The sequence below is a fragment of the Silene latifolia genome, chromosome X (genome assembly GCF_048544455.1).
Source record: "Silene latifolia isolate original U9 population chromosome X, ASM4854445v1, whole genome shotgun sequence".
NCBI lineage: Eukaryota > Viridiplantae > Streptophyta > Magnoliopsida > Caryophyllales > Caryophyllaceae > Silene > Silene latifolia.
The window spans coordinates 336,421,943-336,492,258 of NC_133537.1; the positions used below are offsets into that span (position 1 = coordinate 336,421,943).

At 37.2% G+C, this 70,316-nt stretch overlaps 9 protein-coding genes across 11 annotated transcripts; 6 read left to right on the forward strand and 3 right to left on the reverse strand.

Moving 5' to 3' along the window:
• The first annotated feature begins 2,817 nt into the window (after positions 1-2,817).
• LOC141619045 (fatty acid hydroperoxide lyase, chloroplastic) lies at positions 2,818-5,565 on the forward strand. Its single transcript, XM_074436078.1, has 2 exons — positions 2,818-3,376; positions 4,344-5,565. The coding sequence occupies exons 1-2, from the start codon at positions 2,939-2,941 to the stop codon at positions 5,382-5,384; spliced, it is 1,479 nt and encodes a 492-aa protein (XP_074292179.1). The 5' UTR covers positions 2,818-2,938; the 3' UTR covers positions 5,385-5,565.
• Positions 5,566-17,862: 12,297 nt separating this feature from the next.
• On the forward strand, positions 17,863-20,370 carry LOC141619048 (uncharacterized). The gene is made up of 3 exons (XM_074436081.1): positions 17,863-18,190; positions 18,287-18,362; positions 18,467-20,370. The coding sequence occupies exons 1-3, from the start codon at positions 18,161-18,163 to the stop codon at positions 20,020-20,022; spliced, it is 1,662 nt and encodes a 553-aa protein (XP_074292182.1). The 5' UTR covers positions 17,863-18,160; the 3' UTR covers positions 20,023-20,370.
• A 3,772-nt stretch (positions 20,371-24,142) lies between these two features.
• Positions 24,143-28,014, forward strand: LOC141619052 (uncharacterized). The gene is made up of 5 exons (XM_074436084.1): positions 24,143-24,323; positions 25,753-26,101; positions 26,338-26,439; positions 27,090-27,216; positions 27,564-28,014. Exons 2-5 carry the CDS (start codon positions 25,880-25,882, stop codon positions 27,836-27,838), a joined length of 726 nt encoding a protein of 241 aa, XP_074292185.1. The 5' UTR covers positions 24,143-24,323; positions 25,753-25,879; the 3' UTR covers positions 27,839-28,014.
• Positions 28,015-28,488: 474 nt separating this feature from the next.
• Positions 28,489-30,917, forward strand: LOC141619051 (uncharacterized). Its single transcript, XM_074436083.1, has 5 exons — positions 28,489-28,858; positions 28,956-29,457; positions 29,842-30,049; positions 30,240-30,369; positions 30,470-30,917. The coding sequence occupies exons 1-5, from the start codon at positions 28,582-28,584 to the stop codon at positions 30,733-30,735; spliced, it is 1,383 nt and encodes a 460-aa protein (XP_074292184.1). The 5' UTR covers positions 28,489-28,581; the 3' UTR covers positions 30,736-30,917.
• LOC141619053 (transcription factor MUTE) lies at positions 30,849-33,364 on the reverse strand. The gene is made up of 3 exons (XM_074436085.1): positions 33,187-33,364; positions 31,913-32,314; positions 30,849-31,176 (listed from the first exon to the last, which is right to left on the reverse strand). The coding sequence occupies exons 1-3, from the start codon at positions 33,280-33,282 to the stop codon at positions 31,084-31,086; spliced, it is 591 nt and encodes a 196-aa protein (XP_074292186.1). The 5' UTR covers positions 33,283-33,364; the 3' UTR covers positions 30,849-31,083.
• Positions 33,365-36,373: 3,009 nt separating this feature from the next.
• Positions 36,374-40,229, reverse strand: LOC141619054 (dual specificity protein phosphatase 1-like). Of its 3 annotated transcripts, XM_074436087.1 has the most exons (7): positions 40,096-40,140; positions 38,915-38,998; positions 38,671-38,818; positions 38,452-38,587; positions 37,572-37,692; positions 36,948-37,164; positions 36,374-36,803 (listed from the first exon to the last, which is right to left on the reverse strand). In XM_074436087.1, the coding sequence occupies exons 3-6, from the start codon at positions 38,776-38,778 to the stop codon at positions 36,954-36,956; spliced, it is 576 nt and encodes a 191-aa protein (XP_074292188.1). In that variant the 5' UTR covers positions 38,779-38,818; positions 38,915-38,998; positions 40,096-40,140; the 3' UTR covers positions 36,374-36,803; positions 36,948-36,953. The 3 variants fall into 3 exon arrangements, with proteins under 3 accessions (XP_074292188.1, XP_074292187.1, XP_074292189.1); XM_074436086.1 differs by lacking the exon at positions 38,915-38,998 and having other exon boundaries at positions 40,096-40,229; XM_074436088.1 differs by lacking the exon at positions 38,915-38,998 and having other exon boundaries at positions 36,670-36,803; positions 37,019-37,164; positions 40,096-40,206.
• A 7,933-nt stretch (positions 40,230-48,162) lies between these two features.
• On the forward strand, positions 48,163-49,693 carry LOC141622507 (putative aspartic proteinase GIP2). Its single transcript, XM_074438546.1, has one exon. It carries the CDS (start codon positions 48,168-48,170, stop codon positions 49,524-49,526), a length of 1,359 nt encoding a protein of 452 aa, XP_074294647.1. The 5' UTR covers positions 48,163-48,167; the 3' UTR covers positions 49,527-49,693.
• Positions 49,694-52,923: 3,230 nt separating this feature from the next.
• LOC141622508 (F-box protein VBF-like) lies at positions 52,924-54,537 on the forward strand. Its single transcript, XM_074438547.1, has 3 exons — positions 52,924-53,252; positions 53,553-53,671; positions 53,877-54,537. Exons 1-3 carry the CDS (start codon positions 52,992-52,994, stop codon positions 54,358-54,360), a joined length of 864 nt encoding a protein of 287 aa, XP_074294648.1. The 5' UTR covers positions 52,924-52,991; the 3' UTR covers positions 54,361-54,537.
• Positions 54,538-54,893: 356 nt separating this feature from the next.
• On the reverse strand, positions 54,894-56,339 carry LOC141619059 (putative aspartic proteinase GIP2). The gene has a single exon (XM_074436092.1). The coding sequence runs from the start codon at positions 56,293-56,295 to the stop codon at positions 54,967-54,969; it is 1,329 nt and encodes a 442-aa protein (XP_074292193.1). The 5' UTR covers positions 56,296-56,339; the 3' UTR covers positions 54,894-54,966.
• Positions 56,340-70,316: the final 13,977 nt, after the last annotated feature.

Sequence of the window (70,316 nt, forward strand, 5' to 3'; positions counted from 1 at the left end):
ATCAGTTGTCTTTCTAAAAGTTTCGAAACAATAGTTGATACAAAATATAGGTTTTCCATAAATCATTAGGACTAGTTTATTTCCTAATTAGAGATTATTATTAGTTTATTTTATTTCCTAGTTAACAGAATAAGGCAAGACGGTTTTAGGTAAGTTTCAGATTGTTTTAGGTTAGCTAGGTTGGTTTCTAACTCCTATATAAGGAGGTCTAATGTATTGTTTATCACATAGATTGAGTTATTGAATAAAAACAGTGAGTTTTTCGTTTACAGTTGTAAACATAGGATCGACGCGTTTCGTTCCAAAACGGTTTCTGTCTGACGCGTTTTCAGGCTTAAACTAGATCGACTAGCACGCGCTTTGCTACCTCGGTCACCATTGTTCGATCTATAGGTCTAGATCGCACAAATATCTCATTGTTTCGATTTCTAGACAGATTTCGAAGCAAATATCTCTTTTTCATTATTGTTCGTTATTCTATAAACCGCTTCCGCGCAATTTTCGTATCAATAGTCTACAAAGAAAATGACACGTACAACACTTTGTGTTTGGTATTGAGCAAAACCAGAAAGCCCGGGCTGATAGTCGGGTTAAACCTTGAAGCTTGCAGAAATGTAGGAGTTGAGAGGTCCCGGGTTCGACTCCCAGCTGAGACGATGATCACTTGGCCACTGTAGCTCCCGAAGGGGGGGGCTTACATGGTCTATGTGGTAGTGCGGGAATGCATGGGCCCGGGGGATTCAACCCCTCGTCTTCAAAAAAAAAAAAAAAAAAAAAAAAAACATAGTCCACACATACGTACCAAAAATAATGTTTTCTTCTATGCAATGTCAATTGTTCTAAGCATTAAAACAAAACAATTTTATTGTGAGAATGCATGATTACTAGTCTAATAGAAGTAATTGAGGAACCACGATACCATATACAGAATAATAAAGTATAGTCTAGTGGTGGAGGCCGGAGGGGGTAGAAGGAAAGCTCGTCCTCGCTGGCGGTCCAAAATTTTAACGTTTCTATTTAAAATCTCCTACTCTTTTCAATTTCACTTAAATCATTATCCATTCATTTTCGCCGTGATCAATTTCTGGCTCCGCCATGCATGTGACTTTGTAAAGAGGGAGGGCTCTTTGTCTTCTAATACCTAAATGGTTGCATAAATTCTTATTTAAAACAAATACGTATATTCTTTTTAAATTTAAGTCGAATTTAGTAGTTTGAATAAAAAAATACATAGAAAACAATACATATCTTATATGCACAAATAAGATCCTAGATTCCTAGGTGAACCGTTTTAAGAGACTAATTTCAACAATTGTCACTTCAAATCGATCGCAAGATTTTTCTTACAAAAAAATAAAGTAATGAAAAAAATTACTCCCTCCGTCCCGGTCATTTGTTGTCCTTTTCTATTTTTGGGTGTCTCAGTCATTTGTTGTACTTTCTATTTTAGGAATGCATTTGATGAACAATTTGCTCATTCAGGCTCTGTTTGGTAAACAGCGGATTAATTTTAGCATAAGGAGATTGCAAAAGCAGATTATAAATGACAGATTTTATCAGAATGTTTGACTAGCATATTATAATTAGCAGAATTAATTTAAGTGTTTGGTAATTGGCAGATTACGATTAGTAGATTGTTAGTTTTCTTTGTAAAATGGAGAAAAATTTCCTATTTTACAATATGCTAACCAATATGCTGGGGTAAGCACCTTGTTTGGCAAATAGCAGAAGCAGATTCATGATAGCGGATAACGTTAGCAGAATACGGTTAGCAGATTTCAGTAGCATGTTTGACTATCAAACAGATCAGCATATTTAAAAAAGGGCGTTTGGTAATTAGCAGATTTTAAGATAATTATAATGGTTTCCTGAATAAAGTGAATATGCTAATGCAATATGCTACTATTAGCAGCATATTCAAAAACAGTAGATTCCGACCAATATGCTATCAGAATACGCCGTTTACCAAACACATGAAAATAGTAGATTGTTTGGTCAAACTACTAATTAGGCCGGAATTTACTAATTTCGATCAATATGTTATTTACCAAACAGGGCCATTAATTAGCATATTGATTGGTCAAACATGCTAAAACCCTTGAATATGCTAAAAATTGGTCAATATGCCGTTTACCAAACAGCGCCTCACACTCAATTTGATCCACATGTCATTTAGTAATTGGCTCTCTCCTCTTTTCTTGGTCTTTGTGCCAAAACAAAAGGACAACAAATAACCGGGACGGAGGGAGTAATAGAAAAAATTTAAAATTAATCTTAATTGCAGGGGTCACTAACCTAATGAATAATATAACTATTCCCACCGGCCTCTTTTATTTGTGTCACATAAAACACGGTTTTTCTTTTGGACGTTAATCACAGTATGTACTGCATGCATTATTGCATCAAAGCTTGGTAGGACCATTATGCATGAAGCTCGTCCATACACATCTACTATCAGCTTATCTCTTTAACGTCATACGACAAAACAACATGGTACAATTCTTCTACCACAAATTCTCATTTTAAGACTTATTTATCCATCTTAAGCTTAAAACAGGTTAAATAGTATTAATAGGATAAAAGCAGAATACATAGAGAACAACAATAGATTACCTATTCTTCTATACAGTGGTGGAGCCAGGGAGGCTAGCAGGGGCGGTCGCCCCCGTGGGCATTTGAAAATTTCGATTGTTTTAGTTAAAATTTTCTATTTTTTTTCAAGGTTTTGCCCCGCTGAATTTTTTTGCCGCCGCTAACTTAAAATCCTGGCTCCGCCACTGCTTCTACATATCACAGGCAGCATGCCAACATGCATAGAAAAAACAATAAGGGAGACAGTGACCTCCGTCTTAAGCGAGACTAACTATTCTTATACATATCACATGAACTTTACACAATAAGAGGTACACAAATTCACCCAAATACTAAAATACAAGGCATGATGGTCCAAATGCTTAGCATCACAGCCAAAATGCCAACACCAACTTCCACCACCTTAAACCCTACACCACCAGTTCCCGCTAATCGACCGCTAAAGACGCTCCCGGGAAGTTACGGGTGGCCGTTGATAGGACCGTTATCGGACCGGCTAAACTATACTTGGTTCCAAGGACAAGAGAAGTTCTTTAGGTCAAGGATGGAAAAACACAATAGTAGTGTTTTTAGGACAAATGTTCCTCCTTGTTTTCCGTTTTTCATCGGTGTTAATCCGAATGTGATCGCGGTCCTTGATTGTCAATCCTTTTCTCATATGTTTGATATGGATATTATTGAGAAGAAGGATGTTCTTGTTGGTGATTTCATGCCTAGTGTTAAGTTCACTGGAAATATGAGGGTTTGTGCTTATTTAGATCCTACCGAGGAACATCATACTAAGGTAATTAATAAACTTATTAGCCTCCGTTCTCTTGGATTTAATTTTGCTGAACTTTACAGAATCGAATTTTTAGAATCTGAACTTTTTAAACTGAATTTATATGAGCTGAACTGAAGTTATAAGAGTTGAACTTTATATAATTTAATTTATAGAATTTCAACTTTTTAAACTAAATTTATATGATCTAAACTGAAATTATAAGAGCTGAACTTTACATAATTGAATTTATAGAATTTGAACTTTTTAAACTAAATTTATATTGATCTGAATTGAAGTTATAAGAGCATAACTTTCCTGAATTGAAATTATAAAATCTGAACTAAACTTAGGGAAATGGGTATGAATTAAACTAAACTCTTCTGAACAAAATTTGTAAGTTTTGAACTGATTTGAATTTCTATGAACTGAATTTATAAGCTATGAACTAAACTTAAAAGTGAGTGCCTTTATGACCAAGAACAAGCTTTAGTGTTCACCCTTTTGTTATGGCTTATACATTCATGTCCTATCCGGTGCCAATGGCGGATCCAAAATTTATTACGGGGCGAATATATAGGTAAAAATATTTGGGAGGTAGACTGATACTCCTCAAAGTGTACATATATAGTCTAGTTAGTTCAGCTGAATTCAGCTCATTTATTCATAAATCAACTCTTATTTCAGCTCAGTTCAGCTCACAATTTCTCTTATTCATTCTCCCTTACTCTTTTTCAAAAACATTACCTCTTTCAACAATTAGACTAGGGGATAAATGTATCATTCGATTTGGTTTCAGATTGAGTTAAATAAGATTGGTGTTATTTAGGTACACTTTAGTTCGATTCACTTATGATTCATCTCATTTAGTCAATTTGTTTTATATGCACAAGGCCAGAAGTGGGGATAATACTTGACCCGTTTCAATATTAAGACAGATACATTCGTCTTAAGAGAGACTAATTGTTAAACGATAATTTGTTTTTGTCAGATCAAAGGCTTTGCAATGGACATACTAAAGAAAAGTTCAGGCATATGGGTGTCCTCCCTAATATCAAGTTTAGACACAATGTGGACTACAATTGATGGGTCACTCTCTAAAGATGGTACAGCTAGCTTATTTACTCCCCTACAAAAATGCCTCTTCAATTTCCTATGCAAAAGCATAGTCGGAGCCGATCCGGCTAATTATTCACCCGAAATGAGCGAATCGGGTCATATTATGCTTGATAAATGGCTTGGCGTTCAACTCTTGCCTACGGTTAACATAGGTTTATTTCAACCCTTAGAAGAAATTTTCCTTCATTCTTTTTCGTACCCATTTTTCCTAGTTAAAGGGGATTATAATAAACTCGCGAATTTTGTCGCGAAAGAAGGAAAGGAAATGGTACGCCATGGTCAAACCGAATTTGGGCTTAGTGAACAAGAAGCGATACATAATTTAATTTTTATTTTAGGATTTAATGCATTTGGGGGATTTTCGGTATTTTTCCCGACATTATTTAGCATTTTGGCTAAAAATGACGGCGGGGTACAGGAGATATTAAAGAAAGAAGTGAAGGAAAAATGTACGTCTAGTACATTATTAAGTTTTAGTGCGGTGAAAGACATGCCATATGTTCAATCATTTGTGTACGAAGCACTTCGCCTGAACCCGCCTGTACCATTACAGTACGGGCGGGCTAGGAAAGATTTCGTGTTAGGGTCACACGAGTCGAGTTTTGAGGTGAAAAAGGGTGAATTGCTTTGTGGGTTTCAAAAACTTGTGATGAGAGACCCGAATGTGTTTGATGATCCGGAAAGTTTTGTATCGGATCGGTTTGTGGGCGAAAAGGGTCTTAAATTGTTGGATTATTTGTATTGGTCAAATGGGCCACAAAGTAGTAATCCTCATATATCAAATAAGCAATGTGCAGCTAAGGATTATGTTGCTCATACTGCTTGCTTGTTTGTGGCCTATTTTTTCTTAAGGTATGATTCTGTAAAGGTTGATTCTTCAGGCAATATTATTGGGCTTGAAAAAGCCGGGTGAAATAATAAAGTTCGTAAATTCTTGTTGTTTAAGATTGAGGTAATTTGATATGTTACCCTGTATTATGTAGTTACTTGAGATTTATTATGGAGCTTTAGATGTATTGATTTCTTTATATTAAGTACGTCAAGTCTTGTATATATGAGAGTATTTATATATATTCTTTCCTAGTTGGTGTTAATATTTGCTTGAGAGAAATTAAATTGTATTATGATTTGATGAATACAATGAAGAAGAAACTCTTACTTTTATACTATTACATAACAGAATTTAACTAACCTCATAACAAACTATAGTAACTAACTTTAACTAACATGTATTTACTTTTTAACTAATCCTACTAATATTCAAACAAATTGTATAAATAACTAAACTACTCCGTATAAGATATGAGACAGTGGTGGATCTTAAGTCACGTGGGCGTGGGGCCGATTCACCCTGCAGTGTTATACTCCCTCCTAGTCTAATTGTTGGTTCCCTTTCTTTTGGGCACCAAAATTAAGGAAATGAATTTGGACCACACATAACACCCTACCCCACATGGAATTGAATTTGGACCACACAAGACTTACCAAAAAAGGAAAGGGGAACCAACACTCGACTAGCATCGAAAGGGGAAGAGGAACCAACAATCAGACTAGGAGGGAGTATGAAATATTATACTTTATATTTCTTCTATTCAATCTCACTCTACTACTTTTTATTTTGTACATTATTCACAAGTGACTATTTAATTTCAATTTTCTATTAATACATAAGTGAAAATATACGCATGTGATATCTTGTTTGATTCGCCTTTACGAGTATATTAAAAATGTCTAACTTTTATAATTTTTGTAAATACGTAGCTAATGATATTTACCGCCGCGTAAAACACGCGTTGACAAATATGAAAAAAAAACATAGTGATAGAGTGGAGTTGAATGAAGTAAATATGAAACAATGACTTAAATATGCATGATAATGGTTGTTTCAGTGCTTTTAAGACATTCTCCCACAGGAAGACTAGAGTTCGATTCTCAAATCCTACATTTGGCGCAGTTAAATGGTGTGGGCCAGCTCAATCCAGTCCACATCCATGGGATGGTGTTTTCTAATCCGACCAGCCCAACCCAACCCGTCCCTCTACCCGAGTCGGACCAATGCCCAAGATTTCGGTCCAAGTCCGGCAAAATTTTTAAAAATACTACAAAAAACACTGTATGGGGTCGTAGTTCAGCCCAGTCCGCTCCCTTTTTAGTGTCAAGTCTGGGCCACAAATTGACAGCCCACCTAGAGGTGTACACTGGGCTGAGCTAGGCCAAGGAGCTGGGTGGGTGCGGCACTGACCCGACACTAAATGAGGACCGGGTTGTCCGGGCCAGTGCTGGGCCAGTTTAGCCTAACACTAAACCGACCCACTCAGTAACGGGCAGGACAGGGCCGGGCCTCTCTATTTTTTTATTTTGTGTTTGGACCGGGTCAGGCTGAGGAAGTCGTGGCACTAGCCCGACACTAGGGGATGATCGGGCTGGGCCGTATGCTGACCGGGCCACCTTTTTTCGGCCCATATACCCGGGCTGGGCCGAACTGAGTTGGGCTAGCCCACCACATTGTACACCTCTAAGTAGAGTTGGCATAAAGAGCCGCGGGCTGGTGGGCGGCACGGCCCAAGGTACGGCCAACCCCGGCCCGACGATAAAATCGAAGAAGCACGGGCACGGTAGGACTGGGCTTGAGATGAGCTCCGACGCGATTTTCTTCAGAAATCCGTGCCCAGGCACAACACGGCCCAGGCACAGCACGACCCAGGCACTGTGGAGCTCGGTACGCACCAAGCACGACCGGTCTGGCCCGGGCCGGCCCGAAGAATGGCCCGTTAATCATTTATTAAACAAAAAGTACTAAAAATACATCAATTATATAACAATTTTTTTTTAAAATAAAAAAATATTAAAGCACATGGGCCGGCCACGGACAAGGCACTAAAAGCCATGGGCCAGGCATGGCCCGGGCACGAAAATGGTCGTGCCTTGAGCGGGCCGCGGCGTGGGTTTGGATCAGTGGACCTGACACGGCACGATCCGAGAGGCCCAATATCCGTGCCTGGGCCGGGCCAATTTTGGGGAAAGGCACGACGGATTGGCACGCGGGCCGGCCCAGCACAGCCCATTTGCCTACTCTACCTCTAAGCCTAGCACACACTGCTACATGCTCACATTATATCTCTTTTTATTTTTAATAATGTTACTTTATAATTTCATAGGTATAAAAAGTACCAATTTTGATTCTTGGTTTCCCTTTAGATTTTGCTCAAAGCTCACCACTGGATTTGACCAGGCACCATAACAAAAGTCAACATGAGTATAACATATGACCAAACACTATAAAAAAGAGTCAACATACTGCATTACTAAGCTAGTTAAGCTAGATACCCATATGGTAAATGTAACGACATTCCAAAAAACAATTTACGTCACACGATCCAACATACGTGATGATAATATCTTAGTCGAACGAACTTACCTAGGAGTAAAACTATAGTGAAATCTAATTGAATGACCATGATATGATTTGAATGAGATATGCAATATAGTGAAAACCTTAGTGATGCACTCACTCAACGTAAAAGTAGTACTATATGACTATATGACTAATTCATTAAAGTTAATCTTTCTTAAAATAGTTATATCCGTTTTAAGACTAAAACAGGTCAATAATATTTAAATTGGCTAAATAGATATATCTGTTTTAAGACAAAATAGGTCAATAATATTTAAATTGGCTAAATAGTACTATTATTTTGCTGATCCCTAAAAATTTTATTTTTATCTTATTCATCTTATTTAATCTGTTCTAAATTTAAGATGAATATACCCGACGTGAACAAGAATATGTGGATGGACTATATGCTTGCTTCTCTTAATAGACATCAAAAGAGGGTAAGATGGGAGTAACGAGTTAATTAGCATCCACTTTGGGAGGAGGCCATTTAATGGGGCCATAAATTATAAATGTACCTTGCATTTGGTATAATCAATATGTGCAATGATTGTTGAAATTGTGCGACTGCGACCAACAATAACCGTTCATTTTGTTGTGAGCAATATTTAGTTTTTTATACCATTCAATTTAGTCTGTTTTTGAGTTGAGTAGGACTATAAGAACGGTAAAATTTATTCTTGTGAGTTTAAATACAATTACATGCTCATAACTCGAACTCAAAATTTATAATTATAAAATTAAACTAAAGATTGAAATCAAATTTGAAAATTTTTATACCATTCAATTTAGTTTGTCTTTGGGTGTATAAAAACCACGAGGACAAATTTGATACCAACGAAATTTAAACCCTAAATATAAATTAATGGATACCACCTTTCGCATAATTTAAGAAAAATGAGTTAGCGTCACCTTCCCCAATGCAATAAGTGGAAACCCCCATAATAATGGGAGTACCCATTAATATTAAGTGGGGACCACGATAATAAATGGTGCATGAGAAAGGGTGGCGCCGAGATTGAGCGCCACCCGATGGCGCTGTATCATTATCCGAAAATCAGCTAAACTAACTGATATTTAAACATCTAATTATAGTTTGCTTTAACACTAAATTAGTGGGAGACTGTCTCTCATAAGACCTACCGTCAAACTTATAATATCATTGTCTTGGGGAGAACGGGGAAGTTTACATTTTGTACAAACTCCATAGAAAATTTGCATGCACGAAAAATCATCATGATTATTTACAAGTGTTTAGTATTTTCCCAAATCAAATTACAGATTCTGTGGATTCTTGGAAACTGGAACTGTGAGTCTGTGACGAATATTAACCAAAGGGTAATAAACGTCAAAAAGAACTTTAGGGTAATACCTGTATTACATGAATTAAGGGAGGTTAAAATAATTTGTTCCCCACCTTTTTAACGACTTTTTTTACCAAAATCTTGTTTAAGACGTTTTTTTTAAGTGTAAAACGGGTTAAATATGATAGATGGGACAAAAACGGAATACCTAAGGATTAACAAAAAAATTATCCTATATGGATTATATTTTAGGACTCTAAACGAGTGTATATTTAACCCGTTTTCATCTTACGACGGATACTGTCGGTTCAATAGGGACTCATTACACTTTTTTCTTTATAAGTCATTATTATTACACAGTACAAATTTTTAGTCATATCATAATGACATGTAGTCATGTATCACAAAAAGTGAGGTTGATATGATGTAAATTGAATACCCAATTCAGAATGTTTGATCAATTGTTGATAAGTATGTGTCATTTTTATCTTAAGTTTTACTCCTTCCAATTTTTGATGAGTATCTGAATTATTAGAGGATAAACTCTGCAAATGAACCTTACTTCTGTTACTTGATTGTGCTACTCATTGTTATATACTACTGTTTGAATTATGGATTATGGAGTAATTCTTAAGTTTTACGTCAAGTTACAATCTATCTAGCTAGCTTTTTATCTTCTCTTAAATGCTTGTAAAGTTGGACTTTTTTTTCACTTTTAACACAATTTTCTTTAACTAGATTAGAGCATGGTATCCATTAACATAAAATCTCATTATAGACGGCAACTATCCCTCTATAACTAAAGACGGGCCAAGTAACATATCACGTTAAGCATAAGACAAACAACAACTTGCATGGTGGGACCAAAAAATGTCATCACTTTAAGGGTATTTGACCCGTTTCTTGCTATAGACGGATATATCCGTCTATAGCAAGACTTGCTGATCCATTAAAGTACGTAATTGGACGGATTAGGGTTAGTATGGATCGAGTTAAGGTAGACTGTAAATTACTTTGTCGATTCATTTTGTTCATATGTTTGTTTAAAATTATCCTCACATATTTTGAGCAACATATCGTAGTTAAATGGATAAAGGGAGGAGTTATATTCAGTCAACAATGAAAAGTGGCGTGAAGCGTTGACTGACGCGATCCATGAACGAGAATCGTCGACCAATACCAGTATGGCAATCCGTCAGCCAAGCCGAGCCCATGCAGATACCAGAGCCGGGTCATGCTGACTCTTCTAGCCAAGGTCGTACGACCCTGTACAAAAAAAAAATATTGATGTTTATAGTTATAACCCAGCCTTGGACCGCATTTGGGTGAGCCTAGCCCACCTCGCCTCCTCTCTAGTGATGGTCCAAGGCTAAGATAACCCAAACTGTAGCAGCTCGGTCTGATGGTCGCCTTTAGTACCACGACAATTTAATAAAACCATCAAGTGTATAGAATAACATAAAAAATAATTCAATGGAAAAAATGAAGATTAAGCAAGTGATGATACTCACTACTTACACATGTTTAAAAGATTTTTCCAGTATATACTATTGAATCCTAAAGTATGGAAACAAATACAATAACCCTCGTCAAAGATTAAATATTTGGAAAACTAACTACGACTACAATTTGATCCTAATTAAATAGATCTAGACTTGAGTTATGACCTATGAGATACACTCTACACAATATTAAATTATCATCCATCCCCGTTAACTATTTAGACTCGATCTATGTAGCTTAGTGAAGAATTCTTTCCTTCCCCTCTAAGCTCGATCACTGAGTAAATGTAATAAATACAGAATTAGGTGTTTGAATTTTAACCCCTTATAAAGTATTTTTATTTTAAGATTCGTCACTGTAAATAAAATTTGACATTTTAAATAATTAAAAATGAAATTCCTGCCTTCCTTTTCATAATGATGTTTTTGTTCTTCATGTGGCTGTTCATGTGGTATACCTTTGAAAGATGTGGTTACTGACATTTCCATTGTACCATTTGAGACAAACGTGAGGAATTTGAATAGCCACTCTTAAGTCTTACCACACTTTTACTCACATTTAAGAGCAATAATCATGTTACTTATAATGTGATCTAGTTTAATATGACACGTTAGGAACTCAACTTTACAAATATCTCGAACTTTTACACCTATACCTATAACCTATATAACAAGGGTAAGTGGTAAAAAAAGTTGCTTATAAGGCTTATAGCTAGATAGGGTAAAATTCATCCAACATGAATGATAGATAATCCAAGCATGATCTAAAATTCTAGTGTCTTAATTAACCATATCATAATAAATTAGTATAGATCTCGCGCATGCATGCGCAATATATAGAGCTTTGACGCGTCATTAATTCTATATTTCACCCTTTTTATTTAATATGAAAAAAAGTGGAAAACTTATTAAGAGAATTGAGTGAGGTCATGAAATGTGTATTTTAATAATTTTTTTATACCAACAAACTAATGATTTAAATTTATAACTTTTCTCAAAAAAATTTGATGAATATTTTGTTAGAAATTTATAATTTTTAGATTTATACCAATTTTGTTTTATTTTAGTTAGATGACTGTAGTTTAGAGTTTAGAGAAGATTATAGTGATTAAAAGATTAAAGGATTATATATAATAATAAAAATAATATAGTCGTGTTTCCTTATTTACGCATATTCCTTTTGGAGGGAATTTTTTTTGAGAAGTTTTATTCTCTTAGTATATAGGAGATTAGACATTTTGTTAACTTCGATAATAATCCGTATCCAAATTATTTGATTCAAATAAACCACTTATTAACTAGAAAAAGTCGGTCGAAGATGATTAATTTAAAACTGATAAAGTATACAGGTGTAAATATTGTTAATGAATTGCATAATACTCCGTATTTGATTTACAATATATATATATATATATATATATATATATATATATATATATATATATATATATATATATATATATATATATATATATATATATATATAAGAGCAGTTATATTGATAATGAACTAGTACATTGCTTCGCCAAAGGACGGACACATTAATTCATCAAGGGACATTAACATCTTCCTTCACATTATCAATCATCAAAGTATCGACTGTCGTGTTCCGTATATGTCTTGTTTCTATCGGTACACTCCAACAAAAAACATACTTAAATTATTTCAATGTAACAAAAACCTAATTAATAATTTGCACTTGATATAGCTTTATTCCTAATTACCTAAATGAATTCCCATCAAATGATTGAGACAATCCCTACTACCTAAACGGAGTCACATCCAACGATATAAGTATTCTCATTCGAAACCCAGAGCTAACTAATAATAACACATTAGAAACTAAAATAGCTAGGGCCAGTTCGATCTGTGATTAGAGGTGGTCAAATTCACAGGTTGATTCGACTTGACTTTTGTCTTCCAACCGGCCAGATTCAGACCTTAACGGGCCCTTCCTCTCCTAACCCGAGTTTGGTCAGGATTTAATTCCCTAGCTTGACTAGCCTAAATCCATCTAATATCCTAAGAAATTGGGACCAACTCAACCAAATCCGCTCGCCCTGACCTGCCCAAACCCAACAACAGGTCACGTCACCCCGCTTGACCCACCCGTCCCTACTAGCCAGCTTAGGAACGGTCAAATCAACCCAATATGGCCTATAACCACCTCTATGGGCTCTATCCAACACAACTACCTAATTCGAAATGACCTGATACTATTCAAAATACCTTTTTTCAAGATTAATTATTATACCCGGTCTCGAAATCACAAACTTTTTGTATTATATTTGTATAATTTATCCCTTACACACATTCAAAGTCAATCATGTACTCACCCCAATATATCCAAGGAGGACATTAAACCCAAGATAGCATCTTTCCAAAAGGTGGAGACAATTTACAAAGAAAAACAGTATGATACGTACTACACTTTCTGTTTGTTATTGAGCAAAGCCATAAAATCCATAGCCCACAAAAATGTACCAAAAATGTTTTTTTCTATGCGATGTGAATTGTTATAAGCATAAAAACAAAACAAATTTATTGAGAGAATGCATGATTATTTAGTTTAATAATTGAGCAACCTCGAAACCATATAATATACATGTGATTTTGTATAAGTGAAGGGCCCTTTGTCTACTGAAACTTAAAGGGTTGTTATTCCGAATATTTGTTACAAGGACATGCCACACTATCACGGGTTAGGCTTTTGAGAACGACATTCATCCTTTGGTTTGATCAATTATTCTTCCATTTTGACTTTTTTTACTCCGCCGTAGGGTTATTTTATACTCTTTCGGTTCGGTTGAATTAGTTACATTTGACCAAATATGTGAAAAAATTATTAAAATGTAGTGACTTCGACTGAATAGAGGAACTACCATGAAAAGAAACACCTCATACACAAATTGTCGAACAAAAGTGATGACTTATACCCCATACACAAATTGTCAAACTTTCCATTTCAAGTTTCTTAACATGTGCCCTTATAACACATTTTAGAAAAACCGTTTCATTATTGATATTAAATGAGATACTTCCTCCTTTCACGGTGTGTTTTCCTGCTTGACTTTTTAAGGTCAAACTTTCAAAATTTTGACCTTAAGTGTATATTGCAAAATATTAAAAATTATACGGAGTAGTATAATACTAAATTATTTAAATAAGTAACTAGACAATTTTTTGGAAAGTTCTAATTTCAACAAAAACATGTACTCCCTCTGTCCCGGTCATTTGTTGTCCTTTTCCATTTTTGGGTGTCTCAGTCATTTGTTGTCCTTTCTATTTTAAGAATGAATTTGATGAGTAATTTGATCATTCACACTCAAATTATTCCACTTGTCATTTAGTAATTGGCTCTCTCCCCCTTTTCTTGGTCTTTGTGCCAAAACCAAAGGACAACAAATGACCGGGACGGAGGGAGTAATATATAAGTGCTTAGAAATGCAATCAAAGTAATGTATCAAACACCGGGAAAAGTCAAACACCAGTAAAAGTCAATTAAAAAAAGTCAAGTAAAACACCGGAAAAAGTCAAGCACATTTTAGTTTAGGTTCTACTAGTCTACTTCGTATATGTTTAGTTCAATTCAGATTAGTTTAGTTCATTTCTACTTTTCACTTCAACAGAATACAATTTAGTATTGGCCACTATTCATTTCCTAAATTAGACGTATGAATGAAGATGCAAACACGACATTAACTCCCTTAAGCTTCATTATTCTGGTAATTCATATGCATGGTTGTGTACAATTTAATATGCATGCTTATTTCAGCTTTATTCATTTTAGCAAACTTCAATTCAGTTTAACTCATTCAGCTCGAGCAATTCAGTTCACTTTAGCTTTATTCAACCCAAAAGAATAAGGCCAAAGACCAAAGTGTATTAGGAAAAATCCATATTCTCTGTCCCGTTTTCGTGGTACCGACTTAAGTAAGCCAAAATTGAATGGAAGTAAAGAGAGGAATGCAACTAGTAGCTTCAATGAACTTAAATTCATTGCCCAGAAACACATGATCAGTTTCAGTCAGCAATGCAATAAGAAAGAGTGTGTGTGGAAAATGCAGTGTGTAAGGAAGGTGGCAATTAATTTACTATGAAATTATTGCTACTTACTTAAGGTAAACATTTAATGAGATAAATTAAATATAGCTCCAATTTATGGTAGAAAAATTCTGACAGCAATAAGGAACATTATTTCAATACATTCACTTGTTGTGAATGTGATACCTCTCAATAATAGTGAAATAATGAATTAAAACTTTTTGAGTTATTGTAATACTCAGTGACGAAGTCAGGGATTCTACCCAGCGGGGACGAAAAATATCAACAGGGGCGAACAACTCGTGATTTAAGGGGAGATCGGAAAAATGAGAGGAAAATCTTAACTAAAAAATTCAAATTTTCCATCTTACAGCGAGGGCGATCGTCCCAGCTAGACCCCCTAATTCCATCACTGATGAGTAGGAGTAGTTGCAAAAGCTAATAATAGGTACCATGCATTGTTATTTGTTAGTATGTCACGTCTTATAGTACACCACCTAAACTAAAATGTGAGTTACAATTTTGTAGTTTACTCTTAAAGTGGTTTGGTATGAATGGAGTGGTTAATTTTGATGTTTAGCTAATTCTACATAAGGGATTATCCTAGGATATAATTAGTAATAATAAAATTTGATTATTGATTATAATCGTAATTATTTTTTTTCGACAAAGGATATTAACTGCCTTAGTAATCTCAATAGATTGTTAAATATAACTAAATAATTTATTAGTTTCAAGTTTAAATTCGCATATGGAATAAATTGATTTGACATTATTTGAGACTATGGGTCAAAGTTTGTCACGTATTAAAAATGTTAGCTAGGTGACTAACTAAATTTGCGTGGTTTACATGTGATAAAAGGTGGTTATTGAAAAATTATTTTAAAAAGCGTGATCTCAGAGCAAAGAGTAAGTCTCATGTAAAAAAGCTGCTACAACACGATAAGTAAACCATATAACAAAGAATATGATGCCTTTATCATGGAAAAATGGTGATAGCTAGATGAAAGTTATCTTAGTGAAATTATTTTGGTTAAATATTGCTTGGTATTACAATACTTTGTATTACATTGCAAAACGAAAAAGTGACTTATATTTTAAATTTCTATAACTCCTACCTTAAAACATATTTTTACATATCTCTAATATGTTCCCTTATAACTAGTGGTTGCCCAGAGCTGGGTCGAGCTGATAGAAGGAGGCCCGTGAACGGCTAGGGCGGGCTGGACCAGTCTGATTTATTAATTTTTTTTCTCTTATATTCCCGGGGGCAAGGGTTGGTGGGGCCGACAACATTAGGGCCCGACCCTCACCTATGTGTGGGAGAGGCCGGATCAGACAAAGCCAGCCCAATGCTACAGTTACGCGAGATTGCTCTATGTCAGTATGTCACCGCCATTTTAGCCACCTTTACTGCTATTTTTTTAGAATCTTTGCTGGTATTACATACTCCCTCCGTCCCGGTCATTTGTTGTCCTTTTCCATTTTAGGGTGTCTCAGTCATTTGTTGTCCTTTCTATTTTAAGAATGAATTTGATGAGTAATTTGATCATTCACACCCAACTTATTCCACTTGTCATTTAGTAATTGACCCTCCCTTTTCCTTTGCTTGTCAAAGCGCAAAAACCAAAGCGACAACAAACGACCCAAGGACGGAGGAGTATATATTAAAAACCGAAAACGAAAATGTACTCTAATCCCACTATATTAAATTCGGCTATGAAATATTGACACGCCTCATAGATTGCTCAACCACAGTCAAAGAATGAAGCTAATATCTTTGTACCCAAAGATCCAAAAATAAAGAAAAGGGAAGGTCAGGCCAACAGCCAACTCCTCTCTTTAAGCACTTTTTAGTCGTTAGCTTTTGAACCAAGCCAAAACTAGTCACTCTTCACATGCTTCTACCATCATTATTTTCACCCTAAATAGCATGTAAAAAACGACTCACATAATATCATAAGACTAGTGATTATCAAAGCGTCTTGCTTATGACGGACAATATTCGTCACAGGCTGAAAACCTCTCACAATAAAGCAAGTGGGTTGGAAAGTGAGAGGGAAAATGGAGCACCCATGCATATTGCCACTTGCATCTTGTGAGATGGGCACTACCCGTCTTCAGCTTGTGACGAATATTACCCGTCTTTAATGAGATTTTGTGACTGATTATATCATTGCTTATTGGTCCATTCATTGGTAAAAACAATTAAATTATCTTACATCGAGTCCAAAATTTGAGTTAATAGTTAGTCATTTGTGAATGTTACATGTCTAAAAATTAACACAAAGGGGTTTTTAAAACTCAAAAAAAAAAAAAAAAAAAAAAAAGAAAAAACGAAGAAATTATCTTACAAATGGGGTAGCTCTATCATCAAAATTCAAAAGTATGTTGTTGTAGTAAAATCTCTTACCCGTATGTACAATGTAAATATCACTGTATAGATAGATTTTTCAGTGCGTGATCGGTGACATTGTAATGGCGTTACATTTCGCTTGTACAAGAGTGATAATAAAACTAATGTCTATGTTTCTTTTTGGTTTAGTTTAAGTCATTTTAATTAACTCAATTCAATTCAGATTTTATAAATTTACTTTAACTTAGTTAAGTTTAGGTGTCAAGTCATATAGACTCATTTCATTGTTATTATATATTTGATTAAACAATAGGTCTTGGTATAGACGGGTGGGACGGACAGACGGGTAAAGACCTCTAATAAAATGGGTAGGGGGGACCCATGTGCTTCCCATTTTATGGCAAATGGGTATTTTGTGAGGAAAAATGGTATCCGTCTATACGTATAGACGGATAGTGTCCGTCTATAATGAGAATTTGTGTTGATTAAATTCAATTCAGGTCTTATATTTCGATGAATATGATAATCTCAATCCAAGAACATTGTCGCGGTAATTTAGCATACATTTTTTTTTTTAACGAGGGAACCTGCCGTCTGCAAACCACGTAAACCAGCTAAGACTAATAAAAACCTTCTCCTTCCTATCTAAAATTAAAAATGACTTATTTATCCACCTCGTTTTAGTCTTTAAGACGAATATACCCGTTTTAACGATTCTGAAACTTCTAATCCACACTATTATGAGTGTGTTTTAAAATGTGAATAAATAAAGTGATAGAGAAGAGAGAAACAAACATTTAGGAGCAGAGTCCCACATCTTCTGCTTCAATTCGCTTCATATATCTCTCTCTTTCTCCCTACAAAAGTTTGTAACTCCCTAAAAACTCTGAATCAAAGGAACCAACAACAACAACAACATACATACAACACAACAAACAAGGCTCATTTTTCAGAGCTCTTTCTTTTTACTTAGTTTTTAATGTCTTTCACCTACTTTCTTCTTAACTAACCCCACCCCCTTCTTTATTTCTTAATCACCACACTTTTTCTTATATTTTCTCATTTCTCAGATCTCTTAAACTTGAAAAAATGAGCAAAGAAGAGTTCTTGAAAATTCAGGTTCATTAATTATTTAATTATTAATTATTTATTACATTTGTTTTTGAGTTTTTGGGATTTTGTAATTAATGTTTTTGTGGGCATATATACATGCAGACTTGTGTTCTTAAAGTTAATATACATTGTGATGGTTGCAAACATAAAGTCAAGAAAATTCTTCAGAAAATTGATGGTAATACCTTTTAACTAATTACTCTGTATTCCGCTTCAATTTAGTTTAATTCAGTTTAGTTCGTTTTGCTTCCTCTTCATATAATTTTTTGTTATATGAAACAGGAGTGTATAAGACAAACATAGAAGCAGAAACAGGAAAAGTAACGGTTTCTGGGAATGTAGACTCAACAACATTGATCAAGAAACTTAATAAATCTGGTAAACATGCCGAACTTTGGGCCGCCCCAAAATCCGCTAATAATAATAACAACAATAACAATAACAATAATAATAATAATAATAATAATAATAATAACCCGGTTAAGGCGAAAGCTGATTTTGGGAAGCCCAATAATAACAACCAAAACCCAAACCCGCCAAAAGGTGGTGGAGGCGGAGGAGGAGGAGGAGGAGGTGGGCCCCAGCAAGTGAGTCAGCAACAACTACAACAAATGCAACAAATTCAACAGTTGCAGCAACAGATGAAAGGTGTTGGTATGGGGGGCCCACAGTTTCCGGGAATGAAAATGATGCCACCACCGCCGCAACAGAAACCGCCGCAATTACCCGGGAAGGGTGTGAAGTTTGAGGATGAGGATGAAGAGTTTGATGACGAGGATTATGATAGTGAGTTTGATGACGAGGATGAAGATGACGAGGATTATGATGATGATGAGGAGGAGTTTGATGATTTGCCTCCTAATAAAATGAAGCCTGTTAGTATGGGCGGTGGCGGCGGTGGTGGTGGCGGTGGTGGTCCTGGTCCTGGTCCGGCGATGATGAATCCTCATCTTATGAATGCCATTGCTCAGGCTAAGGCCGCTGCCGCCGCTAATGGTGGCGGTAATAATGGAATGAATGGAATGAAAGCCGCCGCCGCCGGCGGCGGCGGCGGAGGTGGTGGTGTTGGTAATGTTCCGGTTATGGTGAATGATGGTAAAAATGGTAATGGTGGTAAAAAAGGAGGGAATGGAGGAGCTGCCGCCGCCGGCGGCGGCGGTGGTGGTAATAATGGCGGTGGTGGTAAAAATGGAGGGAAACAAGGTGGTGGTGGTGGGCCCATGCCTGTTAATGGTAAAAATGGGAATAATAATGGCCAGCAACATGGCGGTGGCGGTGGCGGTGGTGGTGGTGGTGGAAATATGATGATGATGATGAATGGTGGTGGTGGTAAAAAAGGCGGTGACGGTGGTGGTGGTGGAGGAGGATTACTTCCTCATCATGGGATGATGGGAGGTGGAAATGGTATCAATCATAATGCCATGGGTGGTGGGACCATGTCAATGCCCATGCCATCTCATATACATGGAGGTGGAGGTGGTGCACCCAATATGGGTCAAATGCCACCAATGACTCAAGTGGCAAGTATGCAAATGGGTCCAATGGGTTCAATTTCGGCGGTCCAAGGACTTCCAACCGGTGGTGGTCCTGGACCGTTTCATAATGGGCCGCCTCCTGGGATGATGGCGGCCCATGGGAACCCGCAACAACAATATATGGCACAAATGATGATGGACCAACAACGGGCTAACGGTAATGACCGGTTTCAACCCATGATGTATGCCCCGCCCCCTCCGCCGATGCATTATATGTCTCCCTACCCGCCCCCGCCTCCGGCCGACCCGTATGCAAACTACTTCAGTGAAGAAAATGCTTCATCAAGTTGTAATGTAATGTGATAAAATGGTACTCCATATAGTATTTGCTTAAGGTTAATTAAGCTTCATATTTAATCATTTGGGTCATTTTATATGTTCTTTACTTCACTTTCAATCCTTTTCCTAGCTCTAAGTTGAATCCAAGATTTCCTTTGACCATAGATCAAGGTAAGCTATATATAATTATATAGATATAAAATTATATAAGAGAAAAAACAAGTTTATTTATTAGTTAATTATGATAATGTAAGGTTCTTAGCTAGAAGATGATAGTGAGAGGCACACTTTAATGAGGTGTTTATATGTGTGTATAATGTTTGGAGAAAGATCAAATAAAGAATAGAGAATGGACTTATAATTAGTATCCAATATCCTTTCTTTAATCTATGTTTATCTTATCTTTTTCCACCAAATCTTTATCTTATTTATAATTAGTATCCAATTTTACATATTCATTGAAAAATTCACGATTCATCTAATTTAGAATATACGATAATTAATTTTATTTTAGCCGAAGTCAGGAAACTACATAAAAATAAAAAACCCAAATCATTGATACGACATCAAGGTGAAAGGGGTACAAAGCCAATATGAGAAAATAAATTAGACGAATTTCTTTTCTTACAAAATACTCAAAATAAAATAAAATGAAAACTACTTCATCAATTTGGATCAACTTTGAAAGTCTCATTTCCATTGACAACCCTAGGGGTCGTTTGGTTGTATATAGGAATTTGTATTGCCTAGGAAGTCATAAAACACGTGAATTTGGAATTCATGTGAATTGCAAAAAAAAATGTTGGTTCTTGTGGAGGAAGTGCATTCACGAAAGATTCGTAACTTACCTGGGGGCCTGGGTAAGAACTCCTCCATTGTGGAGGAATTGGAATTCATGGGAACTTCCAATTCATGTGAATTGGGGTAACCAAACAACATACCCATTTTGCAATTCACATGAATTTAAGTTCCTACATTGTTTAGTGGGTAACCAAACAACCCCTATTTTTCGATTTTTTTTAGTTTGTGAAGAACAATTATATACTTGTAATATAAAAGTCGTCATTCTGAATGACGATTATAGGACAAAGTTGCCATGTGACATTGCTTCTCTTATCATTTTGTAGCTAATCAATTTAAGTATCTAAGAGTATTATATATTTTTTTATTTAAGCATAAATTCAACAAAAAAAATCATAATAAAACTAGAAAAATTGAGTGCAACTAAGAAGAATTGCAACTCAACAAGATAGGAATTAGGAAAGCATGTTATTGGTTATGATAAATCACATGTCATGTTTATTGGCTTCTATACAAAATCAAGGTTGGCCTAATAATGTGGAGAGGTCCATTTCACTAGTGTCTCTCAGTGAATTGCACCAAAGTGGATTATTGGACCCATGCCCCACTTGTGTACTACTCTTGAACTAATGATCAATGGTAAAATTCTCATTTAAAACGGGTTAAATATATATATCTATTAAAATGAATAAGAAGAAAAGCAAAAATTATTGGAAAACAAAAGATTTGTTCTATATACACGTACGGATAATATTTAACCTGTTTTATTATTAAAACGGATACGTCCTTCTTAAAGAAGACTGACGAGTAGCGAAAGATGTCCTACTTATGAACTATTCTTAGAACTAATAATTAATGTGATTTAGGTAATCTAATTCAATCACATTAAAAGGTGTTTTGTGCTTAGCCATTTTGTACTATTTCTTGCACAATAATTAAAAGTTAATGTACTATGACCTAAAAGAAGATAGTTGCTTTATTGTGAAGTCGTAATTCACTTAATTTTGAGTGTATAGTCCTAAGTTTACGTGAAGTGATCAATGTGTTTGTTTGGTAAAATAAAGTAAAAGTTTATAGCTACTTGTAGAATTTGTCAAATTTGATAATATTCCCAAAAGACAATACAATTTTTTTCCTACATTTTTTTTTAATTTGGCTTTACATTTTGGTATCCTTTCATGATAACTTTTAATTGAAGTTAAATAGAAAATTAAAGGGAGAAATAGTTTTGTGGGATAGGAAATAGAGAATATATTACATATCTCGACATACAAAAAGAGAAATAAAAATAGTATCAAATGTTATACTCCCTCCTTAAAACATACTTACTCAAGATATATAATGTTTGCTACTTACAAAATAAATAGTTTGTGAGTGGCTCAATTCACCACTAAAATACACTCTATAACAATATTTTTATTTAAGATGAGTAATTCAAAAGTACCAAAATTATAAATGGTCTTTCTACTCACAACTTCCACAATATCTACTAAAATTCCGCAAATACTCACTTCAATTGGTTAGTTAAGGTTTTGATGTCACTTATATTACTGCAGCTATATAAGAACCAATAAAAATAGCTATCGCTTTTCGGTTCTTTTAATATTTACACTAATTATTCCATAGGATAATTTTATACAACTTCTAGTACGAAGTATAAGTTAGTTTTACAACTAAAGGTGACCATTGTCAGGTTTGACTGTGGCAGGCCAATCAAGGGGAGGGTCAAGATTGGCCCACGTGAAGCTAAACCCGCCAAGTTCGTTAAAGCTTGGCCCAATATTGCGCTGCCCTAGGTCAAACCGAGTAGGCTAGACCTTTCGTGGGCTTTAGGAAACACTGAGCCAAGCCGGTTCAGGTTCAAGCCAAGCCTCGCTAAGTCACGGATCAAGGTGTTGTGGCCGGATGTTCGGGCCGAGCTGACCCGTACCATTGACCACCTCTACTCCTCTAGTAACAAACTCACAACTAAGGAAAGTATATGGGTTAGAGTGATAACTAAAAAATACTTGAGAAACTGTTCACTCTTTGATCATAAGCATACTGGTAGCAATATTAAGTTTTGGTCTGATAATTGAGTTTTCTCACACCCTCTTACGAGCAGTATGGATGATGATAATAGTAGTCGTGATCTTAACCTTTTGGTTAAAGATTTCATAACCTCTGGCAAACAATGGGACGTTTGTAAATTATCCAATTTAGTGAACAACGATATTGTGAGTCAGATTACTAACATCCCACTGCCACATAATGATATTCCAGATACCCTCATTTTGGGGGTTGTCCGTGGATGGAAATTTCTCTACCAAAACAGCAACTTAGCTAGCGCAAGGTTTGTTCGACCAAGCTCTTAACAAGTGCGAATTTCAGTGTATTTGGAAATTGAATATTCCTCCAAAATTGAAACTTTTTCTTTGGAAAGCATGTGTTGACGGCCTTCCAACAAAAGATAGACTTCTCAAGAGTCATATTGATGTCCCACCTCATTGTGTTATGTGCAACAATCCTATTGAAAACAAAGATCATTTCTTTTACGAATGTCCCTTGATTGGGTCTATTATCCAAGACCTGAACATTATTAGTTTCAACGAGTTTTTGTCAAATTATGATAATATTACAAGTCAAAGTTTTCTAACAAAACTTAATTATCTCAAAGATTTAATTCTAAAAGATGATTTCATTAAGATTATTTTTATTTGGTGGAATGCATGGTTTCATAGAAATGATATTATCTTTAATAATGTTAATTTAAGTATCAGCAAACTTATTACTTTATGTAATAATAGCATTAAGACCTGGAATGTGACTAGATTTAAGGATCTCAACAATCACGAAATAGAAGAGTCAGCTAGAAACAACTCTAGTAAGGAAGAAATTTGGTGGGAAAAACCTAGAAACGGTTTCCTAAAGCTAAATTTTGACGGATCGAAAATAGAAGGTCTTAAAGTTTCTTTAGGATATTCTATAAGAGATCACAATGGTAAAATCGTTTTGTTAGGAGCAAAAAAAGTGCGGATCCAATAGTATCTTTGTTGTGGAAGCTCTCGCTTTAAAAGAATGTATTTTAGCAGCTAAATACTTAGTAATCTCAAAATTAATTGTGGAGGGTGATAATTTATGTGTTATTAAGTCAATTCGAGGTACTTGACAAATTCATTGGAAAATTTCTAGTATTATCAAGGATGTGAAATTAGACCTTCATTTTTTTTGATGAAGTGATAATTAAACATTGCTTTCGTGAAACCAACAAGGTTGCTGACTTTATGGCTTCTATTGGACATTCATGTCCATCTCTTTCGGGGTGGTTTGATAGCCGGTGGCTTCAATTTTTTTTTTTTTTTTTTTTTTTGGCTAAAACCCTTGTAAAACTTCAACTTAGGGTTCGTTCACTCAAAATTCATCAACTCTTTCCATAAATTACACATTTTGGTGTATCAATTCTTCATTTCTCTGTTTAATCTTGTGAAAAGTTCCAATTTTGCAGTAAAAACTGTCATTTCTACCGCAAAATCAAAGATTCAAAGGTATGATTTTCTTGATTAATTCTTCACAGTTTTTGCTTTTTTCTATTTCAATCTGACAGTTATCATTATTTTTTAATATATATGTATATGACCTTGCTATGTGTGTTGCGATTAGTTTAAGGTTTGTAATTGATGAAGAATTTTGCTTATTTGTTATTCCTATGTATTTGTGGAGTATCTACGGATATTTTAATCGAAGGTAAACAAATGATTCGGATGGGTGCGATTAATTTGCTGATGCAAAGAACTTTATCTGGCGTGCTAGAGCAGAAAAACTAGTATAGAAGCATGATGCTAGAACAATGGAATTTTTAGGATGGCAGTTTCGGCGAAATTAGTGCCTTAATTGATGCTGTTTGTGAGATTCATGTGAGTAAGTGATTGATAGAAACCTAGTCTTAGTTTGTAAGTAAGCGAAATCGTTGGCCGCCCTAAAAAGGGGATTTTGTAAGTCATAATTTTCCGCCCTAAAAGGGGGAAATCCCTGCCCTGGGCGTGAGGCGCACCAGGGCAACTAGTCATAGCAAAGGGTGTGCCTCATACACACGAGGGGCGACGTTTTTGCAAACATAGGATAGGCAAAAGAGGGGGAAACAAGAGTTTTAGAAGAAAAAGTATGGAATTTGCATATATTGCACATTGTCCGTTGCACCTTATGAACAACTTCATCTATGGTACCTTAAGGTGTTTTGGCTTATGCCTGTATGAGCAGCGAGATTTTTGCACACCTTTTTAGACTAGGAATAAAAGCTCTTTACTTCATCTCGAAAACCTGTCACTATTGTATAGAAACTCCGATTGTTTGCAGTGGCAGGTCTTAGAGGATTTGGCTAGGATTTTGTGTTACCCCAACTGTCCGACACGGGTGTCGTGTCCGACACGTGTGGAGTGTCAGATACGGCTATTTTGTGCGAATTTTTTAATTTTTTGGTCTAAAATTATCGAAGTGTCGTGTCAGTGTCGGTGTCGACACGATAGGTGTCGGACACGCGACACAGCAGCTAAGTGAAGTGTCGGAGTAACATAGCTAGGATTTAGCCCCTGAGTTCTAAAATTTTGTGTTAATTGTTTCCAAAAAGGATTCATTAGCTTGTGTTGTTAGTCTTGGAACAATGATTATAGGATTATGTTACAACTTCTTGGTGGGAAATTCAAGCCTTAGCTCTCTATTTTTTTGTGGACGTTTGCCACTGACTATTTGAACATAGGTTCTATAACCAGCCTATAATTATAGGTGTGAGCAAGACACAATATGATGTAAAATTTTGATTAAATTTAGGCCTCTGATAATTGTTAGGCCATTTGATGCGGTTCTCTTCTGTATACGTGCGCTACTTTTTCACGCGATGGGTTTCTTTGCCAATCAAAAGCTTGATGCGACAAGAAATAAATCGTTTGATCACTCTCTCTTTTTGTGGGTTATTCACAGATTTGCATTGGGTGTGCAGCAGACTTAGTAACAACATATCTGCTTCTAAACATACTTTTAGTTGCAAGCGCCTGTAAACACCTCTGACTCAAAGGGTTCTGTTTGGATATTCCGCTGTGTTAAGAATATGAATCAAGGAGATGTGTTGATAGAAAGCTATGTCGTGGTACACAATATAGCCAAGCGCCATAATGTGGGAACATTAGCACGGAGTGCCACTGCCTTTGGGGTATCAGAACTGATACTGGTTGGTCGCCGTGACTTTAATACCTTTGGAAGCCATGGGACCACTTCCCATGTTCGCTTCCGCCATTTCCACTCTCTCAAGGACGCTCATACCTACCTCAAGGTATACACACATAAATTCACAGGGTAACCCCTTACGTTTAGCAATGTCTTATATTTATGTAATACAGTATACTCTTTTTTCGATGTTAAGAAACGGTACTCCCTTTATTCCAATCATTTGTTTACCTTTGATTAAAATACCTTTCACAAAGAATAAAAATGGTAAACAAATGATTGAGACGGAGGGAGTATTATTTTCAACGCTGATTAGGGTTCTTTGTGGTGTATTGTTTTTAGGAGAAAGACTGTGATATATGTGGTGTAGAAATTACGGAAAATGCTATGCCCGTTAATCAACATCCCTTTAAGAGAAGCACTGCTTTTTTACTTGGCAATGAGGTTGGTAAATTCATGTATATTTAGCATTTCTACATGACTTTCAGATTTATTATGCTTTTTACTTTCCAACTGATTAGAACTTTAAGTCATTCACTTTTAAAGAGGACAGATGATGATGCTTGTATGAAACAACAATTTGGGCATATAAGCCTCCTATTTGTGATTGTGAGTGATGGAGCTTCATAAGCTTCATCAGATGGTTTAGTTGATTTTGAACCCATGGAATCGGCCATACGTATTGGATAGATGTAGCCTGTAAGCCTGCAAACATTGTAGCCTCTCTCGAGTGGCCAAGCTTGGTATGCACCTGGTGCATGGCGCTGTCAGAACACAGAATGAATTAAACTAATCCATACAAAGATAACAAGCCAATTAATAAATACCATCTGATGCCTGAAGCTATTGCACTGAAAGAAGCCATCGTATGGAAGAAATGTCATCGTCCCTAGATAACTCACATCTTTCAAACGATCTCCAAATTGTTTCGTAAAATTATCTTATTTATTACCCCGCAAGTTACTTCTCCAAAATTATTTCACAAGTTAAATATTCTTCATTAGGTCAATGCCTCAATGGTCAAATATCTGCCGCTGTGTATATTAGCTGGTTTCACTGTTTCACTCTGATGTATACATTCATTTTCTCTGCAGGGAACAGGTCTCTCCACCAAGGAATGTGAGATTTGTGACTTCTTTGTGTATATTCCACAATATGGGTGTGGGACTGCTTCATTGAATGTTACTGTTGCAGCTTCTATTGTCCTTCATCATTTCGGTGGTAAGTGCTATAAAGTGAAAATGACCTGAAAATCTGTTTGTCCTCTGCAGTTACTGTGTGCATGTTTATTTTTTCTTTTACACTCTCATCGTTTTTGACAAAAAAGGATAATTACGGATATATTAGTGGGGTGCGTCGGTGTTCAACTACCATAACATTACTCAAGTGTTTTAAGGGCTCCTAGTTAGAAGACATATTATAGTTCGAATGATCCATCAGTATAAATCAAGCACAGCCGGTTTAACATCAATTTGCCTTGTGACATGTTCCAGAGCTAAAGAATAGTGAGCATTTGGCTCAATTGAAAACGATTTATGCTATATAGCCTAATACCTATCCCTTCTCAGTTTGGGCAGGGTTTTCTGAGAGGACCCGTGATGGGAACAAATTTATCGTGGCAGAAAGACCAGCTAGACAAACTAGGCGGAGTTTTTGTGCTGAATCAGATGATACTGTCTTAGAGGAACGGCGATTGAAAAGGGAAAATGCTGCTAACGGATTTTTCGATGAAGGTAGTGATACTGACGCGCCTGCCAACCTTCTGGACACATTATATGACAACGCAGACAACAATGGCACGGAAAGTAAGATATCAGACGAAATTTGCATAAACAGTTGCTGAATAACTTCTCTAATCAGAATCAATCAGAACCAGGATGACCATGCCTGATAACTTCATATTTTGCTTGGCTTTATAGTTTATGCCGCGTAACTGTCATCTTATACACATTTTGTAATCGTCCCGTGTAAGAGTAGGAACTCCGCCATTAATAGAAGTCTTTGCAGTTTACCATGCTAGATTTGTCAATTTGTCAACACCACAACTATTCTCTGAATGTTCCATTTTCTTTTCTAGACCCGACTTAGCTCGGAGAAGTACCAATTGAAGAAGACCCAATCACCCAACACCGAATTGACCGATCCAAAAACCACCACAGTGGCTAATACAGGAAAACTACTTAATCAACACGATTCAAAACGACCCGAACTGTAACCAATCTATGGGTACTATGATGTACCATAGTAAGTAGAAGCAGTTTAGAAGTCGACCGTGTTGAACAACAATTTTCAACTGCTGCTTTGACACTTGACAATTGACTCGATATCAGAAAAGGGAAAATTGTGCTGCTTTATAGCTCAACTCCAAAAGACAACATTCATTTGTTATCCAATCTTTGCAGGAGTTGGTACAGTTTTAGTCACATGAAGAGCAGTTGGAATCTTTGTTTAATTTATCAATAACTAATACTTATTGTTGATCTTCCACAACAATTTTTTTCTTTTATTTCCTGTTCATAAATCATGTTGCATATAAAATCCTGTCATTTTACTGATGCAAATTGCAGATCGAACTGTCAAAGTTAAATGGAGTCGACAAAAGTTCACAGCATTTTATGCAAGAAACAAGCATGCCAGATTTTCTACTACCTGAAGAAGAAAATCAGGAAAATTTACTCTCGGATGAGGTTTTTGATTCAGTCGCGTGCTAAGCCAAGAGTTGCAATCAGGAGGCTCCTGAGATTCAGTACAAAGGGTTTACACAAGGAAATATTTCGGATGAGAAAGTTTGAAGCCGGTTACAATGGTAGATCATGTGTGAAACCAATCAGAGTCGCCTCGTTTAATGCTGCCTTGTTTGCAGGTAGTGATGACAATCTATCTCACCTTCACTGCGAATAAACGAGTTCTTCATGTTTACGTTTTCTTTAAATCATTTCACCCGATTTACCAATTTGCAGGAGCTCCTGTTGTTCCAAACTCACAGTTCTGTTTCGAGTCTGTAGCTTATGAACCAAACAGTTTCCCGAAAAGTATACTAAAGAATTCCCCTTTACGCCCTGCAACGATTAACTCAGAGCAAAACACAAAGTCAAGACTGAGAGTTTCAATCAATTTACCTGAAAACGAGATATCATTATCACAAAGTAGACGGCTCAGCTCGTGGATCCCAGTAAGGTCGCCATTGTTGATGACAGGGGCGTATGGTCAGGATGGTCTGAGGCTCGGACCTCAGACCATCCTGGATGTGCTGAAAGAGGTGGATGCTGATATATTTGCTCTGCAAGATGTAAAGGCTGAAGAAGGCAGGGAAATGCAGCCTTTGTCGAGTTTGGCTGATGCTCTTGGAATGAAGTTTGTGTTTGCTGAGAGTTGGGCTCCCGAATATGGTAACGCTATTTTGTCGAAGTGGCCTATCAAGAGGTGGACTGTTCAGAAAATCTTCGAAGATGACGATTTCAGGTACACAAATTGATGTTTATGTGACTTTCACAGCCTCGTATGTAGAGCTGGCCAACAGCACGGGCCAGCCTGGCCAGCCGACGCCTGACCCGCCACCACACATGGCCCGCTTGGCCCGCCCGGCCAACGCAATCCCCTGGCCTGACCCGGGTTCCATTTCCCTGGCCCGCCCTCGCCCGTCTATTTTAGGGAAAACCCGACCCGTTCCCAGGCCCGGATCAGGCATGTCCCAGCCTGGCCCGGCCAAGCTCGCCCCTCCCTCTTGCCTGGCCCGGGTCTGTCCAGAAGAGCCCAGCCCGGCCCAAACCTAGCCCGGCCCGAGTACAGGTCTACTCGTATGTATTACACTTGTAAATTGTAATTAAGGCGATATATATGTTGCAGGAATGTACTGAAGGTCACAATAGATGTGCCATGGAGTGGGGAAATTGATGTTTACTGCACGCAACTCGACAATTTGGACGAGAATTGGAGAATGAAGCAGATGAAAGCGATAATTCAATCGAGTGAGCGTCCCCATATCTTGGTAGGATGTTTGAACTCACTTGATAGATCAGATTATGCTTTAGGAAGATGGATAGATATAATCAAGGTATATATATTTGCTCTTTCGTCGTTTTATCTCATACTCCCTCTGTCCCGTTCATTTGTTATCCTTTTCCATTTTTAGGTGTCTCAGTCACTTGTTGTCCTTTCTATTTTAAGAATAAACTTGATGAGCAATTTGATTATTCATAACAGTACCATTTTTGTACTTTGCTAAAGCTTTTGGGTGGTTATAGTACTTTGAAGATATCGGAAAGCCGAAGCCAAAAGATGAGGTGATGAAATTCTTGAAGTCAAGAGGCTATGGAGATGCTGTAGACTGCGCCGGAGAATGTGAACCTGTGGTTATCGCTACCAAAGGACAGAGTATGTATTCTTTTTTATACTGGCGGATTTATGTACGCAGTCTTTTCCTTGTGTTGAAATTCACGTAATGCTAACTGGTCGAGGGATGTCATTGTAACAGATGTGCAAGGGACTTGCAAATATGGAACTCGAGTGGATTACATATTGTCGTCTCCAGACTCGTCTTATAAATTCATTCCAGGGTCGTACACTGTGGTCTCGTCTAAGGGAACGTCGGACCACCATATAGTCAAGGTTGACTTGATAAAAAATGACAACAAAAGTTCTTGGAAGAACATAACTGGAGGATACTTTAGTTCAAAGCAAAAGGTTGTTCGACTAGGTAGTCCAGTTTCTTCAAGAGGGTTATGGTCTATGGAACGATAATTATATTGTTGTACTCGGTATCTTGTAATCTCTTCGATTTTGTTATTATACATATACATTATCTTATACTTAAGAGCTTAGATTGCCATCGAGCCCTAACGAGTAACTTCCAATAACTATGAATATGTATCGAGTTTATTAAGAAGATCACGAGGCGCGACAAATATTCTTTAAAATGGAAATGCTACCTACCTAGTTATATGATAGAAGTATAACCTAATGACCTTGAGTTTAAGCTACATAAACTCTCTCTGTCTTAGTCATTTGTTTACCTTTTATATTCTGTGAGGAATATTTTAATTAATGATAAACAAATGATTGAGACGTAGGGACAGTATATTGTTACTGCTAGCTCTCAAGACTCGGTTGTGCACTTGTGCAGAAGCATAGTTGAATCTCTGCTGCAAGGTCCTCCATGCTCAGCTCACATTCCAGCCCTATCTGTGTTAAATATATGATTTAGATTACGCGACGTAATAAAATTGATAATGTACTTCTTTTCATAAAGATAATTAACCCATAAAATGTCAACATGAAATCATTATTCAATGATAATAATTGATAACAAACTGCTATTTGTAAAGATAATTAGAAATGTTTACATGAAATCACTAGCCAGTGATATAGAATTATTTCAGCCTAATTTAGACTTTAAATTAGAAATACAAGGTCATTGTGAAAGTCACTATAAATTAGCCTGTAAAGTCTCCAAAGACTAAAGGTGATATTATGACCTGGTTTCAAAACTCGTTGGTATAATAAAAGAAATAAAGTGTGTCGATATTATTTAGCTAGGTTTCATTTTAGTTGATGAAGTCATAGAGGTTTTAGCTATCATTCTATTATTAAGTTTAATTGGAAAATTATCGTTTATTTTATTTACCCATGCTTGTTTAATAATATATATGAGAAATATTTTAATTAAACGTATGAAAATAAAATGAATAAATGACAAAGTGAATGCAAGTTGATAACGTTCCTAATCCTTCACCTATCAAAGTTCTAGGTTAATTGCTAAAACAAATTTTTATTCCGCCCCAATTATTTGTTTATCTGATTAAAATACCTCTCGCATTGAATACACGAGTTAAGTAAATGATTCAGACGGAAAGTGTAGAAATACCTTATAAATGAGACTTTGTAATAAAGGATAGGGTAAGAGTAAAAACATGCATACCTTGACAACAAAATAGTAAAGAACAGTATCATCCATGCTGCTAATATTCAAGTGAATGATCTCAAAAGAAAGCTTCTCCAAAGCACCAACTATCTTAAGTAGTTGTCCACGATTTCTCTTTGATATTACCCTTAACACAACATTTGATCCCGAAATCTTCGCCTCGACATCAGCCAGCGGAGAATTACAGCATGCTACCATCTCCTTAGACCCATCAAACTCAAAGGGGTGGTTTGTGATAATATTGGCATTAGCTAGTTGACGCGGGCTCGGCTGAATCGGGCTAGGGCTTGGACTTAGGCTTAGGCTTTTCCTTCTCTTTTGTGATTCTAGTGATTGTAGAACTTGGTGCAACTCCTTTATGAACTCTACTACTCCACCTATGATTGATGCTTGGTCTCCCTTCATGGATTCAAACATAAAATTAGTTTTTTTTGTTAGACATCAATTGTTTCCTTATCAAGCAAGTTACATACTTCACCTTTATCGATTTTATCTCATCTGATTGTTTACGTTTTTATTCATCTGTGAAGAGTATTTTAATCAAATGTAAAGAATCAGTTAAGTCATAAGACGTGTAAATCAACGAATCTAATATTGTTTAATGTATGATCAAACATGAAAGAAGCTAAGCTAGCATGTCTATATTTGGAATGATCTCCCAAGAGATGATACCCTAGTTGCTTGTAGTAAGCAAAGGGAAACGAACAAAACATAAAAGAATAATAATACTATATGTGTTGATAATATAAATAAAATGAAGCATATGATATGGAAAATATATCTTATATATGCATGGTAATATCATGATTTGTTAATATATGTATACTATAATATGATTTGTATTTTATCAAACGTATGAAAATGAAATGAATAAGATCGAGTAATACAAACTCATAGCTTCATGTTTGATTACCTTGTTTTCTTCAACTATTGATTTCATACTCATATTTACTTAATAAACTAATGTTTTACCTAATACTTACTTTGTCTCAATCATTGTTTAACTTTGATTAAGATACTCATTACAAAGAATATAAAAAGTCCATCAAAGGTAAAGAAATGATCAAGACGGAGAGATTGATCGATAGACTACTTACAAAGATACTCCTTACATACAAAGAATATTTTAGGAATCATTTGTATAATTACCTTTAATTAAAATACTCCTTACAAAGAATATTAAATGTAAACAAATGATTAAAACAGAGGGAATACTATAGAATATAGATAGATCGATAGACGAAGAAGATGTGTTTAATAGTAGTAAATACCTTCTTGATGTAGAAGGAAGGTGTTAAGGAACGTAAAACCTTAAGATGATCATTCATTTGCCTTCTTCTGTTCCTCTCAACTTTGATGTGCGACATTATTATATGATCTTGATTGTATCAGTGATCAAGTACTACTTGTCTCTGATTCTCTGAACTACCTTATGATGTATGTGATATTGCCTGCCATATATAGTATGTAAACCTTGTATTTATAGGCTAAGGTATCTATCTAGCTAGATAGTGAAGGAAGTAGTTGAAAGAGACGTGCAAAATAGGGATACCTAGAAATGAACTTTGTGGTACATATGAGAGCTACGGAGTTAGGGTATCCGCATGGAAGTAACTTAGAAAGTCACAATACCCTCATTGCGAACTACTCCCTCCGTCCCGGTCATTTGTTATCCTTTGATTTTGACATAAAGACCAAGAAAAGAAGAAATGGTCAATTAAGAAATGACATTTGGATTAAATTGAGTGTGAATAACCAAATTGTTCATCAAATGCATTCCTAGAATAGAAAAGACAACAATTGACTGAGACACCCCAAAATGGAATAGGACAACAAATGACCGGGACAGATGGGGGTATCCTTTAGTCTCGGTTATTTGTTTATCTTGAGTTTTGGCACATAGGCTAAGAAAAGAGGAGGAAACCATTTGTGATTATTGTTATTGGATAACAAATGGTCAAATTAGTCATTAGAAGTATTCTTAGGCCTTGTTCTTTTGGACTTAATTTTAGCTCATTTCAGTTTAGTTTAGTTCAGTTTAGTTCAGCTCAGTTCAACTCTTCACAAATTAACTCTTACTTCAGTTCAATTCAGCTCCATTAAGTTAAGTCCAGTTCAGTTTAGTTCAGACAGTTTCAGTCCATAAGAACAGGTCAGATATAAAAAGGTAAATAAATAAATGAGATACTAAAAAATTAAATAGGTAAACAAATGACCATGACGGAGAAATTACATATCCAATGTATTAAGCTTATGCATGCATGGTTGATGTCTAACTAATGGTTTTATATCTTCATCTTACAAATGATGCTAGGGCATGATCAATTATTTTAAAATCTCAATGAGTTCAAATCTTGTGACCCTTCAAAATCTCACAAATCAAATTTTAGGGCATTGTATGCTGAATAATACGTGCACTATCTATATTTTAATCCAAAGTTATGTACTTTTGAGTGAGGAAGTGCATGTGTGTTATTTCTAACTAATGGTTCTATATATATCTTCATTTTTGTGATCTCTAAATTCAGTCGCCCGTTATGTTATTTCTTGTAGTGGATGTTAAGGTATTGAACTACTGATTGAGTCTCGATCATTAGTTTAAGTTTTTGATTGAAATCGATAGTTTTCTCAAAGTAAATTGTTCACGTAACATGGCAAATAACATTAACGTTATAACAATTGTCTTGGTGAACATTGATTTTATTAAAAAAAAATCAGTAAATTAAAAACTCCATATAAAATGTTCGTCTTGAACTTTCTTATAAAGTACGAGTACTCCGTATGATCAATATATAGACATCGTATCAATCAATTCTTAATGTTATTCTTTCACAAACGTAACAATTACTTCAATACGTTCCTATATCATGCAAGTTTACGTGACATACACATTCATTTTATGTATTTCTTTTTCTTTATGAGAAGTATTTTAATTAGGGGTAAATAAATAAATGGAATGAAGGAAATACTTACATGAGCATTATTTTTCTGATTATATACAATGGGTAAAACCTAATCTGTAATCTCATTTGCATGCGTATGTCACTTTTGTCATGCAAATATTACACAATGCAATCTTTTTTCTAGTGTGTTCTCAATCTCTGAAAAAAAGAAAATAAAAAGATAAGAGGGTGTTTTCATTAAAAAAAAATGGTAGGAAGGATCGGAGAGAAGTAAGAATCCCCAAGAAAAGAGCAAAAAGTTGGTATATTTCTATGAAATTGTAATTGTCACCCACCAAGCTTAATAGAATACCGTTAGTTTCTCTTAAAACTGTCTTAATTAAGCATAAAACTAATGAATACAAAAACATATTTCAGATGTATTACTAATTAATGCTCATTACTAATCGAGTATGTATACCAGTTGTTCTATCTAGGTTTCACGCTTACAATGTTAGAGGTTACAACCTCGTTAGATTAGAATGTGTATATAACAGTTAGTCTCTTTTAAGCTGTTAGTTTCTTTTAAGATAAATAGCTTAAATAGCACCCCACTGTCCCACTTATCAGATGAGACAAGCTTTTTGCAAAGCTCTGATCTTTTTGGCTGAAATGAGCTGAACTGAATTGAAATGAATAGAGTTGAACTAAACTTAATGAAGTTGAACTGAACTGAACTTAATGAAGTTGAACTGAACTGAACTTGATGAAGTTGAACTGAATTGATGAATAGAGCTGAAGTGAACCGAATAGAGCTAAATCGAACTAAAATGAGCTGAAAATAAACCGGAAAGAACAAGCCACCGCGCATTTTACTTTTGTCCAATCTATCCTACATGACCTGTTTTAAAGTTTGAAACCCAAGTCATGAGCACAAGTGCACCACCTTTCGTTATAATAATTAAACTAGTTAACATGTACATATACTACGATATTTTAATTATCGGAATCTAATCACCACCCATCAAACTTTTATTTATAGAATATAATATATAAAGGGGATGAGAAGTAAACAATTAAGGACTTTATGAGAGAGGCATTAAATAGATGTATAGTTATGATATGGACGTAATAAATGCAGAATGCTGCAGTCTTGTGAGGGGTTCGCGCCTTCATTCTCTGCTTCATTCCCTCGTTATCTCAAGCCCCCCCCCTTCACTTACCGTGCCGCCCATGGTAGTCTCTTCCACTTTATTACCATTTCATCATTTACGTGCACTCGTGTGATACTCAATTTACTGTTTACCCCCTATACCATTACTATACTATACGCGTTTATTAAACACAACAACGTTGACATTGTGTATTATTTCTGGTTATATAGTCATGCATGCTGTGCTTCATTCTTCATCACTTAGTTCCCATTTGCCGGCCGAGTTCCGTAACATCATCAATTTCGCGTTGTTGGTATGAGTAACATTATCGATCCCTTTAATCAATCATAACTTTCTCAATGCTCGGTAATATCTTCAATTATGTGAAGTGTTTCCGGACAGAATATAATCTGATCAGGAATGTCTCCGCGACTCACAAGGTCTAATCATAATGCTCTAAATTCGAGTTAGTGTCGCCTACTTTAAGACGAATCTGTATCACATATTAGTCCCAATCTGCTCGTTTATTACAACATTAATGCGATAAGTACAACCTTCCAATAGTCACACTGACCTTCGAAACTTTCACAAAACGGACAGAATGCAGTGAGATTTATACGGGTTTAAACCAGTAGAATCTATAACGCGTGATCTCTGCAGAAATCAAAATCATCACGCCATAACCATCACAACTTTCTTCGTAAGTTTTTTTCCGGTTTTGGCAGCAACAATAGGATGGAAGGTAAAACCATCACAACTTTCTTCGTAATCAAAATTATCACGCCATAACCATTCACAAGACCGTAAGCAAGAAATACTTGTTCTGATGTACTCAGTTGGGAGATTCCTTGGCTGAAAAAAAAGAAAAAATTCAATATAATAATCACAAGAGGAAATGCCAACACAGTTTACTAAATCAAATGCGAACTAGAATAACTGCGACCTAGGAACGAAAATTATTCAATGTTATTCCTGGTTCGTAAATTCTTCAAGTACCAGATTTTATTTTGGAGCAACAAATCCAAGAAGGTCAAACTCGTCCTCGACTTGACTCGGCTTATTATCACCTCGAAGTGATTGCTCGTAATTTTGGAGCTGTTTTATGAAGCCAGCATTAGGTGATGCTTGAGGTCTTTTTCTTCTCACATGTTGAAGAGCTTCAGAAAGCATCATGCCTCGTTTTTTTAAGAGATAAGCAAGTATCACAGTTACACTGCAAGTACAAAAATACCGATAGCATTTTATAAAATTGCAGAAGCAGTATTAAGATTGACGAGGGCAGAATATGTTCCGCGACAGAATTTCTATTTCTAATCGCAGCCGCAGTATCAGCACTAAGAACGCGTAGTCACTACAATCTAAAGCCAACGACAACAATCAAAAACCTGTGTACCCAGTGGACATGTTCCTTTTTTATTCAAGTCCTAAACACGGAATTAAATCTTGCAACGATATGACGCAACACCACGTGTGACCGAGTTATAAGGTTTTAAAGGTTAATGCGACCACTTTTGAAGCGATATCAGCATCATTTATGCCGCCATGGTCGAGATCAGACTGTTTAATACTATGGTCTTAGATATCATTCAAAAAGCATGTAGTAAAATGGTACGGTGGTACCTTCTAGATCTCCCCACAAAGCAATGGACCAGTACTCCACCGCCTGATCTTTTAGCTTCGTCAATGAAATCAATACATTCATCAAAGTATTGAGCTAGATTGGTTTCTTCTCTGTCCGCAACTGTCTCAATACCAAGAAGAACAATGATTTAATGACACAGCGGAAAAATAATACTTGAAAACGATAAGCAATTAAACATGTAGTTAGAAGAATGGCCAAAAAATGGACAAGAGTAAAAACCTGATATCAAAACGCAGCGCAAATTAGTAAGTAGCAGAACATCAAGTATAGCACAGCAGTGTGAAACTAAGCTAAAACAAGCTCTAAGGCATATTATCATGTAAGACTCTGATACTGATGAATTCTACCAAAGTATTAACAGACTGTAGCTCCCAAAAACTCCCCGCTTAGAAAATTATATTTACCTCTAAGATCCGACACAAATAAAATCCATCTCCATTAATAAAAAGACAGAAAATGATGTTTGCTCTCCTCTAGCATTTGCTGGCAAGTGGCAAGAGTCGATATTTGAAGTTATGCTCGAACAGAAAAGGGGTGCGCAAAGACATAGGGCTTTGCAAATAGGAGTTATCAGAAAGGACATTAGTATGAAAACTTGTTTATATGTCGCAAACAATGTGCACTTATTATTTATGACAGTTTTCTGTAACCAGACAGCACAAATAAATCTGCTATGACTTTAGCCCAAGAGTAACAAAGAACGATAAACTATCCTTAAATGATGTGCACTTATTATTTACGACAGTTTTCTGTAACCAGACAGCACAAATAAATCTGCTATGACTTTAGCCCAAGAGTATCAAAGAACGATAAACTATCCTTAAATGATTTCAAGCTTGACGGATGCAAGCGAGATACCTTCAATGACTTTATATGTGAAATCACTTGGATGAGGAGGCGCCAATGAAGCAGCTACAGTCAAGACGTGAGTAACATTCAAACGTTTCAAACCAGACTTATTGTTAGCAGCACCAAGAGACCCCAGAAACAGACCCTGAAAGCATATGAACACCACTGAATCAAAAAACATTCCAGATGGAATACTAAGAGCATAACCATGTGAACTCCGAAAAGTACCTCTTCAATTTGGCACGGTTCATCGTCATCTTGCACATACCTTGCAGCATTATAAGCCCTCAAAAGAGCTTGAATTCTTTCCTTGTACCTTCCCTCAAAGTGATCCATCCCTATTCCCTTCCAAAAAAACAACGATCCTTGTCCTTACCTGGTTATGCTCATAATAAATTAGTCCAATATCCTCAACAACTTAGTCCAATATCCTCAACAAATCACGCAGTAAATGTCACTAAATCTTACTTACCAAAACTAGTACTCCCTCCGTCCCGGTCAATTGTTGTCCTTTGGTTTTGGTACAAAGACCGAGGAAAAAGGAAGGGACCAATTACTAAATGACAAGTGGAACAAATTGAGTGTGAATGATCAAATTATTTATCAAGTTCATTCTTAAAATAGAAAGGACAACAACTCACTGAGACACCCCAATATGGAAGAAGACAACAAATGACCGAGACAGAGGGAGTAGTAAAATTACCAAATTAATCCACACATAATACAACTAACAAACATGAACATATAGGCACAAATGCTTATACAAATGATTTGATTGATCTAAATTTCCGCAAAATCTCTTTTTGCGAAATTTCTTGTTGTTCAAAGTTATACAAATGATTGATTGTTCTAAATTTCCTAACAATATTCACTTCACTAACAATTCCTAAACCTACGGCCTCAGTTGGTACTCCTCGGAGGCTCAGTTGTTAAAGAAGAGAAAAGAATTGTTCGCTCAATTAGCCAGATCTGATCGTCCCGCTAAGAAGCCTTTATTAGTGGTCAACCCCATGTGTAAATTATTTGCTTTTCCTAATAATGTAGTAATAAATCCGACTCCGAGAGTCGGGTAGGTACTTTGTAAGAACATTTTCTTTACTGCTGTCAAAAAAAAAAAAAAAAACAATTCCTAAACCTAAATTGATTGAATTTTATAATACAATTGCATACAGTAAATTGCTCCAATTAATAATTCAATCCATACTTGACAGATACCTAAGCAGTGGCGGACATAGGGGGGCTAACAAGGGCACTCACCCCCGATACAGAATTAAATAGCTGATTTTTTCTTTCTAGTTTACTTTACTCATTACCCGTTTGTCCTTACTAAAAGTTTTCGCTCCCTAACTAAAAATCCTCGTTCCGTCACTTTACCAATACGATCACATGGACACAAGCGAATCAATACGTTCACTCAATAATTTTGTAATACAATTAGAACAAACAAACATAAAATCAATGGGTATTTTAAGAAGCTGAAATCGTAACATAATCCCTGAAATAGAACAGTTATTATCATCTCTAAAATTGACAAAATTCAATCAAAAACACCAATATATTTTTACTTATTTAATTAAATAAAAACACATAACATAATATAAAATCATGATTAATTACAAAAATAATCTGAGCATATATATATATATATATTACCTGATGAAATTGAAAAATGATCGGGTACTTTGTGACTATGTTGGATGATCAAAGATTGTTCGTTTGATTCAATTCTATTAATTCAAAGAAAGAACAAAGAAAGAATGGCTAGTGGGCCTGGGTTATACATATTCGATGAACGACGATATGGAATAAAAGCCCAATTATAATTGCGGTTCAACTTCTTTTGTGGTACCCTCAGACCTTGCAAAACTGACTCGTTCAATAAGGCTGATTCGAGATTTGAAAATAACCCGAAATGTATCAGCTGATGCACTAAAAATGACTCAATCCAAAAGTGACCCGATCCAAACTGATCCGACTGTAGGTCTGTAGTGACCCAACCCAAGATGGCCCGATTATAGTGACCTAAAGTAGCCGACGTAAAATAACCCGACCCGATAAATTGTTGACCCGAAACGATACGATCCAATGTGATCTGACCCGACCCTGACCCTGACCCCAAATGACTCATTTGCACAAGTCTACTCCTAAGGCCCTTTTTTTGGTTGCTAATGCAAATTTAAGATAGAAGAGAATGCGGCTTAGATGTGAATGGGTCAGGTTCGAATTGGTGATTCACCGATGTTTGGTTTGAAGTGGATAAAAGGTGGATTGAAGTATGTTGCACTGAAACAGGCATGAATATAAAACGGACATATGAGTCTATGACAGTATAATATGACATTCTAGTAAAAATAAAAATTTACGACACATTTTTATATTTAATAAGAAATACAACATATATTTTGTACTTTAACAAAATTATAATATTAATGTAGTGTATCATGAAATTTTTCAATTTTTAGAATAACTTGCATATGTTAAAAATGATTATTAGATTATATTTGTTTTATCCGGATGTAAAGTTTTTTATGTATGCAATTTTTATTTAAAAGAGTAGATTACGTTATTTCCTCATAAACCAGTGCATGTGAACACGTGTTTGTAACAAATTTAAAATTTAATTATGCCGATCGTTGATTTAGACCAACTAAATAAGTAAAATAGAAATGCAAAAAAAAAAATATACATCTAAAAAAATTAATACCGGCTCAAATACATACCCGTGCAATTTTGCACGGGTTTAAAACTAGTTTTTATATTTAATAAGAAATACAACATATATTTTGTACTTTAACAAAATTATAATATTATTTTCATAAATGTATTTTATTTTAAATTTTAAATAGAAATTTAAAATATACAATAGGTGTTAAACTAATTAAACGATAATGATTAAATTAAAAATAACCCGTATTACACATTATAAAGAAATAAAGTTATGAGTGTAAAATATAACCATGTTTAATCATTAGAAGTATTTAAGTTACTACATCATACTATATGATATTTACATTATGCTTGATAGATGAACCATCTCAACCAAAACCTTAAGGTGATGATTGAAGCCCAACTATTATAAATATTCCTATTACGCTCCCTCACTCAAATGCCCGTCGGGCTTGAAGAGTGGTTAGTTGTGCATCGGCTCCCCCGTACCATGTGCTGGGTTTTCACTTCGAGTTTTTGAGGAGTTTTGAGGTTGCCAGGATTTGAACCCGTGACCTTTGGTCACACTGGCTCTGATACCATGATAAGATAAGTGTTTGATAATAATGTGAATGTTGTATTTCATCTACTGTGTACATGAGTTTATATATAAGTACAATAGGTTGTTAGCTATAAACAGGAAGCTACAATCTAGGAAATAAATAAGGAGAGAATCAAGTAACAGATGAAACAAATAATAAGAAAATAAGCAAGATAATGTTGTTGCTACTGTTGAGTTGTTTGGTGCGTGAGATCCTCCACCAATCAAGGAGTTGGTTTAGTAATATCTTTGACATTCCCGCTCAAGATGGACGGTCTTCGACGAAGTCCAATCTTGTTAGATAACTCGAGGAAGCGCGGCTTGTGGAGCGGTTTTGTGAAAGTATCAGCTAACTGATCAGTGCCATTAATATGCTGAATTCGAATAGTACCTTGCCGTACATGTTCTTTGACGAAGTGAAAGGACAAGGCGAGGTGTTTCATCCTAGAATGAAAGACTGGGTTGGCCGAATAATTTGTTGCACTTAGATTATCGCAGTAAATCGTAGGAGCATTAGAGTGTGATAGACCAAGTTCTTGAAGAAGAGAATTTAACCAGAGTAATTCGATTGTCGTATTTGCAACGCCCCTAAATTCTGCCTCTGTAGAAGACATGGAGAGTGCTTTTTGCTTTTTCGAAGACCATGAAATAGGATTACTACCTAGATATATGAGGTAACCGGAGGTAGAGACATAATCATTGGGATCACCACCCCAGTCGGCGTCACAGTATGCATGAAGACGGAGAGGAGAAGACTTGTGAATATGAATGCCGAGATGGAGGGTTCCTTGGAGATACCGTAATAGATGTTTTAGGGCTGACCAGTGGGTGGTGGTGGGGTGAGTGAGAAACTGAGCGAGCTTGTTAACAGGAAACGCAATATCGGGTCGGGTAAGAGATAGGTATTGGAGACTTCCGACAATAGCACGATAGTCTTTCTCGTTTTCAATGGGATTGGATGGTTCGGTGATGAGAGGTGGGTGAGATAACATTGGTGTAGAGGCAAGCTTACAATCTTGCATGTTGAATTTGTGTAGAAGATCAGATAAGTACTTAGTTTGGTTGAGATGTAGGCCACTTTTAGTAGGTGTTACCTCTATGCCAAGGAAGTAAGAGAGGGGTCCGAGGTCTTTTAGTGAGAATTTTGTAGAGATATTAGTAATAAAGGATTGTATGTGTGTGGTGTTCGGTCCTGTGACGATTATATCGTCGACATAGACGTGCACAAAGAGGCGGGTATTATTGGTATTACAAATAAGCAATGAAGGGTCCGAAATGGAGTTGGTGAAACCGGAAGCTATGAGGTAGGTTTTAAGTTCGGTGTACCAAGCCCGTGGGGCTTGTTTGAGACCATAGATTGCTTTGTGAAGGCGGCAGACATGATCGGGTTTGTCGGTATTACGAATCCAGGTGGTTGTGTCATAAAAACCGTATCAGTGAGATTTCCTTGTAAAAAAGCATTGTTGATGTCAATTTGGTGGAGATGCCAGTTATTGGTCACGGATAAAGTAAGAATGAGTCGAATGGTGGTGGGTTTTATAACGGGGCTAAAGATTTCAGAATAATCGATTCTCGGGCGTTGGTGGAATCCTTTAGCTACGAGGCGGGCTTTGTGTTGTTTGAGACTGCCATCGGGATTATATTTAACTCGGTAGACCCATTTACATCCAACAACATTCGGGGCAAGGTTGCGAGGTACTAATGTCCACGTTTGGTTTCGAAGTAGGGCATCATGTTCATCAACCATGGCAGCGCGCCAACGAGGGTCGATGAGAGCTTGTTTGGTAGTGGTGGGAGTGACATGGGGGCTAGGAAGTGTGGCGGTTTTGGCATACTTGGGATCATGGTACTTTGGGTTGGGTTTGATGATATTATTACATAACCGGGTTGTGGCGCGAGGGGGTAGTGGTGGAGGAGGAGGTGGGGTGGGAATAGGGCTGGAGGGAGAGGGTGACGGGTTGGTAATGGGGGGGTGAGGAGGTGGTGGGTGAGGTAACCGAGGTAGGCGAGGAGGGGTCTGAAGAGGTGGTGTTCGTGGCAGCGGAGGGGATAGGTGGAGAGCGTGGAGAAGAGGGGTGAGGAGGAGAGGACGGTTCTGGTGATGTGATGGCGGGTGATGGGGTTAGAATAGGAATGGTAAGTTCACACCATTGAGTAGGAGAAAGGGAGGAAGAGACGGGTTGGTTGACAAGGTCAGTATAAGGAAATTCGGTTTCGATAAATCGGACATGTCGTGAAGTATACTCATTGGTGATATGGTGAGAGGCCCCACTATCGATAAGATAGGAGGCAGTCGGGTTGAGGGAGGTGGTGGCGGTGTGGGCAGAGGGGTGAGATTGCCTCGGTTGTGGTGGTGGGAAGGAGACATTGGGTAGTCTCGCTTAAAGTCGGGGCAATCACGAATAACGTGACCAACAGCCCTGCAATATTGACAGCGACCCTTGAACGGATTGGGTTGGGTGTTTGAGGTATTGGGGCTACGGTTTTGGGTCTGGTTGTGATGATTGTTTCGGTTGTGATAGTAATGGTTGGACTGGTTGTTAGGATAATGGTGACGGGGTGGGTTTTGGTTGGACTGACGGGTGGTGGCAGCATGTGCCGAGGGTGGAAAGGTAGTGGCAGGAGGGTTGTTTTTAACTGTGAGTTCATGTTGTATTAGTTTTTCATGAAACTGTTCAAAGGAAATTGGCGAGTCGCGGGCTTGAACCGTATCAATAACAGATTTGTATAAGACGGGATCAAGACCACTGATAATTTGAGCGGTAATGTCTTCGGCATCCACTGGCTTGCCGAGTTGAGCTAATTGGGTAGTACATGCTTTAATGGCTAGCATGTATTCAGACACGGTTTTGTCGCCTAAGGAGATATGACGGAGGCGATTCTTGAGTTGGAGGATATGGCCTCGTGAGAGGTTGGCAAAGGTTGTGGCTAGGGTGGTCCACGCCTCATGCGACGTGGTAGCATCAAGCAGGATGGAGGAGACCGACTCATTGAGGGTGCCAGCAATGGCACCAAGGATGAGTTGATCTTGTCGAAACCAGGTGGTGTAGGCGGGGTTTGAGACGGGTTCAGGGTTTGGTTTGGCGTCAGTGGCAGTGGGAGTCACGGTTTTGGGTGGAGGTGTGGTAGTTCCGTCAAGGTACGAGAATAGCCCGTATCCTTGAAGGAGACGTGTTATTTGGAAGCTCCATGATCGATAAGTTTGGGCAGTGAGTTTTGTGCAGTGGGGAAACGAAATGGAGAGAAGAGGTCGATTTGGTTCATCGCATTTGGGATGAGATTGTTGTTGGATGCCATGGGATTGGTGGAGAGGTTGATGGCAGTAAGAAGAAAAATCGGTATAAGGATCGATAATAAACCTGATACCATAATAGATGAACCATCTCAACCAAAACCTTAAGGTGATGATTGAAGCCCAACTATTATAAATATTCCTATTAATGCTTACTTGAAGTGTCCTCAAATATTAAATAGTATCCAAATTATAATAATATTGATAAAAAAAATATTAGACATGGTTTGTTAATTGTCGGACATATTTCGAGTATCGTGTTAATTAATATCGGTGTCTGACACGACATTGTATATGAAATTATGAAAGCACTAGATGGTAGAACCGTAAAAGTGTTCGGGCTTCCTAGATGATAATTAAATATTTGCATGCATATTTTTCAAATAAAAAACAATCACAAATTTGCGTCAAAAATAGAACTTAAGTTAGTTGTAGGCTAAGTAATTATGTAATTAAGATTCTCTTAAGTTCTTTCTCTCCATTTTTTTCTCATAAATCCCATTAAATAATATTTTTCTCTTTAAACACTATTAACTCTTTATTTTTATGTATCAATGCACAATTGTTAATATTGCCAAGATGCAATCTAAACCGTTAAAAAGAAATGTACTCTCCATTTCTTTGTAGGAAACGCAGAGAATCTTGACTCGTGATTATGTATCGTGTTTATTCATGAGTTGATGAAGTCTTTTTCAGCACTGCCCATGTTTTTGATGGAGCAGACCACATCGTACCTTCGATCTAAGGACGTCGAACGGCTCCTTCTCGACTCTATTGTCAAACATTGGACTTAATAGGTACTACTATCTATCTCGACCTTTTTCACACTATCATAGAACCCGGTGCCACGGTCAAAGAGATATGAGATCGACCCAAAGAGTGCAGTTACTCACCTGGTATTCAGTTTGAAGACTTTGAATCCCTAAGTTCAAATTGTGGAAAATAACTTATTCTCACACATGTGAACTTCAACCCAAGTAACTGGCAAATCTACACATTATTCATTCTTCAAGCCAAGGACTTCGCATAAATATGGTATAATTGAAATATAAAGTCATTTATTAAGCATTAACCGTCAATAGTTTGGATTCATTATGGTCAATATCGTTAATGTATTAGATCATTGCTTGAGTCTTAATCGTCACTTTAAAATTTTAATTTAAATAATCATCTCACATAATATTAGAGTAAACGTAACAAAAGGTAATACTTCGTATTTAGGATCAATCAATAATCTTATACCTTAACACGTGCACCACATCTTTCATTTAGCCACAAGGCATCAACATTCCACTGTCTTTATTTTATTTGGACTTCATTTAATTTGTTACGTAGTAATTTTGGTCAAGAAGCAAGTTTAAAATAATGAAATAACGTGTTCAAAGAACAAGGGAGCCTCTTAATTTAACGGTAGGATTTGTAGCCCCATGTTAATTAACAGATACTTTAATGCTACTTCCACAGTTTTGGAGTTTGTGTTATTCGATCAATCCACTTGACCACTTGCGTAGGTTTGTCCCTAACTTTAAGAGACGTTTATAATGACATCCACTGATCCACGGTATACCATTGAAAACTCTACTGACCTCTCCAGTCTCAACTGCCCTCGATGCACGCTATCACTAGTAATCGCAGTTAACAAATTATCCCTGCAGTGACGGAGTCAGGATTTCATCAAAGTAAAGGCAAAATTTTTTAACATAGGTAAAAGGGTTATGATATAAGGAAAACCTTAGGTCTTGACATATCTAAGACGGTTATAACACTCATAACTTAAAGTTTATGTCGGTCATATTTATGCATCACATCATGAGTCAAATAAATCGATTATTACACGTACTTCGTAGTATATTACAAATTGACTTACGTTTTGGATGATAATGAGATGAGACAGTTTGTGAATAATTTATGTTTGGCATGAGAGTGGCTCAGTTTGAGAGCTCAGTTAGTTAAGTCGAGCTAATGTTGGTTCGGCTCAAAAACTTATGAGCGGCTCAAATTTGTGTGATTAAATAAAATATTATTCATATTTTATCGAAATATTTTATTATGAATTATATCTTTATATCACATCTACCAAATATTCTCATTGATTTATCAAATATTTTTATATACAACATTCTACCTCCATACCTATATTTGGATAAATGAAATATTAGACTACATTCAAGAGCATTAGTACAAGTAAATGAAGTAAGTTACTTGTTGTTGTGCGGAAACGTGAATATCTCGTGTTGGGCCTCTGCTACAACTGTGTCCACAACCCATAATAGTACGATATTGTCCGCTTTGGGCCAAGCCCTCACGGATTTACTCTTGGGCTCATTCCCAAAAGGCAGCTCATCTTTATTCTACCGATGTGGGACAAGGGTTTGCATCCTAACAATCCTCCCCTCAAACCAAGGGCCATCATCTTGACTCGGACCTTGACCTCCATGGAGAACTCCCTCACTCTACAGCCCCAAGTCTTGATAACCTCCCTTTAGCCGACACACCATGCTACCACGAGCCATGACTTGCACCACATGGTCAAGTGAGTGCCCTCACATGCTCCTGAACTTGCATGTCCATGTGCAATTCTTGGGGATTTGCTACACATGCATATCGAACATCCTCTGGATCGGGCTTGCTCAAGGACTCACCTCGAGCTAGGAGTTCCATGTCTTACAGTGTAAGACTTCAAGTCTTGAGCCTTCTGATGCATCCTCGTGTCTAGCCCAAGTCGAACCTTGGGCTCTGATACCACTTGTTGTGCGAAAGCGTGAATATCTCGTGTTGGGCCTCTGCTACAACTGTGTCCACAACCCATAATAGTACGATATTATCCGCTTTGGGCCAAGCCCTCACAGATTTACTCTTGGGCTCCTTCCCAAAAGGCCTCGAACTATTATATTTTGTAGACACTTATAAAGATGAGCTTTCATCTTTATTCTACCGATGTGGAACAAGGGTTTGAATCCTAACACTTGTATATATAACCGTCAATCTTTCTTAAAATAGATTTATTCATTTTAAAATTAAAAAGGATAAATAGTACTAGCTCACTTGGATAGATGAGATAAGCATTTTGCCTATCTCATGCGTTGTTTTAAGCTTAAGACGTATATATAGTATACAACCGTATTAAACAAAAATTTGTGTATAAATATACTCCAATTCTCCCTTACTTCAAACCACTCTACACCAATGGCTTCCCACACAAATCTCTTTCTCACTCTTTTCCTCCTCTCAACGGTCATTTTCCCTATTCAAATCTCCAATGCAGCATCCAAAACATATCTCCTTCCCATAATAAAAGACATTAAAACACCTCAATATTACACTACATTACTAGTAGGAACACCCCAAGTACGTGTAAACCTAGCCATTGATCTAGGCAACCTATGGTCATGGTTCACATGCGATATCGTCGGTTACAATCGCTCCTCAACGTTCCATCCCGTATCATGTGACGCACCCGAGTGCGACACGTACGGGAGGTTTGGTTGTGTTGGGTGTCCGGACGGACCCCTTAAGCCTAGTTGTACACCTATTAACACTTGTGGTGCTATTGCATATAGTCCCCAAAGTAATGCACTTTATTCCGGTGGGGCTATTGAGGATGTAATAAGTTTATATAGTCAGAGTCAAAACTCGGCTCAACTCGTTAAGACTAATTTAAGGGATTATCCATTTACGTGTGCCCCAGATAAGGGCCCACTAAAAGGATTGTCTCCTTTTACTAAGGGAATATTGACGCTTGCAAGGCGACCTGTTGCCTTGCATGCACAAATATCCTCGGCTTTTAAAGTGCCAAATAAATTCGCTTTATGTTTACCTGCTACGTCTAATTTAGGGAAAAATAACGGGGCTATGTATTTCGGAGGTGGCCCGTACCGTTTGCCATCTACAAGTAAAATTGATTTGTCTAGCTCACTCGTCACAACCCCATTAGTGATTAACCCTAATAGCACGGCCCCGACCTATAGTGTAGGCGATTCTTCGATTGAATATTTTTTCAATGTTAGATCAATTAAGGTCGATGGAGTCCCAGTCCGCTTTAAATCGTCCTTGTTATCATTCGACAAGGACGGTGTAGGGGGTACAAAAATTAGTACATTAGACCCGTACACAATATTACATAGTGACATATACAAATCCCTAATCGAAGTTTTCGTTACCAGGGCTAAATCGATGAATATCACTAGGGTTCCATCTGTCGCGCCCTTTGGCGCTTGTTTTAGTGAAAAGAGTGTCACAAGGACAAAAACCGGTCCAAACATCCCAATTATCGACTTAATATTCAACGAAAAGAGCTCGGTTTTGCACAACAAAAACGGAAGGTGGAGAATATATCCTACAAATTCAATGGTTAACGTGGCGAAAAAAGATGTGATGTGTTTAGGGTTTGTAGACGGTGGATCGGACCCAAGAACATCGATTGTAATCGGAGGTAAACAAATGGAAGATAATTTGATTGAGTTTGATTTAGTTGAGAATAAGTTAGGGGTAACTTCGTCATTGTTACATTTGGGCACTAGTTGCTCGCAATTCAAGGGGATTTAAATTTTAAGATAAGATTATGGCACAATTATTAAGATCAATGGCTAAGTTGTACGTTATCTAGTGTCGGTTTCCTTGAATAAAATTTGTAGGATGCTAAATTTCATGTAGTACGTACGTACGTATTAATGTATGGCACTAGTATGAGAGTTCCAATGGTTATTAGCAACTTGTTCTACTTGTTATTTGTCCTCTTTTACCACTAGCTCAATACTTAATGGCTAACACAAAATATCATTATAGACGGCACGTATTTGTCTATAAATAAAAACGTGTCAAATACAATAACATATTCCTAATAGGACAAGCAACAAGTGGGGTAGTTGGGACAAAAAATGTCACAACTTTCAAACTATTTAACCCGTCTTTAAATATCAAGACTAGCTAAATGGCTAATTGTTAAGTTTTTTAAGTTCATTTTCGAGTTTTTCTTAAATTATTATTTGTTCGACTTTGTTGAAAGTGTTGTTCTGACAAAAAAATTGAATAATATGGAGTACATAATTTACTATGATGATTTGATGTAAATTTATTCAAATAATCCGTTTATCGAGGTTAGGTATAAAAAGAAGGGAAAAGTAGTAAAAAAACGTGGTGCACCGGTGCGGGGTGGGTACAATAATTAAAGAAATTAAACAAACAAATTAATTGGTACACAACACAAAATCATACTCCCTCCATTCAACTCCACTTTGCATGTTTCTCTTTTGCACACTATTCACAAGCGGACATTCAACTTCAATTTTCTCTCGATACATAAGTTAAAATATATTCATGTGGGATCTTATTTGATTCGTCTTTAAAAGTACATTAAAAATATCTAACTTTTATAATTTTTGCAAATACGTAACTAAAGATATTTACCGTGTAAAAATCGCGTTGGCAAACGTGATAAAGTAAACATGTAAAGTGGAGTTGAATGGAGGGAGTATAATCTTTTAAACTTACTTTTTCAACTAAGCTTGTTTAATAATACGAGCTAGTAAGACTTTAACCGTATTTTTCTACAATAATCTGCATACAACACGAACAATTATGCAAATTCTTATTTCTTATTTACAATACAACCGATAATAAATTAACTATAATCATAATCGTAATCATAATCATAATTTCGAAACTCTGATCAAACAAGAGTAAAATTAAAATTCCCACAAGTAGTACCACCCTCATATTGCAAAGAATTAGTAAACCCTAATCTATTTTCCCCCAAATCAAATTCCAACAAATTATTCTCAAATTGATATCCACCAATCACAATCCCTTCCTTGGCATTCACTCCACCATCAACAAACCCTAAACAAATAACATTACCATTAATATCAACCATAGAATTCGTCCCAAAAATCGTCCAAACCACCTTATCATTCTCCAAAACAAGCTTAATATCCGGCACCACGACACCAATTCTCGTAAAAAACAACGTGTTTCTATCGTAACAAACCGTAAATGGTGCAACCGGGTCGACCCGTTTAACTTGGGTTATTGAGTATTTACGTAATTCTGAATCAAATGCATTTGTTATTGCATTATAGATTGAACTTTGCAAAATTGAGTATGGGTTTATGGTGCTTATTTTAGTACCACCGGTTCCGGTTTTCGGGTTTAGGGTTAAGAAGGAAGTGTTGATAGGGATGGTTGTTTTGTTTACGACGATTTTCGATACGGTGATGTAGTATTCTGAAGGGTGTTTAGGGTTTGTGATTAGTTTTGTGTATGAAAATAGTGTTGTTATGTCTTCTGGGCCCGGGTAAAGCCTGTATGGCTTACCCGGTCCAAAGAATAACACACCGGTTGACCAGTTTGAATTTAAACAAAGAGCGAATTTATTTGAAAACCCGAATATTGATGAGAATTGTGAAGGGAGGGATAATTTTGATGACCGGCTAAATCCGGCTATACCGGTTACATGTTTAGCTACGCGTTGTGGTCGGGTTGGGGAACAACCGAGTAGGAAATTGGGTGCGGATACGAGTCGGCCTACGTTGGCACCGTTTGTTGAGTTGATCCGGACCGTATCGGGAATTAATTGACCGGATGTTGTTGAATTTGGATTAAATGGGCTTCCGAAAAAGAGAGTGCAGTCGGTTTTGGAACAATCGGGTTTATTTGGTTTGTTACACGTGGATTTACAATTAGAGTTAGTTAGACCGCATTGCGGGGAATTGCACTTAATTGGGTTACGTGTAGATAAGTAAGTACGATCGCACTGGGACCAGGTGATATCGGATTTGAGGTCGATTGTTAGAGGGGTGGAAATAGGAGGTGTTCTTTGGTTAAGGTTGATTATGTATTGGAGAGTTTTTGTGTCTTTTGAGGTTGGGATTACGAGGGCTTTTGGACGCGGTTGTGCGACCGCAGAGCCGGTTATGGTGACGAGGATGAGGAGGAGGTGGTGAAGTGAGGGAGACATTTTTGAGATGAAAAGAGTATGGATATAACGTGGATATGTAGGAAGGTTTTATATATGATTGTTGTAGATTTGTAGTCAAATAATTGATTAAAGAGTGTCAAAGGTGGCAACTAGAGAACGTTGGTAGTAATTGACTGTAATCCAATCCAATGAATTTAATAGTGTGATGGTGATGCGTCATTTGGTACGTTTTGATGAGGATCAAATCTAATCTAATCAATCGCAATCTAAAATCTTCCTCAAAAAAATCGCAATCTAAAATCACAAATTCTTATTAAAAACGGGTCAATATATATACGCGTATCAAATTATATGACAAGTTGCTTAGGAAATGCTAAAAATTTTGTCTTTATTACCAGTTTATCACCATGTAAAAGTATTTGACCTGTTTTGAACTTATGAGGATAGCCCGTCTTTAGCAAAACTTATTGATCTAAGATTAGTTATGAAATTGCATTATTATATTGCAATGTCTTTTTCTAACAATTTCTTGCTTTGTCTACTTGCTAACCCACATGAGTCATGGTATACTGTTTACGAGTAATTCCAATCTCGTCGGTCATTCCGTCGATCCATCCGATAAAGATACATGGAATTTGTAACGTACACATTAACTTATCAGAGGTAGACTCAACGACAACTCACTCGTGTAAAAATCAGACTCCCTTAGATAATGAATAAAAAATCGAGTTTTTATTTTTATTTCAGTGACCGTTATTAGAATTAAATTCTCCGCAATTTACCTTCCTTTTCCCCCTTCTATCTCCCCTATCTTTTTCTTCTAAAATCTACACATAAATACTTTTAAAAATCTTAATTTATGCTAGCTAAACAATTACTTGTGCAAGTGGAGAGTAACGATTAGAAGGAATATGATGACATTATGTCATGAAATAGCAGCTACATGGCAACATACATTCTATGCATTTTATTTTTTGGACTATATACCTAATGTCAACATATTTACGTCATATATACAAGTAATTTACCCACATAAAGGTAACGTAATGTTAGTTTAGAAATCATTTCAATAATAAACTTTGAAAACATAGAAAATGGAGAACTTGAACAAGCTGCCGGACGATTGCATCAACACCATTCTTTCAAGTACATCTCCACGAGACATCTGCCGGTTAGCAGCTACATGTTCCGAGCTGCGACTGGTGGCGGCTTCTGATTTCATATGGGAGAGTTTCCTGCCTCATGACTACACTGACATTATCTCAAGGGCTAGTCCTTTGCTAATGAAATGTGATTCAATGAAAGAATTGTTCTTTGTGTTATGCAACTCGATTTTTGTAGATGATGGTAAAAAGGTAAACATACTCGGTAACAAACATATTTTTTTTCCTTAGAAAAATAATTTCCAAATTACATGAAAATTTACGTGCTAGGGTGAAACATATCATATACTCAATTACACGTAATTAATTAGCGCTAGAAAGCGCAATTTTCCGTTTATAAGATAATCAACTCTCTTTTCTTAGCTTTTATCGATATAACGTAGACAATCGTATCGAATTATCAATGTGCAATTTCTTGCTTTCACGTAAGCATAGATGTTGTAGTTGACAAAAAAACAAGTTAAAAGATAAATAATGTTGCTTGCATTGCAGATATTTAATTTAGACAGAAACTCGGGACGCAAATCATATATCTTATCGGCTCGAGAATTGACAATAATATGGGCAACTAATCCACTCTACTGGTGCTGGAAAAATGTCACTAAGTCAAGGTATGACAACATTTGTTAATTTCATCAAATTCAACTATCAATTGCGTCTTAAAATTGATATACTACTTCCCTTGTACGGTTGATAGTCGTCAGTTGGTCTCCTGTAAAACCGCTCTACATACATTAAACATCAATACTGTATTATACTAATAGCTTACGCTCTTAGTTTATTGTGTGTTATACAAATTAGGGTTCTGAATTTCAGGTTTGACGAATCAGTTGAACTAAGAACAACATGGTGGTTAGAAATCGAAGGTAGCATAAGCATCAAATTGTTATCCCCAAACACGACTTATGGAGCGTATCTAATCTTCAACGTTTCAGAACGTGCATTTGGTTTAGATACAATGCCAATGGAAACATCGATCACACTAGGCAATGACCTTGTGTGCAACAACACGGTTTACCTTCGTCAAGATTACAAGAAACAACAAATCCAATGGCTATTATTCTACAATCGTACGAAAACGCTTACATCCAGGGTTAACCAAGGGTTGGAGGGGAGTGTTCCGATGCTCCCCGGTTCGCGTCAAGATGGATGGATGGAGATTGAGTTAGGACACTTTTATAGTGGTAAGTGTATTGATAAGGAGGTTAAGATGAGTTTGAAAGAAATTAAAGGACATCACTTGAAGGGAGGACTCATTATTGAGGGACTTGAAATTAGGCCACTAACAAACCTTGTTTGATTGCAATTTTTTTTTTTTATAACGAGGGAACCCGCAGCCGCTATTTATGATGCGCATTGGGTAACCCTCGAGTGTACGTGATATTCTTGAATAGAAAACAATCATGCAAAATTGGTTGTAACTCTTGTTCATTATCATACCAATCATGCAAAATTGGTTGTAACTCTTGTTCATCAATGTATGTCCGGTATCAAAGTTGACTGATGTGAGCGGTAAGGGATCTCATTTGTTAAACAAGTGGTCAGGGGTTCGATTCCTGACACTTACGAATGAAAAAGCCAAACTTGAGAGGGGTCAACCCATTAAATTGCCTTCAATACCCCGAAAGAGATTGCCCTACCTGTCGATAGGGATACTACTGGTCAACACCAAAAAAAATGTATGTCCGGTGGTCTTCCGATACAATCCGAAAAGCCGACAACTAAATAGTAAATACGTAAAAATTCAGGTAACAATGTAAGACGATTTTACACAAAGATACATAACATGAAGTATTGAAATGATAAAAATTGTGTATTAATGCGTATAACTGTATAAGTAGATAAAAGTGGTTATTATCGTATAAGAACTCGTTTTACAATAAACTTTTATAAAATTTTCTTACAATCAAGCAGACGTAAAATTAAAATTATCACACCTAGTTCGACTAAACAACAACGAAGAACTAAACCCAACCCTAGAATTAACCAAATCAAATTGCAACAAATTATTCTCCAATTGATACGATCCAATCACAATCGCAGCTTTCGAATTCAATCCACCATCAACAAATGCTAAACAATACGCATTTATACTATTCACCATCACCATCGAATTCGTTCCAGAAATCGTCCAAACAATTTTCTCATTTTGCAATACCAGATTAATATCCGGTACCACAACACCAATTGGGGTAAACGGCAACGACCCGCCTTCGTAACAAACTGTAAACGGCGCAATCGGGTTGACCCGTTTAGCGAAACTCCCGGGTCGCTCAACTTGGGCCGCGAAATCGCGGGTTAATGATTTGTAAATTGATGATTGTAGGATTGTGTATGGATTAATTGTGCTAATTTTAGTTCCCCCGATTCCGTTTTTGTTGATTGAGAGTAAGGATTTATCGAATTTGACGGGATTTTGAAAGATTTTGATTGATGTTACGCCGATGTAGTAATCGGATTGAAATTGGGGATTAGGGTTTGTGAGAAGAGGTGTGTAGGAGAGAAGAGTGGAAGCGTCGAGTCCTGGGAAGAGATTGTAAGGTTTATCGCCGAAAATTATGAAACCGTCGGTAAAACTTGATGAACTGACGCATAATGCGAATTTATCGACGAATTTAAACGTCGAAGAGAATTGCGTCGGTAGTGATAGTTTACTCCTTCCTAAACCCGCTATTCCTTTGACTCCTTTAGCTAGACCTTTTAATAAAGGGGTGGAACCAGGTCCGTGTGCATGATGTCCGTAAGTAAATCTATTTACGGATACTACACGGACGGGGTTTGACCCGTCGGTTGAGTTAATGCGGAATACGTCCGTGTGTAATTCACCTTTGTTAATTATATTTTGGAGCGGGTTTTTAAGTGGAATATTGCAAGGAAGTTTTTTACAAGGGTTGTTATTATTGTTATAACAAGTGATGTGGGTCATGTGACAATTGGAGTTGGCTAAGGCGCAACGGGCCGAGTCGCAATGGATACGTCGGTTAGTGGTGGACGGGGTAATTGGGCCGCAATCGAGCCATAAGAATTCGCCTGAGAGGTCGACGGTTAGTGGGGTGATTTTAGGTGGGGTTCGGTGGTTTAGTTTGATTATTCGTTGGAGAGTGGTGTCGTCGCGAGTTAGGGGTATTACGAGTGCTTTTGGTTTTGGTGCGGTGGTTGTTGCGAAGGCGGTGAAGAGGTGGAGAAGGAGGAGGATGGTGGAAATGAGGAGGTGGTTTTGGAAGGAAGTAGCCATTGTTTAGTTGAAGTGGATTAGTAGAGTTTATGGTGTTTTACGTTTGTGTATATATATAGTCAGAAAAATTCGTGTGTTCTCCGAGAAAATAGTACTCCTTAGGGCTTGCTTGGATTGAGGGTAATAGGAGGGGAATGAATAGGGGAGTAATATGTGAGGTGTATTTCTCGTGTTTGGTATGCGGGTAATTATTCACCTCCTGAAATTATTACCCTTGTGAAGGGGTAATACATTACCCACCCTCCCCCCTGGGTAATGATTAAGGGAGTAAAAGATCTACTCAGTAATCATTACTCTTATGTCAAACATATCATCAAGGAACTCATTACCCCACTAATTAATTTCCCCAGTAATTATCGCCCAATAAAACTTACCCTCTTAATAATTCCATGGATTCTAGGCAAGCCCTACACTTAAAGACAATTTATCATACAGAATATTATAACAGCTTAGATGTATAGAGTACCGTCCTCACAGGGACACAAGAATATGAATTTTTCATATAGTCATGTAAATGTTGAAATTAAATTAAATGTTAAATGGTGCAACTGTGTAAGTATTACTAAAATAGTGAGGATCTTCTGTCCCATTTGGTGTCTCATTCCGTGTCCCACTTCATAGACATTTTAACACCTCTACACATTAGAGCACCCACATTGAAGAGGATGGACCATCCTCTTAGATGAGAGAGAGTGCTAAGAGGATGTCCTCTTCAATGTGGGTACATACTCTTAGCATCCTCTTTGAAGAGGAAGAGGATGACATCCTCTATAAATAGAGGATGTTCTTGTCTTGGCCCTTGTGCCAAATAAGAGATAAAATTATACTTAAATGGAGAAAGAGGAGAGGAAGGTAGCATCCTCTTTGATGTGGACACAAAGAGAGAAAGAGGAAGGAGATAGTGGAAAGTGGGGTAAATGAAAGAGAGTATGATGTGTCAAAAATATAGAATGAAAGAGAAAAAATAAGAGGATGAAACCATACTCTTCAATGTACATGCTCTTAGCATATTTCTGGTATATTTTTTATTTGCAGCGAGTGATGTGTCAAAAAATAAGTGGAGTGGCATATAGAATGGGACACAAAAATAGGATAGAGAATCCTTAATTACTATTACTAAAAGGCTAAAGACAACGGTCAAATGTGGCAACCCTAATCCATAATTCATGAATTACGGAGTATTGAATTGTAACAAAAGTCTCAATAGGATAACATTATTATTTGCGAATTTACGACTGTGATACAGATAAATAATAATGTAGCAAGATTTTCTATCAGTCGATATACTTCAAGTCCAATAGTTTGTAATTTTGTATCACAAATTCTCATTTGTGACGGACATATCCGTTACATGCTTGCGACGAGTCAAGTATTACTCATGTGGGGTAGATAAGACAAAACCAAAGTACTTAGGGAGTATCAATCTGTTTTGTCTTATTTACCCACATGCGTATAACTGGACCCGTCGCAAAGCTTGTGACGGATATACCCGTCACAAAAGAGACTTATTGATTTTGTATATAATGAGATTAGTTAGGGTTCGAGTTTTTTTATAGGTGTGCAAAATCTATTTTACCGATTAATCTTGTGAGCAAATATAATTTCTTATTTCTTTATTCCCAAATGCTTTCTAAAAGGATAAACAACGAGCTAAGAAGTTTTCTCAGTAACGATTTGCAAGAATTGAACAATCTAACCTCATAATTAAGACGTGATGAACATTTTCGTCCAGAATGGGCATTGGACGAAAAATATTTTCGTCTGGTCCTGGTTTTGGACGAAAATGTTCTTCGTCCAAGCTCAGTTCGTGTAAATTTTTTTTTTTCCGTCTGGGCTTGGTTTTGGACGAAAAATTTCTTCGTCCAACCCATTTGTTATATATTTTTTTTTTCGAATCCATTTTTGACTAATTCCTTCAACAAATCTATCCTAATTCCGTCTCAAATCAAGGCATCTATCCTAATTCGGGAATCGATCGCTAATAAAACATAAACTTGAAACAAAATTAAATCGTACACTCACCTCGTTACTAGCTTCATTGTGGAAATCGTTGTTAAAATCGTTCTCGTTCATGTTGTTAATTGCAAAACCCGCTTTTTTTTTTATTTTAGAAACCGTCTTTTTTTTTAGAGAGATTTTAGCGAGACGGAAATTGAGTTGTGTTAATTGCAAAACCCGCTCTTTTTTTTTAGTGAGACGGAAATTGAGTTGTGTTATGGAGGGCAAACATGGAAATTTACATTAAATGTTGACGATAATTAGTAAAAGTGTCGACGATCTTTAGCACCAAGCGAAGCCCACTACGTAACAAGTGGTGAATGTTGAAATAGGGGTGTAACCAAGCCGAGCCGAGTTCGAGCTCACCTATGATCAAGCTTGGTTCAAATTGTAAAAGTCGAGTCCGAGCCTGAACCCTATTTCAAGTGAAATAGGATATCGGATATCGGATAGTGAAATTTGCAAGTTTCGGATACGGATATCTTATCCGAAATTGGGTTCGGATCGAATATCCGATCCACGCTCTGCCCTACCAAGAGATATGGTCACTCAAAGTTTGTTCGGTCACTCAAAGTTTGTTGACATACAAAAACTCCTGGTCACGGAATCCAAATACGACAATTTTGGGTATTTCGTGCAAAATAGCAGACCTCGCTCAAGGGCAACGTGTGCATTTTTCGTCTAATAAATTATTTACATTTCATTGAAATACTCCTAACTAAATAATACTCCCTGCGATCCAGACATATGGAAACATAGGGAAAATTGGGTTATTTAAGAAAAGATGAAAAGTGAGGGGTAAAGTAGGAAAGTTTGATTGGAGCTACATGAGTTTAGGTGGATTTGGTGAGTGGGTGAGTGGATAGTAAAGTTGTAAATAGGTAGTGGATGTAAGGGTAATTTAGTCATTTTTCATGCCAAATATGGTATGTTATCATTGGTGTGATTCGTTCATTTTAGGTAAGTTTTATCATCTGTCTAGATCGGAGAGAGTAGCAAGAACATTATTAAAGAATTTGTTGAATATGAAGTAGTATATTATCAATGGTATTATTACTATGGATTATTATACTCCCGTTGCCGTCCTGGTTAATAGTTACATTTTTATTTTCTGAGTATTTCAGTCAATAGTTACACTTTGCTTTTATAGTAAATAAACCAACCCATGTGGGTGAGGACCATTACATTTATTCTCATTTCAAGTTGATTTTGATTTTTTAAATAGTTGTAAATTCATTACTCTCTCCCTACCGTAATAATCGTGTATAAAGCAACTGTAAACTACTGAATGAGACGAAGGGAAAATAGTCTATAATCTATCACCTCATCGCTTCACTGTGAGGTCAGAGATTCTAACTCAGCCTCGCTCTGAAAATGGAGCAAACTTCTTAACTAGTCATTTGCCATTTGTGAAAACATCCGCAACGACATAATTATCCACTGTTAAATCAGTTATCATCGATGGGCAATAAACACCCCAATTTACACCAAAAACAAATAAAATAATCGGTAGTCTATGATATGATTAATTATTGAAAATCAATGTCTAAGATATTTGCTTTCATAATTTGTGATTTGGAAAATGAGATTTAATTCAACGTGTCAGTTTGTGGGCTTAAGAATTTATGATCAACTTTAGAAATGGGCTCATTTTTGTCAACAATCACTCGAGTAGTCACATAACATTAGTGTGGACTGTGGACCACGCGAAGCCCACTATTATTCAAAGTCGTTCATCATATCGTTTATTCTTATGTTAAGGTTTATATTTAAGAATTTTGGGTAACAAAAAACGATAATTTTAACAATTTCTCGGAAATTTGGGATAGTAGATGCTACCTTTTGATAACGAAACTTGTACTCAGATGATATCAGGAGAACATGAGCTAATAAGTACGTATCTTGAGTACAATGTAAGTTCTTAATTACTCGTGTTAGCTGGAAAGTGATTATGAAATATGTTTACAGCGAAGAAAATAAAGTTAGCGATTGATTAGCAAATTAAGGAGTCTCTTTAAGAACACGGTCACCGTGCGTGAATATCCACCGGCTGGTTCGAGGACTGTCCTCTGAGACTCCGAGAGGACGTAATTAGAATGTCGGTCAAAAATTGTTGATGTTTAGTCTATTAAAAATCGACTAAGACTACCAATAGCCTCATAGTCGACCTTCAACAATTGAAAAATTCTTTTTATATCTTCAAAGTTAACTTTGATTGTATTTCCAAAAAAGTTGTTATAGGTGATTAGAGAAAGCATCGTAAAATAGTCACATTTTACCCGTTTTAAATTCAGTCGGATATATAGAGAATGAAACTGGTTGTATATGAATGTTTGTATATGATTGCGTCAAACTGAAGATACAAGCTACGTATATATAGTTACAATTAGGTTAATGCTACTTCTAATAACTAGGAACTAATTGCTAAAGAATAGGATAAAAGATAATGCACATGTGATAAATTACAATTTGATAAAACAATAAACTAAATAATAGGAGGAAGACTAGGCAGCGGTTCCTATTTTGATGGAGTAGTAACTGATTGTTCAACACTCCCCCGCAAGATGGACGGTCGGAGACGAAGGCCAATCTTGGACGAAAGAGTAAGAAATCGGGGTTTGTGCAGTGGCTTCGTCAACGTATCAGCTAGTTGATCATTACCGTGAATGTGTTGAATACGAAGTAAACCCTTTCGAACCTGTTCCTTGACAAAGTGAAAGGAGATGGCCAAGTGCTTCATACGTGAGTGGAATACAGGGTTTGCGGAATAGTGCGTCGTCGAAAGGTTATCACAGTAAATAGCAGGTGGCGACGGGTGAGCCATACCGAGCTCCTGGAGGACAGAGACAAGCCAGAGAACCTCCGAAGAAGTAGCAGCGACGGCTCTGAATTCTGCTTCAGTTGTGGAGCAAGACAGAGCTCGCTGTTTTTTGGAAGACCACGAAATCGGATTTTTGCCGAGATATACAATAAAACCAGTGGTTGAAACATAATCTTCTGAATCTCCCGCAAAGTCCGCATCGCAGTAAGCGTGAAGATTAAGAGGTGTAGAATGATGAAGGTGGATACCAAGGTTAAGTGTACCATTTAAGTAACGGAGGACACGTTTTAATGCGAGCCAGTGTGACGATGTCGGGTGAGTGAGAAATTGTGCTAGCTTGTTTACAGGGAAGGCAATGTCGGGCCGAGTTAAAGATAGATATTGTAGACTCCCAACAATTGCTCTATAGTCATTAATATTTTCAACTGGTGCGTGTGGTTCCTTGACAAGAGGAGGGTGAGCTAACATCGGTGTGGTAGCGGGTTTGCAGTCGTGCATATTAAATTTGTGAAGCAAATCGGAAATGTATTTGGTTTGGTTAAGGTGAAGGCCAGTGCGGGTCGGAGTCACCTCAATACCAAGAAAAAAAGACAGTGGACCGAGATCCTTTAAGGAGAATTTACGTGAAATCTCATCAATAAAGGCTCGAATGTGTGACGGGTTTGGTCCGGTGACTATTATGTCATCAACATAGACTAGTACGAATATAGTGATTGTAGTGGTGTTTAAAATAAATAGGGAAGGATCAGAAATTGAATTTTTGAAATTTATGCTTAAGAGATACGTTTTGAGCTCGGTGTACCAAGCTCGTGGGGCTTGTTTTAAGCCATAAATAGCTTTGCGGAGGTGACACACATGGTCGGGTTTGTCGGTGTCAACAAAACCTGGTGGTTGATTCATAAATACGGAATCAGTAAGTGTACCTTGTAAAAAAGCATTATTGACGTCAATTTGATGGAGAGACCATCGTTTAGCAACAGCGATAGACAGGACGAGACGAATGGTGGCTGGTTTGATTACAGGACTGAAAGTCTCTGAGTAATCGACGCCGGGTCTTTGGTGGAAGCCTTTGGCAACGAGGCGGGCCTTGTATTGTTTTAGAGTACCATCCGGGTTGTACTTCACGCGATAGACCCACTTGCAACCAACAACGTTTTGGGCTTGGGAACGTGGGACAAGGGTCCAGGTTTGGTTGCGTAGGAGGGCTTGGTATTCATCGACCATGGCGTTGCGCCATCGTGGATCGACTAGGGCTTGCTTTGTAGTGTTGGGTGTGACGTGGGAGGGCGATACAGTAGCTGTTTTGGCAACCTTCTTTTGAGTAGGTGTTTTGGCATATTTTGGATTTGGCATTACTATGTTGTTGCTAAGGCGAGTTACTGGTCGGGAGGGTGGAGGAGGGGGCGGTGGAGGAGGGGGAGGGGGGGGGGAGTCGAGGGTGTGTTAGGAGCTGGTGAGGGGGCACGGGAAACAGGGGTGGTGATGGGGACATAGGGAGTTGAGGGTGAGGCAGAGGACGTGGGTGCTGGACTGGGTGGGGGCGTGTTATGCGGGTCGGGTGAGGACGAATGGGGTTCGGTTATGGGTGTGGAAGACGGGTTGGGTTCAGGCAAGGGAGTCACTGTAGGGGTGGGAGGGATAGGTAGAGGCGGGTCAAGTAGGGGAATTGTTAATTCGCACCATTTGTCAGCGGAGGGAATAGGTGTGGGTTCAGTTTTGGTGAGTTGGGTGTAAGGATATACATGCTCAACGAACCGGACATGACGTGAGGTATAAAGTTTCTGAGTGACGGGATCATAGCACAAGTACGCACTTTGAGTATTTGAGTAACCAACAAAGACACACGGAGTGGATTTTGGGTCGAGTTTGTGAGTGGTATAGGGTTTGAGCCATGGATAGCAAAGACAACCAAATGGCTTTAATTTTTTGTAATTTGGGTCTTGATGAAAAAGAATTTGGTAGGGTGTTTGTTTTTGTAAAGTAGGTGTTGGGAGGCGGTTTATTAAATATGTAGCTGTCGAGAAAGCATAGGGCCAAAATTGGTTGGGCATTTGAGCATGAGTAAGGAGCGCTAGACCCGTTTCAACAATGTGGCGATGGCGTCGCTCGGCAAAACCATTGTGCTCGGGTGTGTGTGGTGGTGATGTAAGGTGGGTAATTCCAGCATCGAGGAGAGTCGGGTTTAATTTTTTGTACTCCCCGCCGTTGTCGGAATAAAATTGTTTTATAGGTTTTTGGAAATAGTTTTCAACAATATTTTTGAATCGGTGGAAAATTGTTAGAGTGTCAGATTTGTTCTTAATTGGATAAAGCCAAAAATAGTGGGAATAATGATCAACAAAAATCACATAATATTTGAGTGAATCAGTGGAGCGAATCGGTGAGGTCCATACATCGGAAAAGACTAAATCGAGAGGGGCAGCGGAATGTAAAGTGGAAGTGGTAAATGGTAATTTGTGGCTTTTATTAACTAAACATGAATTACAGTGCAAAAAACTTGAAATACGGAGATTATAAATTGAATTTAAATGCCTAAGGGTAGCGTTGGAAGGGTGTCCCAAACGAGCATGCCACAAGCTGCTGGGAGATGAACTAATACTGGTGTAAGCACTTGGTTTGCGGTTGGGTGGTTGCCATTGATAGACGCCATCTTGAAACGGTCCTTGGATGAGGATTTCATCCGTCAAGCGATCCTTAAAACAGAAAGAAAGAGGTGAGAAATATGCTATAGCATTATTGTCCAAACAAAATTGTGAGACGGATAAAAGGTTCTTAGCAATTGTTGGTACTACAAGTACATTATTAAAGAAAAGAGAACGAGATGAAAAAGGGGTAGTGAATGAACCGTGATGCGTAATCGGAAGTGCTGACCCGTCACCTATAATTAAGTCGTCCGGTCCTTCATAAGGGCTGTGAAGAGCAAGATTCTCAAGATCATTGGTTATGTGGTGACTAGCCCCACTATCGACAAGATAGGCAGAGGTGGAGGGTGTCGAGGAAGTAGCGGTGTGGGCTTGGGGTCGGGTCTTTTTTGGTGGAGGAAATGACACCATAGGATAGTCGCGTTTGAATTTAGGGCAGTCACTAATGACATGACCAGTTTCGCGACAATATTGGCAACGACCCTTGAAGGGTCGCGGGTTGTGTTGATGATTGGGTTGGGCTGTAGGTTGGTTACGGTTATTGTTATTGTTGGGTTGATAGGTCCGATTGTTTTGGTAGTTGGAGGTGTTGTTGTTGTAGTGGGAAGACTGGTTGTTATAGGTGCGATTGGGCTGTGTGTTATAGTGGCGGGTAGCAACGTTGGCAGCAGGTGGGAATGTTGTGTTGGTGGGTTCTCTTTTGACAATGAGTTCTTGCTGGATAAGACGCTCATGGAAGGCTTCAAAGGAAATTGGTGTATCCCGTGCACGGACAACGTCAATAACATCTTTATATTGGGCAGTGGGTAGGCCGCGAATGATTTGGTCAGTGATATCCTCGGCATCCATCGGTTTGCCGAGGTGGGCTAACTGGTTTGTGCAAGCCTTGATGGCCAGCATGTAATCGGATATAGTGCCGTCACCGAGGGTAAGGTGACGAAGACGATCCTTAATTTGAAGGATGTGTCCTCGAGAAGGGCTGGCATAGGTGGCGGCTAGGATTTTCCATGCTTCATGAGAGGTGTTTGCATCAAGTATTATGGTAGAGATGGACTCATGTAGGGTTCCAGCCAAGGCTCCTAGGATTAAATTGTCTTGTTTGAACCAAGTGTGGTAGGCGGGGTTGGGTACGGGATCTGGGTTGGGCTTAGCCTCAGTGGCGGGTGGGACGATGGTGATGGGTGGTGTAGGTTTGGTTCCGTCAAGGTATGAAAACAGGCCATAACCTTGAAGGAGCCGAGTGATTTGGTATTGCCAAGCACGATAGGTTGATGGAGTTAGTTTGATGCAGGTAGGGAAGGAGAGGGAGATGAGTGGTTTGGTTGGTTCGTCGGTGTTGGGAATGGTATTGTTGTTGTGGGTTGACATGGTGAATGCGTGAAGAACAACGAAGAAGATGGTTAGGATCGATAAGAGGCGTATATATGATACCATATAGAGAATGAAACTGGTTGTATATGAATGTTTGTATATGATTGCGTCAAACTGAAGATACAAGCTACGTATATATAGTTACAATTAGGTTAATGCTACTTCTAATAACTAGGAACTAATTGCTAAAGAATAGGATAAAAGATAATGCACATGTGATAAATTACAATTTGATAAAACAATAAACTAAATAATAGGAGGAAGACTAGGCAGCGGTTCCTATTTTGATGGAGTAGTAACTGATTGTTCAACAGGATATCACCCTTAGAATTTGTAATTCGGCAATTGTGTTATTATCTAAAGGAAAATGAAAGGGCATCACCGAGTGACACTCAATTTGGGCGTCACCCTTTCACATGGAGTGAGTAAGAACCCCTTCAATTAAGAATGCATGTGAGAGGCTGACACCCAATTTGGACGTCACCCGATGACGCACTATCACTGTACTTATCTAAAAAAGCTAACAATGTACAATTTGGTCAAATACCAACAATTCTGCCGAATAAAGTGGCTCATCATGCCAAACACCACTTGATACAACTATCCAAATAATTTATTTTTTCACTAACTATTTTTTTTTTATTCATCAGTACATCATACTTCCTCGACTCGCATTCGCTATACAAATTCTTATTGATACGGTTGTAGTATGAACTATGAACTAATATTGATGTAATGCTGATGTAATATATAGTTTGGTTAGAATACAGTTGGTATATAAACCAACATCTGAATTGTAATAACCAACTTTGATCATTTACAATAATAACAACTTCTCTCTCTTACCTCTCTCTATAACAAACTCTCTCAATATTATAACAATACTACAAGCTTCTATATGTTCATCAATGGAGATCATACATCTTCACATGGTATCAGACGAACCAGGGGCTTGATTCTGGTTTCAGCTGATTAATTATGGTGTTATTTCTGGTTTTTTGCTCCATTCGTTCATCAGTTTGTGAGCTTAATTCTTCTCGATCCTTTATCTTTTGTTCGCTTCCGCAAAATTCATCGATTCTTGATTGATTTATCTTCGTTTTATCAGTCATTCTTGATCGTTTTTTCTCTCTGTATTACGTTCTCATTGATTGATTAAACTTCATTTCTGTGAAATCATGTCTTCTGATACTAGTGCATCTGTTGTTGCTCCTTATGCTGTTCTTGATGATCCATTATACATTTCTAACACTGATCAACCGACACTAAAATTGACTGAGATTAAATTCAATGGAAATAATAGCTTTCTTCAATGGAAACGAGAGGTTTATAATGCTTTAATTGCCAAAAACAAAGAAGGTTTTGTTGATGGCACATGTATAGCACCTGCTAAGACTGCTAATACTTATCATCAATGGAGGAGATGTGGTCTTTTGATTATGCGTTGGATTACAAATTCCTTAGAACCTGAAATTGGTGAAACTCTGAAATATGCTGCTAGTGCTAAAGAAATGTGGCTTGAATTGTTAGATAGATATGGGCAGGTCAATAGTCTTGAGATTTACTCCTTAAAGAAAGATTTGGGACATATTACTCAAGATAATGCTAGTCTGGTGGAATATTATAGCAAAAAGAAAACTGCATGGGAAAGTATTGATGAGTTAGATCCTATACCTTATTGTACTTGTGGAGCCATGACTAGTTGTACCTGTCAATTGTTGAAAATGATTCTAGAAAGAGAGAACAATTCCAAGCTTATACAGTTTTTGATGGGACTCAATAATGGTTATGACACTGTCAAAACAACTGTCTTGTCTATGGATTCTTTACCACCTATGAATAAAGCCTTCGGATTATTACAAAAAATAGAAAAACAAAGGCAAATTTCTGAACATTCTGTGGTACCTACTGAAGTAAATGCATATGCCTCTGCTAGATCTCATGATGTGGAACAGGGTGATTGGAAAAGACTCAAACAGGATGTGTCTCAGGATAAATCAGTCACCAAGTTCTGCAATGGATGTCAGAAAGCAGGACATACTGATGATGAATGTTATCATCAGAAGCCATGTGAGTATTGTGGCAAGAAGGGGTATCCTGTGATTAGTTGCTATCAGAGGATTAGGCATGCTGCAAACAAAGGTGGCAGGGGTAGAGGCAGGCATAATGGTTCTGGTGGTAGATCTAATGTGTATCACAGAAGGGCCAACAATGCTGATGTTATACAAAATGATAACCCACTTGATGTTAACACTGCAGGTTGTTCAAACATGATGGGAGTTGACCCTGCTGTGGTGACAGGCATTGTTCAGAATGTTATGCAGCAGGTGTGCAAGGCCATGTCAGACAAGTCAGCTGCTGGGGATTCCTCTGTAAACTTTGCAGGTACAGACTTATACTCTGAGGCATTCACTGTTGCACAAACATATGGACAGTTAGACTGGATAGTGACACAGGTGCCTCAGATCATATGACCTCCAAAGTTGAGATGCTTACAAATGTTAGACCTTTGCTTAAGCCTGTAGTAATTGGTCTCCCTGATGGATCCATAAAATTAGTACATACTGTGGGAAATATAATGTTGACATCTGCTATTCATTTGAAGGATGTGCTGGTGGTTCCAGATTTTAAGCAAAACTTGTTGTCAGTCAGCAAATTGATTCTTCATACTCCTATGAATGTCTTATTTACTTCTGAACATTGTATGTTCCAGGACCTTACCAATAAGGAACAACTTGGCTTGGCTATAAGGAAAAGAGGCCTATACTGGTTTGCACCAGCTTTGGAAGTTAAGAATAAAGTCTCAAGAGTACAAGACTCAAGAGAACTTGGAAAATAAAGCCATTTGTCCAATTCTAATGCTTGTAATGCTGATTGTAATCTTGAACTATTTCATTCTAGGTTAGGGCATACTTCTTTTGATAAGTTGCAACATGTACAACCCTTGGCTGTCAAATCAATGCAAAAGTTCAGTTGCAGTACTTGTCATTTATCCAAATTACATATGTTACCTTTCCATCGAAGTACTTCTTATGCTCAAGGCTTGTTTGACCTGGTTCATATGGATTTATGGGGTCCATATAAGACACCTACAATAACAGGAGCCAAATATTTTCTTACCATTCTTGATGATCATTCTAGGGTCACTTGGGTGTATATGTTCCAGAATAAGTTCCAGGTAGCAAGTTTGATCAAAAATTTCCTTGCTTACATTGAAACACAATTTCAGGGTAAGGTTAAGACATTCAGAAGTGACAATGGTTCTGAATTTTTACAAGAACAATGCTATGATCTGTTTAATAAAAAAGGCATTGTGCTGCAAAGGAGTATTGTGGGTAGACCCCAACAAAATGGCCGTGTGGAAAGAAAACACAGGCACTTAATAGAAACAGCAAGAGCAATCCGAATTCATGCTAACTTACCAATTAAATTTTGGGGTGAGTGTGTGCTTGCTGCTACATATTTGATCAATAATATGCCCACTTCTGTGTTAGGGTGGAAAACACCATTTGAAATATTGTTTGGAAAGCCAGCTACATTTGATGAATTGAGAGTATTAGGCTGCCTATGTTATGCACCTATGCCTCTTTTTCATAAAGATAAGTTTGGACCAAAGGGTAGAAAGTGTGTATTCATTGGTTATCCCTTTGGTCAAAAAGGTTACAAACTATATGATTTGCAGGATCATAAAACCTTTGTTGCTAGAGATGTTATATTTCAAGAAGAAATTTTTCCTTCCAAGGATCAACAAGCAAGTTCAGGAGAATCAGGTTCTACTTATGATGCTCTGGTTGATTTATTTCATCATGATGATCCTATTTCAGATGGAAATATACCCATTACCACTAGGATTTCTCCTGCAAACACTTACAACAATCAGCAGGACACTCCTACTGAGACTAATATAAATAATAACCAGCAGGATACTCCTGCTGTGATTAATGTACAGCATCCTAGTGGTGGTATTCAACAGAGAACACAAGTTGTTCCTCCACCTGTTAGGCAGTCTTCCAGGCAAACTCAGTTATCATCAAGACTCAAGGGATATCATTGCCCTCAGAAGTTACCAGTTCAAAGAAACTCTTCTCAAGTCATGAATTATACTTCTAATGCTTTTCATGCTTCCATTTTAGCCAGTTTGGTGGATTTTTCTGAAGAATATGTGAATTCATTATCCAACGTTATCAATGAAGTTGAGCCCTCTACATATGCTCAGGCAAGGACAGATCAGAGATGGTTAGAAGCCATGGATAAAGAGTTACAGGCATTAGAACAAAATGAAACTTGGGTTCTCACTACCTTACCAGCTGGTCATAAAGCCATTGGATCTAAATGGGTATACAAGGTGAAACATAGAGCAGATGGTTCAGTGGAACGTTTTAAGGCTAGGCTAGTTGCTAAGGGATTTAATCAGGTGAAATATAAAGACTATGTTCATACTTTTTCTCCTGTTGCTAAATTTGAAACAGTTAGAGTACTTCTTGCCCTAGCAGCCTCTAAAGGTTGGCCCCTCTTTCAGTTAGACATAAATAACGCCTTCTTACATGGTTTTTTGGAAGAAGAGGTTTATATGACCCCACCAGAGGGTTACAACAAGGCCAAACCAGGTCAGGTCTGCAAACTGAAGAGGTCTCTATATGGTTTGAAGCAGGCTTCTCGTCAATGGAACATAGAATTGACTAAATTTTTGAAACATCAAGGCTTCATTCAGTCCAAACAGGACTACTTTTTGTTCACTCGATTAAATCCTGTGACAAAGAAGTTTATTATAGCCCTTGTCTATGTTGATGATGTATTGTTAACAGGAGACTCAGTTGAAGAAATTGAGAGCATCAAAGTGGGACTTGACAAGGCATTCACTATTAAAGATTTGGGCAAGATGAGATACTTTCTGGGTTTTGAAATAGCCAGAAATGAATCAGGTCTACTCCTTAATCAGAGAAAGTATACCATGGACATTATCAAAGATATGCAAATGGAAGACTGTACACCAGCAGATTTTCCTATGGCTAGAGGCTTGAAACTTTCCACTGATTCAGGAGAGATCTTACCTGATCCTGAAAGATACAGACATCTTATAGGAAGATTGTTATATTTAAACATGACACGCCCAGATATTTCATACTCTACACAGCATTTAAGTCAATTAGACCTTCATTTTTTCGAGGTACTTGGCAAATTCCGTGGGA

Coding starts and splice junctions, on each gene's coding strand:
- LOC141619054 (XM_074436086.1), bottom strand. CDS start 38,778: ATGGATCACTTTGAGGGAAGGTACAAGGAAAGAATTCAAGCTCTTTTG. Junction 38,588..38,670: donor AACCGTGCCAAATTGAAGAG/GTACTTTTCGGA, acceptor ATATGCTTTCAG/GGTCTGTTTCTGGGGTCTCT. Junction 37,165..37,571: donor TTTGTGGGGAGATCTAGAAG/GTACCACCGTAC, acceptor TTGTACTTGCAG/TGTAACTGTGATACTTGCTT.
- LOC141622508 (XM_074438547.1), top strand. CDS start 52,992: ATGGAGAACTTGAACAAGCTGCCGGACGATTGCATCAACACCATTCTT. Junction 53,253..53,552: donor TTGTAGATGATGGTAAAAAG/GTAAACATACTC, acceptor CTTGCATTGCAG/ATATTTAATTTAGACAGAAA. Junction 53,672..53,876: donor AAAAATGTCACTAAGTCAAG/GTATGACAACAT, acceptor TCTGAATTTCAG/GTTTGACGAATCAGTTGAAC.
- LOC141619053 (XM_074436085.1), bottom strand. CDS start 33,282: ATGTCGCACATCAAAGTTGAGAGGAACAGAAGAAGGCAAATGAATGAT. Junction 32,315..33,186: donor CTTCCTTCTACATCAAGAAG/GTATTTACTACT, acceptor GAATCCATGAAG/GGAGACCAAGCATCAATCAT. Junction 31,177..31,912: donor TTTACTATTTTGTTGTCAAG/GTATGCATGTTT, acceptor TATTTAACACAG/ATAGGGCTGGAATGTGAGCT.
- LOC141619059 (XM_074436092.1), bottom strand. CDS start 56,295: ATGGCTACTTCCTTCCAAAACCACCTCCTCATTTCCACCATCCTCCTC.
- LOC141619051 (XM_074436083.1), top strand. CDS start 28,582: ATGGAGTCGACAAAAGTTCACAGCATTTTATGCAAGAAACAAGCATGC. Junction 28,859..28,955: donor TAATGCTGCCTTGTTTGCAG/GTAGTGATGACA, acceptor ACCAATTTGCAG/GAGCTCCTGTTGTTCCAAAC. Junction 30,370..30,469: donor TATCGCTACCAAAGGACAGA/GTATGTATTCTT, acceptor TCATTGTAACAG/ATGTGCAAGGGACTTGCAAA.
- LOC141619045 (XM_074436078.1), top strand. CDS start 2,939: ATGATGGTCCAAATGCTTAGCATCACAGCCAAAATGCCAACACCAACT. Junction 3,377..4,343: donor CCGAGGAACATCATACTAAG/GTAATTAATAAA, acceptor TGTTTTTGTCAG/ATCAAAGGCTTTGCAATGGA.
- LOC141619052 (XM_074436084.1), top strand. CDS start 25,880: ATGAATCAAGGAGATGTGTTGATAGAAAGCTATGTCGTGGTACACAAT. Junction 26,440..27,089: donor CTTTTTTACTTGGCAATGAG/GTTGGTAAATTC, acceptor TTTTCTCTGCAG/GGAACAGGTCTCTCCACCAA. Junction 27,217..27,563: donor TGTCCTTCATCATTTCGGTG/GTAAGTGCTATA, acceptor ATCCCTTCTCAG/TTTGGGCAGGGTTTTCTGAG.
- LOC141622507 (XM_074438546.1), top strand. CDS start 48,168: ATGGCTTCCCACACAAATCTCTTTCTCACTCTTTTCCTCCTCTCAACG.
- LOC141619048 (XM_074436081.1), top strand. CDS start 18,161: ATGAGCAAAGAAGAGTTCTTGAAAATTCAG. Junction 18,191..18,286: donor AAGAGTTCTTGAAAATTCAG/GTTCATTAATTA, acceptor ATATACATGCAG/ACTTGTGTTCTTAAAGTTAA. Junction 18,363..18,466: donor AATTCTTCAGAAAATTGATG/GTAATACCTTTT, acceptor TATATGAAACAG/GAGTGTATAAGACAAACATA.